The sequence below is a fragment of the Mustela lutreola genome, chromosome 1, assembly GCF_030435805.1.
Source record: "Mustela lutreola isolate mMusLut2 chromosome 1, mMusLut2.pri, whole genome shotgun sequence".
Taxonomy (NCBI): Eukaryota; Metazoa; Chordata; class Mammalia; order Carnivora; family Mustelidae; genus Mustela; species Mustela lutreola.
The window spans coordinates 11,104,605-11,176,173 of NC_081290.1; the positions used below are offsets into that span (position 1 = coordinate 11,104,605).

At 40.5% G+C, this 71,569-nt stretch overlaps 4 protein-coding genes and 1 pseudogene across 16 annotated transcripts in view; 1 reads left to right on the plus strand and 4 right to left on the minus strand.

The window, feature by feature from the left end:
- Positions 1 to 2,368, minus strand: part of RUFY3 (RUN and FYVE domain containing 3) — an 81,989-nt gene extending 79,621 nt beyond the window's left edge. For 3 of the 13 annotated variants that reach the window (XR_009350573.1, XR_009350572.1, XR_009350571.1), the window contains exon 1: positions 1,743 to 2,365. Coding sequence is in view for 5 of the 13 variants with exons in the window: in XM_059159702.1 (XP_059015685.1) it covers positions 1,743 to 2,094 (352 nt within the window). In the remaining 8 variants the exon portion in view is untranslated. Of the gene's footprint in view, positions 1 to 1,742 lie in introns of all 13 variants that reach the window. The other 10 variants (XR_009350566.1, XM_059159702.1, XM_059159754.1 and 7 more) reach the window with 6 other exon arrangements.
- An 11,480-nt stretch (positions 2,369 to 13,848) lies between these two features.
- On the minus strand, positions 13,849 to 16,898 carry UTP3 (UTP3 small subunit processome component). Its single transcript, XM_059159776.1, has one exon. It carries the CDS (start codon positions 15,332 to 15,334, stop codon positions 13,910 to 13,912), a length of 1,425 nt encoding a protein of 474 aa, XP_059015759.1. The 5' UTR covers positions 15,335 to 16,898; the 3' UTR covers positions 13,849 to 13,909.
- An 11,059-nt stretch (positions 16,899 to 27,957) lies between these two features.
- LOC131807231 (small ribosomal subunit protein eS6-like) lies at positions 27,958 to 36,341 on the minus strand (annotated as a pseudogene).
- Positions 36,342 to 41,380: 5,039 nt separating this feature from the next.
- On the plus strand, positions 41,381 to 50,793 carry JCHAIN (joining chain of multimeric IgA and IgM). Its single transcript, XM_059159788.1, has 4 exons — positions 41,381 to 41,544; positions 46,112 to 46,238; positions 49,108 to 49,188; positions 49,840 to 50,793. Exons 1-4 carry the CDS (start codon positions 41,481 to 41,483, stop codon positions 50,042 to 50,044), a joined length of 477 nt encoding a protein of 158 aa, XP_059015771.1. The 5' UTR covers positions 41,381 to 41,480; the 3' UTR covers positions 50,045 to 50,793.
- A 12,359-nt stretch (positions 50,794 to 63,152) lies between these two features.
- ENAM (enamelin) overlaps positions 63,153 to 71,569 on the minus strand; it is a 13,754-nt gene continuing 5,337 nt past the window's right edge. Inside the window, exons 6-8 of the mRNA XM_059153811.1 lie at positions 70,383 to 70,463; positions 68,875 to 68,925; positions 63,153 to 65,996 (exon numbers count right to left, since the gene is read on the minus strand). Of these exons, the coding sequence (XP_059009794.1) occupies positions 63,153 to 65,996; positions 68,875 to 68,925; positions 70,383 to 70,463 (2,976 nt within the window). The remainder of the gene's footprint in view (positions 65,997 to 68,874; positions 68,926 to 70,382; positions 70,464 to 71,569) is intronic.

Below are 71,569 nucleotides of genomic sequence, written 5' to 3' on the forward strand. Positions count from 1 at the left end.
ATGACTTGAGCCAAGGCAGAGGCTTTAACCCACTGAGCCACTCGGGTGCCCCTTAGGCCCTAATTTTCTAACAATAAATAAATAAATAAAGCCAACCCTTACTAGGGGAAGAATCAAATAAATTAACCTAAATTCAGATAATCCCCACAAATGACAATGGCCAACAGTTGAAAATTTCTTCTGTCAAACTTTGTACCAGAACTGTTGAGAGTTATAAAGAATTGACTGGACTGTTTTCACTCTATAGTGATAGTTAATAACCAGATTACACAGAAATAAAATTTTAAGGATAAAAAAAGGGCTGTGCTTAAACAAACTAGAAAGCAGATTCCTTAGAAAACTGAAAGTACTGTGGTCAATATTCTTATCTCCATCTCCTCTGCTTATTAAAGGACTAATTTCTACCTTAATTAGACTCCCATCTGGAGATGAGCACAGACCACTCCAACACACAAACTATGGTTTCACTAAGACTGTTAGTCAGTGGTCAGAGCTGGCCCCCTTTCTAGGTAATACAGAAAAGGTCACACGGGACTACTACCTCCAGCTGAATCCAGTGGCCCCCTAAGCTAGGAGAACCATGCCATCCGTTTTCCAACTCTGGGGTTTGCTTAAAGATCACGGGCTTGGTAGGCAGGGAATCTGGGTCAACTTCATTCCTTCTCTAAGGCTGTGACCTGGGACAGGTCACTCAATAATACTGACCCTTAGCTTTATCTGAAAACGTGGCGTCGTTATCTCACAGAGATGTGAGGATTAACTCTGATAATCACAGCACATGCACCCAGAAAATATTCGACTAATGTTAATCTTTTCATAGGGGATGGATGAAGGGTTAGAAAAGGCAAAGTCGGGATTTCTTGGTTGAGGGGAGCAGTTAAAAAAGGTTTGCTGCGGCGATCAAAGAAACCTTTAGCTCTGTCTCTGGGAAAGAGAGATCCCCTCATCCCTTTAGGCAAGTTTCTCCCCCTTTTCAGAACTCACACAGCAAAGTATTTCGCATTTATGGCACGCCTGGTATCTCCAGCCACATTTTCCTACTGTAAGACCCTGTCTTGTCGAACCAGATTTCACATTCCTCCCAGTCTTTTTATACACATTGTCCGCCCTAGGGCCCCGCTCACGGCGAGCAGCAGTGAACCTCTGTGGGCCGACACAGCCCAAAGTGGGGTCCGCGGCAACCAGAGGGCTCGCGCGTCCGGGGGGCCGAAAGGCGGAGGCCTCTTCCTGCCAAACGCTCCAACCTCGGGAGCGGCCCCTGCAAAGCCACACGTCCCCCTTCTCGGCATCTCGGGTACTGGTCCCGATTTCTCTTCCCGGTCCGGGGGGACGAATCTGTGGGACCTACGGCAGCGCCGCGAACGCTCGTAAAAATTGTACTGGTGCGGCTGAGGCCGCGCGGGCGGCGGCGGCGGCGGCGGCGCAGCAGCCACACCTACTCGGCGGCCGCGGCGCCGGGAGCCCTCCCCAGGCGGGTCGCCGCGGCCGCCGGGTCTCCGGGCGCCGCCCCCTCCTCGGCTTCTCCGGGGAAGGCGCCCCGCCTGGGACCCGGGGCCGGGATCCGGCGAGCACGTGGGAGGCCGGCGAGGACCAGCGCCCGGCCCGGGAGGGGCGGGGAGGCCGGGCGGGAGCCCGCGGCCTGGGGAGACGCGGAGGTAAACAGTCCGGCGGCCGGAGCGCGGCAGTTCCCCGCCCCCCGCCCGCCTCCCGGCCGAGTCCCCCCGCTTCCCGCCGCCACTCACGGTGCTTGCCGCCGCCGCCGCCGCCGCTCGGGTAGCTCAGCAGCAGGAAGGGCAGCGGGGAGCCCGGCGACGGCGGCGTCCTCCAGGCGCGCTGCTGCGGCGGCGGCGGCGGGCGCGCTGCGAAGCCGGCGCCTCCATCGCCCGGGTAGAGCAGGAAGAAGGGGGCGGCCACCGGCGAGCCGGGCTCCGACTGCCCCGCGGGGGAGGCCGGCGGCGGCCCCGCCTCGCCCTCTCGGTCCGCCGCCCCGGCTGGAGCGCGGCGCGGCTCCTCCGGCTGCGGCTCCCCGCCCCTCGCCGGCTCCTCGCTGCAACTTTCCGCGCCGGAGGCGGCCGGCGGCGGGGTCTCAGCCATGCTCGCTCCTTCCTTCGCCGCCGCCGGCGACTCGCTCCCGGGCGCGGGCAGGGGAGCGGAGGGTCACGGCGGCGAGTCGCCGCCTCGTCCCGTCCGCGCCGCCGCCGCCGCCACCTTTCTCCTCGGCCGCGGGCCGGCGTCTGCGCTCCGCCGCGCCGTCTACAGGCCGCCCTGCCGGGGTCGGAGCCAGCGGGAGCGGCGGCCCCGCCCGACGGCGCGGTCCCCCTACCGCCGCCTCCTCGCGCGGCTCCTCCCGCCCCGGCCCGCAGCCAGCGGCGCGGCTCCCCTAGGGGGCGGCGTCCTCCTCTGCCCACGTCCCGCCTTCCGCTTCCCTCCGCCGGCGGGGCCCTCCCTCCCGACCCCAGGGGAGGAGACGGCGCCCGGGGCCGCGACCTCACCCGCCCCGAGCCCGGCCCCCTTGGGCCGTCAGGGGTGTCCGCCCCCCGGGGCTTGAGGGGCGGGAGACGGGGCGCCGCCGCCCGCGGCGTTTCCCGGGGCTGCCGCCTCCCGTCAGCCGGAGCGCGGAGGCGCCGCGATCGCGGTGGGAGCAGGGGCGAGGCTCCTTTTAAAAGGGGCCTCCCTGCCCGCGGGTCCTCAGCGGCCCCACTCGCCTTTCACACGCGCGGACTCGAACCGTTGGTTCACGGTTCTCATGGCTGAGCGCCGCCTGGGACAGACTCGAGGGGGGCGTCCGCGTTCCGCCACCTCTTTTGTTCCCTGTCACGCGCGCCCTGTAGACGCGTCGTCTCTGCTGGGACGCGAGCTCCCGGGTTTTCGGGCGTTCCGGGCGCGCACGAGCGCATTTTCAACCAAACACGAGAACTGATGCGACCCGCGTCGGCTACAGGTCGACGGTTTTCCCTTCCGTGGGGCCCGGGGCTCGCTGGTCACTGGGCGCCGTGGCTCTATTTTCAGTGTTTGAGTCGATGCTGACGGATCCAGTCATTCCCCTCAGCAAACGCTTCTTTCTCCAATAGAGACGATTTCCGGTTATTACCGCGCTTTCTGACGCCGGATTCCGCGAGCCTCACGCGGGTTTCCTAGCGGGTTGGCTTGGTGCTCGGGCTGCGGGGCGCCGGCGTCGTGTCCATGCGGTCTCCGCGGCGCCGGCGTCGTGTCCATGCGGTCTCCGCATCAAAGCCCCCTGCTGTGGCTCATGGGCGCCCGCTTTTCTCTTTCTGTCCTTCCCGCCGCAGAGGGAGCTGTCCTTCTCTGGGAAAATAAACCTTTTCATTGTTATTCTCTGAAAATCACTCTCGAAGTTACAAGGAATTAACGTGAACCTTCTAATACTATCTTTCACCAAAAAACTTTGAAACAAAAACTAGTTTAAAAAACGTTTAGGAGCAGCTAACGTCAAGGAGCATGACTGTTTTCTTGTAGCTTTTTCTGTTTCTGGCATTTCCCTGACCTGTTGATCCCAGCGCTGCAGCCTCCCTAAGTTCCTTGTGCTCTGAGCCAGGATTCCTCTTTTGTAAAAATTATTCTATTCCTTACTCACAGACCTGTTGTGGAGATTAAATAAGAAATTCGGGGAAAGCCTTTAAGACCAGACCTGTCAACTTCTTATTAGCTATAATGTTATTAGCTATATTTTATTACTGGCAAAACAGCATAGAACTTTCAGAAATAAACTCAACTGAGGGGGAAAAAAAACCCTTTTTCATCGTATCTTTAGCATTTGGGGAGATTGTTTGGCCTTTTTATTTCAGTCTTGCTGAGGGTGAGAATCTTGATAAAAGACATGTTTGCCTTTTAGGAATTACAAACTGTAAAATACCTCGAAGAGAAAAACTTAAAGATTCCGGGTGTGTTATATGGTTTTAATGTCCATCCTTAACTGGATCTTCTACCTTGTTTTTGCATGCAGAAAAATTTAAGTATGATTATAGCTCCTTCACGGAGATGTTTTGCAATGTTTCAGTAAAGAGTTTGACAAGAATATACACTTAACTCCATTGAAGGTAGGAGGAAAGAGCAGAGTCCTCACAAATCACAATCAGCCAAGGAAGTCATCGAGTTCAAGTACAAAACATGATCTAGTCTAAATCGCCAGCTTTGGGGTGCCTGGGTGGCTCAGTGGTTTAAGCCTCTGCCTGCGGCTCAGATCATGGTCTCGGGGTCCTGGGATGGAGCCCCACATTGGGCTCTCTGCTCAGCGGGGAGCCTGCTTCCCCCCCCCCTCTCTGCCTGCCTCTCTGCCTACTTGTGATCTCTCTCTATCAAATAAATAAATAAAAATCTTTAAAAAAAAATAAATTGCCAGCTTTCTCCTCTCTCGTTAGCCAAGATCCCTATAGGTATAAGAAACACTGACATGCTGTGGAATCTTGCAGTGCAATTGTTTTTTGTGCGTGCCTCTCTGCATTTAAAAGCAGTTCTATTTATGTTTTATGTCGTTAATTAAGTGGCCGTGTAATGAGTATAGAAAGCCAGCTGAAATATGAGTTCTTTAAAATTTATAGGTAAGGCTCTTTGTGAGCCTTTTCTTTAAAGGTGGATGGTACTCCAAGTTCCTAGTTGCTTATGCTTTTAGCTTTTGGATCAATAATATGATCACAGCTCTACATCAGCTTCAGTGCAGTAAGGGTTGATTCAGCTGCTGCACACATTTAAGGAAGCCAAGATTATAAAAACAAGCCTAAACATGTTGCTTCTTGAAAATTCACAGAACATCTTACTGTACTGTTTTAAAGGGACAAAATCCAAGCTACTGTAAGAATATTCATTTTCTTGTGAAATAAGCAAGAGAGGCTTTTCAACTACATTCATTTTGTTTTTATTTATCCTTTGGTTTTTTTGAAATCCTCTGGTGATCTTAAGGATGGACCCTTAGAACGTGTGACAACACTTTTTAGAAATCAATATCATGGATGTACTTTTAGCGTAAGCTTTTTAGAACTGTGGTGAGAGAAAAAAAATACTGCTTGGGAACAGATGGAACATTTTTGTTTTTGCTTTTTTTCTTTTTCAGTGTTGTGTATAGGCTTGTAATGATTCCAAGATAATGGTTTTCCATGCTCCTGGCTGGCTCAGGGGGAAGGGCTGGCAACTCAAGATCTCGGGGTCATGAGTTCAAGCCCCATGTGTAATGTAGAGATTATTTAAGTAATTAAAACTTAAAAAAATAAATAAGGGTGCCTGGGTGACTCAGTCAATTAGGTATTTCAGCTCAGTTCATGGGGCACCTGGGTCAGCTCAGGTCATGATCTCAGGGTCCTGGGATTAAGACCCACATCGGGCTCTGTGCTCAGCAGGGAGTCTGCTCTTTGCTTTCGCTCTCCTTCTGTGCTCTCTCTCTCAAATAAATATAATCTTAAATAAAATGAAATAAGGGCGCCTGGGTGGCTCAGTGGGTTAAAGCCTCTGCCTTCGGCTCAGGTCATGATCCCAGAGTCCTGGGATCAAGCCCCGCATTGGGCTCTCTGCTCTGCGGGGAGCCTGCTCTCTCCTCTCTCTCTGCCTGCCTCTCTGCCTACTTGTGATCTCTGTCAAATAAATAAATAAAATCTTGAGAAAAAAAAAAACAACTGGTTTTTTTTTGAGCAGTTTGTTTTTCATTGTGTGGTACTTGGGGAAAGACTTACTTGAAAACTATACACTCAACTTAAGATTTCATGTTTAACTTCTGATTTTAATCCAGAAATTTATTTACACCAATTAGTTAATATAAAGCCTCAGTGTGAAAGCTCTCTGGAGAGTCCAATGTTCTTTCCTTTTGATTCACAAGGTTTTGATGACCGTCACTGACTTATTTTTGCAAAAGATTAATTATAAAAATACTTAGTCAATATATATATGTCCTCTCCGTGTTTATCTGTTAAACTCTTAGAAATATAAGCACTGCTTTTTTTTTTTTTTTTTAGATTTATTTGTCCCAAAGAGAGGGAGAAAGAGAGAGCCCACAGCAGGCAGGGGCGAGGGAGAGGGAGATGATGAATCCTCAGGCAGACCCCCCACTGAGTGTAGAGCCCACCAGGGGTCTTGACCTGAACCATGACCTGAGCCAAAATCAAGAGCCCGGCACTTAACTGACTGGGCCACCTAGGTGCCCCTATAAGCACTACTCTTAATATAATATTCTTAATGAGATTACAATGCGCTCTTAAGATACATTTATCTTCAGCAATATACTTAACCCAGGTCAAGCGATGGCAGTTTTCTTTGGGTGAAAGAAATATGGATGCATTTTTCCATTTTTCCACTTTCCTGTATTGCAAATAGTCTATGATGAAGGCCTAGCCTTTATAATAGAAAATAAAACATGTTGAGGGATGATTTTGATTAAGAGTTTGGTAATTATATATATATATTTTATAAAGTTCTATTAATAGCAAAGAGCAAAGTGGTGTTCCTTGTGTTTACTGTGGAGAAGGGGCGTTCAAAGGCTTACGCTAGAGAAGCTTATAATGTTTTGTGTCAGCTTGGAATTTAATACCTCAGTAATGTCGAAACTATGTGGTTGTTCAGATTTCTGGCCTTGTATGACTTTATTCACTGTTTTCCCACTTCTCATGCCTTCATCAGATTCTCTTTTAAATTTCTGTCAAATCTGTTCCTTAATTTGTTTTCGCTGCTTTAATTGGAATCTTCTTTTTTGCCTGTATTATTGCAATCCTAGCTGGTTTTCCTGCCTCTATTTTTAATCTATTCCAATTCCATTGCTCTACAGCAGTTAGAATGAGTAATTAGCTTATCTGAAGGTTGATCTAATTATGTTGCATAGATTCTTCAAAAACCTTGCTTGTCTTCTTCGTATCTGGGATACAGTCTAGGGTCTGTCATGACCTAAGCCCTCCCTGCCTTTCCAATATTATCTTCCAAACTTGTTTCGCCCTTGTTGCCTTTGGATAGACTTTTTTTTTTTAAAAAGATTTATTTATTTGAGAGTGAGAGAGAGCACGAGCAGAGGGAAGGGCAGAAGCAGAGGGACAAGCAGATGCCCCACTGAGCAGGAAGCCTGACATGGGGCTTGATCCGAGGACCCTGGGATCATGACCTGAGCCAAAGGCAGACACTTAACCAGCTGAGCCACCCAGGCGCTCCGGGATAAACTTTAAAATGTTTGCATTCCCATATTGCCACACTCACTCTCCCTCCCAGATTCTACTCAAAAAGAACTCTCTGCCTTCCTTATGTAAGAGCTACATGCCTGTTTTGAGGTCCCACAGCATCCTAACTAAGCAGTTAATCAGTCCAACTTCAACATGTCTATCTCTTTCACCAATGAGTCTTCTCCCAAAGTTGACATCTTTGAGTTTCTCCTTTCTACAGTACACAACAGATTTACTCCTCTAGTAGTTCTCAGAAATACTTTTACTCTTCCTGAAATCTTATAAAACTCTGTGCCATTGGGACCCTGAACAGAAGTGATTGTGACAAGTTGGACTTAAGTTTAAGGAATAAACTTATTTGTTTGGCCTTAATTTCCCTTTATGTGTAGGTTTGAATATGATGTAATTAGAAACGTAAGTACAATTGCCCCTTGACGATATAGGTTTGAACTGTGCAGGGACTCTTCTATGTGCATTTTTCCAATAAGTAACAGTCCAGTTTGGTGAATGTATTTTATCTTCCATAGGATTTTCCTAATAACATTTTCTTTTCTCTAGCTTATTTTATTGTAAGAATACAGTATATAGGGATGTCTGGGTGGCTCAGTTGGTTAAGCCGCTGCCTTCGGCTCAGGTCATGATCCCAGGGTCCTGGGATCGAGTCCTGCATCGAGCTCCTTGCTTGGCAGGGAGCCTGCTTCTCTCGCTGCCTCTGCCTGCCATTCTGCCTGTGTGTGCTCTCTCTGACAAATAAATAAATAAAATCTTAAAAAAAAAAAAAAGAATACAGTATATAATGCACATACCATAAAAATGTGTTAATCTGCTATCTATACTATCAGTAGAGCTTCTGGTCAAGAGTAGGCTATTAAGTTTTGGGGGAGTCAAAAATGATATGGGATTTTCATCTGCATGGGGGTGTGGGTTTGCATTCTTAATCCTTATATTGTTCAAATGTCAACTGTATGTCTAAAAGAGCTCATGTAGGGGCACCTGGGTGGCTCAGTGGGCTAAAGCCTCTGTCTTCAGCTCAGGTCATGATCCCAGGGTCCTGGGATTGAGGCCTGCATCGGGCTCTCTGCTCAGCAGGGAGCCTGCTTCACCCCCCTACCCTCTCTGCCTGCCTTTCTGCCTACTCTGTGAAATAAATAAACAAAATCTTAAAAAAATATATATATATATATATATAAATTGCTCATGTAATAAGAATAAAAGAATTATGAGTGCTAATACAGTTGTTTGGTCATCTGCTTTTTTTTTTTTTTAAGATTTTATTTATTTGAGAAACAGACAGTGAGAGAGCATGAGTGAGGAGAAGGTCAGAAGGAGAAGCAGACTCCCTGTGGAGCTGGGAGCCCGATGTGGGACTCAATCTGGAACTCCGGGATCATGACCTGAGCCGAAGGTAGTTGTCCAACGAACTGAGACACCCAGGAGTCCCTCATCTGCTTATTTTGAATAATCCCCTCTCTCACTCATCATAATTTGGTCTCCTAGTGTATGTATTAGATAAAACAACGCTTAAGGGTAAATAAAAGGAACAGGTCAAGTGTAAGGTTTCCTGAGGTCCAAGGACTCCTGGCTTCAGAGTCCAGGAACCCACTCCTGGTATGTAAAATGTGGTGGAGCCTAGGTTATTGTTCTGCCTGGCGGTCCATTGCTTTCAACAGATTCTCATGGGACTAACAATTGAAGTTCTGTAGTCCTATGTTAATACCACCCACATTTCATTCCTGTAATTAATTTCATTCATGTCTCTGTTATTGGCTAAGAGAAACCTAAGACCAGTGTGCCCAGGGCAGTGTTTCCCAAAGTGTATTCTATAGGTTATCTGGATCAGCATCATTTGAGGTGCCCGACAAAAATACAGATCCCTGGATTAACACCAGGCCTGCTAAATCCGAGTCTGTGATGGTAGGGCACAGAAATCTGCTTCTTCAACTTACCGCCTCGTCCTTAGGTGCTCTGGTTTGTAAAGTACTGAGAGAACCAAGGAGAAAATTAACTCTTTCAAGTGGAGGGAGTGATTTTTTTAATGGATTAATAATAAAAAAAGTTAATATTAACTAATACTAAACACTTACCTGCTGGGTGCTGTTCTAAACGTATATTATATGGTTTAACCATTTAAATGGCTAGAACATCATACATTATTCAATGTGAGGAAATTGGGAAGAGATTAAGTAGATTAAAGACACATTATAAGTGGTGACTGGGATTTGAACTCAGTCTGGCTCTAGAGGTCACTTTTACTTGCTACCCCACATTGTTTTCCTTAAGGCAGACCATTTTGTTCATTTCCTCCAGGGTATTTTTTTTGGTTGTTGTTTTGTTTATACTTTTAAAAATGTGGATTCTTAATATTTACTCTCATTTAAAGCTTCGCTTTGAAGCAAATGTAAGGAAAAAAAATCATTTTTTCTTCCTCAAAAATGTATAGCTGAAGGAATCCAGAAAACCTCTGGAATGCATAGCTGAAGTAACTAAGTTAAAAACTTTGATATTAGGAAAATATACTTTAAGCAAAATTTAAAACTTACATATTTACACTTGTTGATTTGGGTGGTGGTAAATTTTTTAAAAATATTTATTTATTTAAGATTTTATTCATTTATTTGAAAGACAAAGATCACAAGTAGGCAGAGAGGCAGGCAGAGAGAGGAGGAAGCCAGCTCCCTGCAGAGCAGAGATCCAGATGTGGGGCTCCATCCCAGGACCCTGGGATCATGACCCTAGCCGAAGGCAGAGGTTTTAACCCACTGAGCCACCCAGGTGCCCCTCAGTGGTGGTAAATTTTTAATTTTGTTTCTGTGGTATAATGCAAATGTGTTAAAAAGAATCACTATCTAAAATAATTTTTAAACTCTGACTTACGGGGCGCCTGGGTGGCTCAGTGGGTTAAGGCCTCTGCCTTCAGCTCAGGTCAGGACCCCAGGGTCTTGGGATAGAGCCCCGCATCGGGCTCTCTGCTCAGCAGGGAGACTTCCTCCTCTCTCTCTGCCTGCTTTTCTGCCTACTTGTGATCTCTGTCAAATAAATAAATCAAATCTTTTAAAAAACAACAACTCTGACTTATTACCCAAAGTAATATTCAGTTTGAGTGATTTGGAACTCTAGGTGAATCCTACATGATCTTTTGGGTTCAGTTTCTATTCAGTCAGTGGTACTTGTTCCTCATTATGATCTGAGATGTAAATTACACTGACCTTCACTTTTCTTGAATTATTTTGATAATGTTATATTACTGTAACATATTAAAACTCTTTTACTTTAGACAATAGCAAGGAATAAGCAATTCCAGCCATTCTTCAGAGATGTTTTTTTGTGTCAGATATGTGAATATAACTATTCAAATTATAAGCTATTTTTATCTTTAAGACCACAAAAAGTAATTTCCCAGGGGCCAAAAGCGCTGACCATTAAGGTAGTTTTAGAAGTCTGATAAGCAGGGGCTCCTGGGTGGCTCAGTGGGTTAAGCCTCTGACGTCGGCTCAGGTCATCTCAGGGTCCTGGGCTCTCTGCTCAGCAGGGAGCCTGCTTCCCATTCTCTCTCGGCCTGCCTTTCTGCCTACTTGTGATCTCTGTCTGTCAAATTAAAAAAAAAAAAAAAAAAAAAAAGAAGCCTGAGAAGCAAATTTATTTCTACACAAAAACTAAAGGGATACATTTATTTTTATGTAATTCCTTCACAAGAATATAGGTAAGAAACTGTGGCTTAGAGAAATTGACTACTCAAAACTAGTCTGCTGGTTAGTGGTAGAGTAAATCACTGGATCACTAGTTTGGTATTTTCTTTACTTTTTAGTATTTTTAAGTTACCCACAGCTTAACATGCTGACATAAAACTAACAGTATGTTGCTTTATATTGATTGATGCCAGAAACCAGTCATTTATTTTATTGGAACTGTTACCCACGACACTCCTGAGTTCACTAAGTGAGTCACTATGGTAAGTGATCACACTGAGTAGTTAAGTTATTCCCATGTTAGAATGGTACCCCCCACATCTCAGTGCCCTTTAAATGTTTAAATATATACAAAATTTGGATGATGTAAATACTATATCCAGCAATTTGTTACTTCATTAACTATCAATTCACATTTTTTACGTCTGTAATTAGGATAGCACCACCTATATCTTAGCTATTCCAGAATGAATTAATGTTTACAATGTGTTGTGAGGTCTCTGAAGGAGTATTTGGTGGAATATTTAACAGGCATATTTTTTTTCCATATTCCTAAATGGAAAGCTTTTCTTCCTTTTAAAATATCTCCTCCTCATTTTATACATCTGGCAGAGATTTGACATAGAACATCAAATATTTTTAACCTCTAACTTCATTTCCTGTCTTGTGCTAGGTTTTCTGTATTCCTTAATGTGCTCACCCAATGCTCCCCTCTTCTTTCAAACTGAGGATATTAATTTCTCAATCGTTTTTACATACTATTCTTTATCCTGGTTCTGTTTTAGCTACAATTCGTTGGGCACCTATGTGCTGAGGTGTGTTGTCACAACCCTGTAGTTAAGAGCCAAAACTTACTAGGTGATTGCTGTGTAACAGGCATTGTTTTAAGTGCTTTAATTAAATATTAATTTTCACAAAAACTCTACGAAGCAGACACTGCTACTGATTCTCCCAGTTTAGATGAAAAAAAAAACTAAGGAACAGAGAGATGTACCCCAACTCATAGACTAAGTGATGGAAATGGGTTACAAACCCGGGGAGTCTAGTCTGCTCTCGAATTGGGAAAACTGTTTTACACCTCTTTCCTTTATACTACCACACTCACAATATTTCTTAACACCAGATGTGAGCCCCTTTCCTCCCCCTAGCAATTGTGACACTGGCTGGGTATTGTACAATTTAAATTCTGACATTCTCTATCTACCTGGATAGTTCAAGCTGTTACCTGTGCTTCTGTCCCATCAGCTGCAAATCTGAGGTTCTCACGACCCTCTCCCTGGGTCCAATTAATTTGCTGGAGTGGCTCATAGAACTCATGGCAACACTTACTTAACTTTTACCAGCCTGTTAAAGGATAGGCGTATACAGGTGAACAGTCAGACGAAGAGATTCATTTAGTGAAGTGTGAAAGGGTGCCAAGCACAGGAGACGCTGTCCCCATGGAGCTGGAGTGCATCACCCTGTCCGCGTGGACGCATTCACCAATCTGGAAGATCCCTGAACCTCACACTGTTGGGATTTTATGAAGGCTTTCTCACATATGCATCATAAATCACTAATTCCATTTCCAGCCTCTCCCCCCTCTCTGTTGAATGGGGGTAGGGCTGAAAATTCCAAGCTTTTAATTATGGCGTGAACTTTCTGGGCACTAGCCCCCATTCCAGTGCCAAGCAGGAGCCCACCCAGTCACCTCATTAGAACCAAAAAATGCTCTGAGTGCTCTTATCACTTAGGAATTAACAAGGGCTTAGGAGTTCTATGCCAGGATGGGGGGCAGAACCAAAACACATACTTTCTATTGCCTCAAAGCTCTTAACCATTGTTACATCACCTCTCCAAGGTAGGTATAGTTGTACCATAAAGAAAATGAGTTGGAAATCAAGTAATTAACTCAAAAGCACTGGAGTAAGTGAACTGCAAAATTTGTACTTTTCCTAATGTATCAGGAAAGGAAAGCCAGAAAGGCTGGACTGATGGTTTAGGTCCAAATCCCAAGTCTGCGTCCTTTATAAAGTTAACCTCCTGGATTTCAGCATCCTCCTAAGGGAAATCTATAAAACAGTACCACACCTCACAAAGTTACTATAAAGGTTAGATGAGGTGATGCACAACTGGTACATGGTGATTGTTTAATAAATATTAACCATTGATCATCTCTGTATCTCTAACGGCTAGGGATATTTAATTCACAATAGCTAATGAACGGTGACATAGTTACAACATCTTTTATGCTTTCCTTCACTAGGCTGGTCATTTTCTTCCCTGGCATCATCCCAAATATTTTCAAGTTCACCATCTCAGCATTTCCCTCCTACTTTAAAGACCAGAATAACTAAGGAAAGGTCTAACTTTTTTTCTCTTTTACCACTTGAACTTATCACTCACCTCACAGTAATCCTACCAAATTTTCCGCAAGTAGAGTGTACAAACGGCAACTGTTGGAAGTCCCCAGTACAGTACTGAAAATGAAATTTTTACCTTATTTATCACATTAAGGACTATCAAAAAAATGTTCACAATTAACATAATTGTCATGTCTTTTTCTACTTTTAACCAAAGTTCCTTTTCATTCCTAAGCTTTTACCACACAGAATGTACAAAATCCTTAAGCTGACATTAGACCTATGAGTTACAAGTATCCTGCTCAAGAATTACACTCAGGTAAATGAAATTAATATGTCAGAACTATTTTACAGGCCATCTTACAAATAAGATGATTCCAAAGGTGCATTCTCTTCACAAGAAAAATTATAAGTGTTCTAAGTTTGACAGTTGCTCCTTCACCACCCAGGAAACTTTCCTAGGCGACTACTTGACAGAATATCGGAGACCTCTAGTCCACACCACCTCTTTTACCAAACACTTCTGTACTGCTCCCCAAATTCCCAGTATGACTTCAATATAAATTAAAGAACAACAACAAAAAAATTGAGCAACAAACCAAATTTCCCTGTTGACAAGAATTTTTAAAATCTAAGGTTAGGTATTATGTATCAATCCAATCACTTCACCAGTTAAAGATAAAAATTTATTGATCTAAAATTATTGCCGAAAAACTTAAGCCAAGTGAAAACGTTATTTAAGCTTAATGCTCTTCTTAACTCCCGCGCGAATGCCAGAGAGTTCGCCAGTGTAACGCTGCTCCTCTCTCCGGACTTCTCGGACCTGCCCTCTCCTGCGGATTTTGGCTCTTCTGAACTTCTCTCGGTGTTTCACTCTGGGATTGCGATCGATCTTCTTTCTCCTGGGTGTAAGTCCTCGATTTTTAGCGATCTGATAGGTAATGGCTCTCTTCGCATTCTGATCTTCAAGAGCCTGTTCGTCAACACTCTTTTCTTCTTTCTTTCTCTTCAACTTCTGCTTGTCTTCTATTTCCTTATAGAATTTCAGCGCAGCTTCTTCATCAAGATCGGAATCATCAGACGAGGCTGCAACAGCAGAGGCAGCAGCAGTGGTCTCTGAAACAGATTTTGGCCTGGCCTTGGTGGATTTTGCTCTCGAATTCAGTCCTTTCTTCCCAGCATCCTCTTTAAATGTGAGCAGATGACGGATTTCAGAAGACAGCTTCTGATCTACGACTGACAGCTTGTTGATCAAATTGCGGTAGGTGACAAGCCTCTCTATGACGGGATGTCCATGCGCGGGGACTCTCCTGGCTTTCAGGATCAAATAGAAGCTGATGTTGGAGCAGTAGTTCAGATAGAGGTTGTACTTGGTCCTCAGGTACTGGCTCCCCTTTCCGGGGGGAATGACCCCTCGCTCCGCCAGCTGCAGCAGCGGCTCCAGCTCATCCTTCACTTCAGTCAGCTTCACCTTCAGGTCTTCTAGAAGCTCCAAGAGCTCTGGTGACTCCTTCCGCAGCATCTTCAGCTTCTCCTTCACTGAAACTTTCGCCAGATCCTTCACGACGCGGGTCTCCGCCTCATCGACCTGAGGTGCTGGTTTTGCAAAGGCCTCGACCCAGGTGACCCCAAAGTCGTCCTCCTCCAGGGCTTGCGCGAGGCGCCGCTGAATGAGCTGCGCTTCCTCTTCCTCCTCTCTTTCCTCTTCCTCCACTTCTTGTTGACTCTGTCGGCGTCGGGCCTTGGAACCGTAGTCCGTGTCATAGTAAAGTTTTTTCCTCTGACCCCACGACAAACTGGGATCCACGGACACCTCGGCCTCACTCTGCACGGAGCTCCCGCCATCGTCATCCGCGTCCTCCCCCGCGCTCTCTCCACCTTCGTCGTCCTCATCAGCAAGATCCAGGGGCAGAACCTCCTCCTCCTCATCACCGTCCTCCTCCTCCCCCTCGCTCTCCAGTTCGCCCCAGCCTTTAGCCAAGGCAGCCCGGGATCGGGCCTCATGGAAATCGTCTACCTTGTCTTGGTAGTAGCTGGAGTCCCCAGGCGAGGGGGGCAACTCTGAATCGTCTTCATTTTCGTCCTCTGGGCCGGGACCAGCCTGGGCTCGCACAGCTGCCCACTTGGCCGCGCCGCGCCGCCGGGATCTCCCCACCATCACTCACGGGCTCCAGTTCCACAGCGACGTCAGGCCTTCGGTCACCTCCGACCGCCGCCAACGGCCACGCGCTGCAGCCACACGCCTCTTTCCACAGCCACGCGCTCTCCTCCCCGGACAGGCCGCCCGCGAACTGCTCCGCGGCAGGAGTTTCCACCTCCTTCCGGCCCCCAGGATCCTCTCCGTGCGGCGTAGGAACAAGGACTTCCGCTCCGTCCGGTAGGCTTTGTCACCTTAAGAGCACCTCCCTCTTCGCTTTTGCCCTTGAACGCCGATCGATTCCGGTGAATTCAGATCCTTCCGTGTAGGAACACTAGACATAGGAAGTTCCGTTCCGTGGAGCCCTTTGAGACCGCCGTTCCTACTCTCGCGAGTCTGGGCGTGGCTGGGAGACGGGATCTTGCGGGAATCTCGCGGCGCGGCCTCCGGGGCCGCTAGGGGGGGCTCTGCCTCCACGCCTCGGAGCGGCCCGGGGGTGTCGGGTGAGCCGTCGCGTGATCGTACCGGGCGCTTCCGGCCGGCAGCGAGGGTAGACGTGTCGGAACTCCCCAGTGACTGCCGTTGTGACACACCCCTCCGCCCGTCTGTCCGGAAGCTAAGCAGGTTTTCTGTCCGCGACGTCCAGATGCTGCCTTTCTGGCCCGGCAACCGCGGGCCCGGACGGCACCGCGGGCCTCGAGAACCCTGGCCGGGCCTCGGGGAGGCTGTTAACCCACCTCCAGCGCGCAGGGCGCGGTGACGGCGGTGGTTTGTGACCCCGAGGCGGCCCCCGGGGGGTCGGTGCGCGGGCGGAGCTGACTCTGCGGGCGCTCGAGTGGGCTGCACAGGGCGCCCGCCTCAGCGGACCGGCCACTCTGGAAGATGTTTGGACGCGACACGCTCGCGGGGGCCTTTTTTTTTTTTTTTTTTAAATCCATTCTTCAGCAGTTACTAAGCGTGACACGGTGTGTGAGCCTCTGGGGGAAACGGTGGACACGCGCACACGCTGTCCCGCAGCTCAGGAACTTGAGGTCTAGCAGGGACACGCGTTAATCAAATCGCACGAAGTGCGTCAGATTGAATCGGGGCAAGTGCCGCGAGCACGTGACCCGGAGCCCGTCCCCCCCCCCCCCCCCCCCCCCCGCCTCCCGCGGCCGAGACCTCGACCTGCCTCAGGACCCAGCTCCCCGCGCTGAGGACGGGTTGAGTCTCCCGCCCGACTCGGGGACGCGCTGGCGGTGTCGCACGAGCTTGGGCGTTGCTTCCATCTGGTTACTTGCTTCGTTGTCTTTCCTCCTCCTCCGTCACCTCGTAGATCTCTGCAAACACGGCTGTCGCCAGGCACAGAACACGTGTTCGACCAGCGCTGGTTCAGTGACTGAGTCCTGGAAGGACTATACCTGGTTACCGGTCGCAGGTGCTGCGAGAAACCGAATGCCTGATGCAGAAGGCTGCAGACGTCCCTTAAAGGCGGTGACTGGGCAGGGACGAATCTTAGGAATCATTAATTCTAACTACTTCCGTCTTATACCTGTGGAAGCAGACACTTGGGGAGGTTACCCTGGCACAGCTGGCACAGAAGCCTGGGACAGGGCTCCCCGACCAGCTCACACTGAGCTGTTACCAGTAAATTAGTTTCAGACTTTTTCCTGAGGGTAGGTTTTGCTGGGTGGATGACAGAGAAATTAAGAGCATAAATTAAAATATTTGAGGGGGGCACCTGGTGTCTCAGTGGGTTAAGCCTCTGCTTCTTTGGCTCAGGTCATGATCTCAGGGTCCTGGGATCGAGCCCCTGCGTTGGGCTCTCTGCTCAGCGGGGAGCCTGCTTCCTCCTCTCTCTCTCTGCCTACTTGTGATCTCTGTCTGTGAAATAAATAAATAAAAATCTTAAAAAAAAATTTGAGGAAGAGGGTGGAAATAGGGAAGAATTAATCAAACTTGTCTTTAGAAGTATTATTAGGGCTAGAAAGATGAAAGGACTGCCCTATAATCTTAGACTAGTTAAAGGTTATTGTTTTCAGATATTACATATGATAGATTCAGAGTATTAATGAAACCTTCAAATGTAGGGGCCTAGAATCTGAACTTTCAATATGATGCAAAATTAAAGGTGACATAAAATTTCTTAGCAGAACAAATAGTGTCATTTGGAAAAATCATACAAATTTTTAGAAAGATAATATTTTGAACTAAATATTTTTAAAATGCCGAAAGGTATCTTAAGCATTTTAAAGCCTTTTAAATATAATACAATTTAATGAATTAAAAAATGTGGGTAAAAGTCCTATGTCCTGATGGTAAGCACAGAATTCATTTTTGAATGTAAGTTTTAATAGGTTTTATTATTTAAAAATATTAACTACTTACTCACTGTAGCAGCATACTACATGCTGTAGTAGATCCAAAGGTGAATTAGTCAGAGTCTCTTCCCTTAAAGAATTTATAATCAGATATGAAAGAACACATGCACACAGATTATTAAAATACAAAGCAGTGTGTGATATAAGCCCCATGCTGTGAGAGATCAGAGGGGTGAGAGACTGCCTCTAGACTGTTATTCTGAAATACTGCTTCAAGAATGTTGCATCAAAGTGGGACTGTAATTATAACCTTGCTTTAAATGTATTAAATTTTCATTATATATAAAAATTAAGTTTTATTTATACCCACAAATCCCAATTTTTCTGCTTAATTTTATTGTGAATTACTGGAGAATTTATGGCCATACTTTAGGGCCAGAATGTGTGTATTTTTTTTTAATTTATTTTTTATTTATTTTCAGCATAACAGTATTCATTATTTCTTCACCACACCCAGTGCTCCATGCAATCCGTGCCCTCTATAATACCCACCACCTGGTACCCCAACCTCCCACCCCCCTGCCCCTTCAAAACCCTCAGATTGTTTTTCAGAGTCCATAGTCTCTCATGGTTCACCTCCCCTTCCAATTTCCCCCAACTCCCTTCTCCTCTCTAACTCCCCATGTCCTCCATGCTATTTGTTATACTCCACAAATAAGTGAAAGCATATGATAATTGACTCTCTCTGCTTGACTTATTTCACTCAGCATCATCTCTTCCAGTCCCGTCCATGTTGCTACAAAAGTTGGGTATTCATCCTTTCTGATGGGGGCATAATACTCCATAGTGCATATGGACCACATCTTCCTTATCCATTCGTCTGTTGAAGAGCATCTTGGTTCTTTCCACAGTTTGGCGACCGTGGCTATTGCGGCCATAAACATTGTGGTACAGATGGCCCTTCTTTTCACTACATCTGTATCTTTGGACCCTGCAATTGCAGAATGTGTGTATTTTTATAGAGAACTTAGAAAAATATTTTTGATATTTTTTAATGGGAATGATCACATTGCTCTAATATTATTTATACTAAAGATTACATTGGCTAAGTATTTAGAAAAGAGTTACTGTATCCTGTGTGTGTTGAGAGAGTGCTGTAGTCCAACCTGCTCAGATCTTTTTGATAAAGAACCATTCAGAAGCCAGTTTTTCAATTCCAGAAGTTCCCATAGTCGGATCATCCATGGCTTAATCTTAGACTTATTTACCATTTAGGTGAGGAATTTTTTTTTGGTCAACAATTTGTTTTTCTGAAAAGACAGCTTAATAATTTTGTTATGAGCCTATGGCAATTAAAGTGAAAAACAGGGTGCCTGGGGAGCTCAGTCGGTTAAACATCTGACTGGGTTTCGGTTCAGGTCACGATCTCCGGGTCGTGAGATGGAGCCTCACATGAGGCTTGCGCTCAGTGCAGAGTTTGCTTGTCCCTCTCACTCTGGGTCTCCCCCCTCACTCACACACACCCTCTCTCTATCTCTTTCTCTAAAATAAATAAATAAAATCTTTAAAAAAAATAAAGTGAAAAACAGTCCCCAGAGAAAATGAACAAATCTTGAATAACATTGGACATTTAACCATTATATTTGTGGCAACTATAATTTATCATCAACTTGAATATTTATTACATTAGTGTGATGCCTGCCTTAGGCATTAGCAAGCTTCAGGTAATGAGGGCCAACAGGCTTTTGTTTGTTTTTTCAGTATACCCTTTTTGCCTTAGTGTAGGACTTTTGGGGGATTTTCTTACTGGAGAAGGTAGGGTTTTATGAATCTTGAAGTAGGTGGTATTAGGATACTTTATTCAGGACATGAGTTCTGGCTGTTGAAGGTATTCTACCACTAGATTTGCTTAAATTGATCTCAGTTATGGCCTATGCAGCAAGAGCAATAATAGTAGCAACAACAGCAACAAAGCTAACATTGAGAGCAGTTACTATGTGCCAAGACTGTTACAAACTCTTGAACTATATGTTACAAGCTCTTCAACTATATGAGGAAGGTACTATACTAATCTCTGCTGGAAGAAACTTTAGACACACAGAATTTCAATAAGGTGATAAGGCTAGTCAGAGTAGAACTAAACTTGAACCCAGGTAATCTGGCTTCAGAATCCACACTGTGCTCTAGCTAACCACTTAGCTAGTCCTGGCTTTATAAGTCTCATTTCCAGTCTGTGCTGTATGTTTGATTCAGTATCATCAGATATATCAGATATACCTAGGAGGACTTATATATCCTCCTAGAATATGATTTCTATCAACCTACATCCTTCCGTAAAAACTTTCAGTGACTCTCAGTATCAAGATAAAACTCATGGCATACATGACCCTCCTTCAGTTTTGCCAAAAAATAACCTTTCCAGCCATACCTTTGATCCCTCCCCTGTTGAAACATTTTGTTCTAATTTATGTGCTCTACTACTCTGTTTCCCTCCACTAGATCTACGAGTCCCATTCAGTCTGGATTCATGTGGTCATTTTTTAAATCCCCAGGATCTAGGTCAGTACTTGAGTAGATAAGTTTCTAGACTCATTGTCAGCATATGAAAACAGCAACCTTTAACAATGAATTTCCATGTCTAGTCATCAGCAGCTTAAAAAAAATTTTTTTTTAATTTTTTATTTAACAGAGATATCACAAGTAGGTGGAGAGGCAGGCAGAGAGAGGAGGAAGCAGGCTCCTCGCTGATCAGAGAGCCTGATGCAGGGCTCAATCCCAGGACCCTGAGACTATGACCTGAGCTGAAGGCAGAGGCTTTAACCCACTGAGCCACCCAGGCCCCCCCCCCCAATTTTTAAAATTTAAAAGTGACATTTGAAACATCTAAATGTTTATTATATGGCTTTGTGTACTTCAGCTAATAGTTAAATGCATTTTTACTTTTAATGCCAGTGTCACAGACTAGAATGTGATGACTGAAGTTGTCAAAAGAAGTACCTTGTTTTTGCTTGTTCTTTAATGCTCAAAGAAGTAGTAATGGTACAAATAATTTTATGTTAGTAATAATGGGAAAACACATCCTCGATGTTCAACTTCATTAGATAGTTTGATATAATCACAGAAACTCCTTGAACTAATTTTGGGTACAGAAAAGAATGAAGGATTATTTTTAACCATAAAAAAGAAAATGGAAGAGAAGACATAGTTGTCATCTGCTTTCATTTCTCTCAGAAACCACTTACCCTGAAACTAGTAGGTTATAGCTTCTTTTTTCAACTAAGATCTGTATCTATTTAAAGACTCCCAAATCCTAAAAGTAATTTGGAAGTAAAATATAGAACTTGTACTGAAATATGGGATACACACATGAACACATCTAAGATTTTAACTGATGATGACTTGGTTTGGTGGCCTCAATTATGAAAGGAAGAATTTAATGAGATTGTAATACCATTTCTCCTTCCAAACTCTAATATAACTAAATACTGTGTAATTGTTTTCCAAACATTATTTTAATCCTTTATATTTCTGTATCATGAGGAACCTTGTGGATACAATTATTTACATATTAGCTACTGATTGTATGAAAGTTATAGCTTTAATGGTGAAGGTCTTTTGAACATGGCTCAGAAAAAAATGTTTTTCTTTAAGTTATTCCTCATTCTCTATATTGAATAAAGGCCTTAGCTCTTAACCTAATGTTCAGGGTTTACCTTTATCTGGTCCTGACTTATTTTTCAAGCTACTTTCTTACTATTTTTCTTAAAGAATTCTACAGTCCAGCCAAACTAAAATACTCATGTTCTTTTTCTCTTTTTGAGATTTTTATCTCTTGGCTTTTGCTTATGCTGTCCTATATCTCAACTCTTGGCCTCCAAGGCCTACCTAAAATCATATTTTCTTCAGGCTGTATGTTCTGATATGCTTCCTTCCATTAGCATCTGATAGCCCTTTAACTCCTATGTTGGGATTTTAAAACATTTTCTCCATTGTGTTAAGAATATTTATATACTTGTCTCATCTTTCCTCTAGATATATCACTGTTAATCTCTAACCCTTATAATATCTAATACAATTACTCAATTACCATACATAGTAAGTACTGATAAATCGCTAATCAAATAATGAGAGTTAAATTGAGCTCTGTTAAATTTCAATATGGTATTAGAAGTTATTAAAAACAAACCCAAGAATTTTAATAAGCTTCTGCAAATGGGACATTGATCTGTATCTATTTGTGGTATTTAGAGATAACTTAAGACTTTATGTTAAGGGAAAAGAGGGAAACCATTGGAGGGTTTTAAATAGGACAGAATTGATGGGAAGAGGTAAGATAGGCAGGATGTTTGTGTGGAGGTTGTTACAATCATCATTTAGGTGATGAATTTTAGTGTCTAAACTAGGGCCCTGGGAATAGGGTATAAACAGTGGACAGATTAAGAGCTATTTGGGGAGATGGTATTATAGGATTTAGTGTCTGATTAAGTATGAGAGGTAAGGCATTACAGAGACTTCCCAGGTTTTCTTGGACAAATGAGTAGATGATACAACCCCTCCACTCCACCCCCAACTAAGATAGAAAACTCAAGAGGAAAGAGGTTAGCAGCGTGCAGGAAACAGGCAGAAATGAGCTGTAGACTTCAAAACTGCTGCATTTGAGTCTTCTGTGAAGAAGTTCAAGTGTCTAATGTCTATTGACATCGAATATATGAGTCTGAAGCTATGGAGAAATAGCTAAACTAGAAAAGACATTTGGGGATCCTCAACATTCAGTTGGAACATGGAACTATATTTGATATTTAATTGAAAACAGGCAAAATAAGATTTGATTGCTTTTACCTAAGTATCTAGCCCGCATGAACTGGACCAGAGGGAGTATATTACTTGCCTGCTACTACAGTTACAGGACTGTCTGTCTGTCTCTCACCAAGTGTCAAACTTAAAAGGTTCAGGTTAATAAATGAGCTATATGCACTTACATGTATAATTTTAAATCTATTAAAGTTTAAGACCTGTAATGTGCCCTGTGAGACATATCACCGTCACCGACAACAAAATCCATCTGAATAAAGCCTCCTCATGTGCTCAACTTGCATTTTTATTGTGTCCACCAGTTTTAATACCTGTCTGGGCCTTCTCCACTAGCTATTATCAATAACACTTAGGGGCGCCTGGGTGGCTCAGTGGGTTAAGCCTCTGCCTTCGGCTCAGGTCATGATCTCAGGGTCCTGGGATAGGGCCCTGTATCGGGCTGTGTGCCTGCTGCTCTCTCTGTCCAATAAATAAATAAAAATCTTTAAAAAAATAACATTGAATATTTTGGGAGATACCAATTATGTATCAGGTCCTGCATTAGGTCTTCTAAGTACATCATCTTCCTATAGTATATCACTGAGAAGGGTACCATTACCCTCTTTCCACGGATGAAGCTCAGAAATGTGAAGTAATTTGCACAAGATTATATAACTTGTGGTTAAACTCAAGTCTGTCACACTGAACTTGGTTTTTAAAAATCATTTCATTGTGCTGTTACCTAATCTATTTTATCACCAATGAAAAACTTGTAGAGCCCACAGACCTATGCATTCCTGCTTCAATGTGTACTGAAAAACTTTGACTCAGATTGACAGACTAAGATTGGTCAGAGGTATGGTTTCAAATTCAACCAACATAATGGCAGAAAAATAAGGAAATTAGGAGGCATCAACCATATTTCATTTCTGGCATGAGTGGAATAGATGTGTTCAGGGTCTAGGCAAATAATCATAAGGCATAAATAAGGTTATCATTCAGAGATTGGTCTGCTATTTCCGCATCGATTAATTTTGGGCAGATTTCTTCTTCTTTTTTTCCTTCTGTGATTTTGATAGAATTGTTTATTTGCTGTAAATTATTTTCCTTCAACTTCTTTCTGTTTATGCTAATTGCCATATTGGAACATTACTTCACACTGTGATTACTAACTACTACAATTAGCGTTCTGTTATACTATACTTAAAATAGTAGTGAACACATAAGTGTTTACCTAAGCATTTCCTTTTGTATAAATGTAGATAACTGATAATATTCTGATTATATTTGAAAACTTGTTTTATGTTGCTAAGGAACTGAACTGACGATATTTAATAATCAAGTATGATATAATTATCTATACAAAATCACTACTCTACAACCAAATCATATAATAATGCTAAATTTACACCCATGTAAAACATTTTAATTTTGCACTGCATACAGCACTGTACTAGGTACTTAAGGGAAGAGATGTTGAAACACATAAAGCACATGGTGTCTGGATTTCTGTTGCCATATTGCACCTTCGTTTCCTTGAATAACCATGTTTTATCTCAACTCCAAATTGTGTTTTATATTTTATCCTAAACCATAGTCATCCCTCTTTTGCCTGACTTTTACTCATCTTTCAATCTCACCATTGACATTGCTTCCTCTCAGAAGCTTTCTTGACACTGACTACCCTCTCCTCCAACATCTGTGCTCCTATGACACATTGCACTTGGTCATCCTGTGGATATATATTATCATTACCCAATAGACTGTCAACCCATCTGATCAAAGGTCGGACTTTTCTTGTTCACTTGTGTCCCTGCTATGTTGAGTAGATGTCAACAGATATTTGTGGAAAGAAAGAACAAATGACTGAATGACCATTTGAATTAAGGGCTAGGTAAGAGTTAGGCGTACCTACAGCTAGGTAAGGCATTAACCTTGTAGACCACCTTATACATATTTGCTATAATGGCAACTTTATTTCAGTGCCTTAAAGAGAATTTTTACAAGTTTTTTTTTTTTTTCTTTTTTTGGCAGAGAGAGACATGGCAAGAGAGAGAGGGAATACAAGCACGGGGAGTGGGAGAGGGAGAAGCAGGCTTCCTGCTGAGCAGGAAGCCAGATGTGGGGCTTGATCTCAGGACCCTGGGGATCATGACCTGAGCCAAAGGCAGACGCTTAATAACTCAGCCAACCAGGCACCCCTTAAAGAGAAATATTTTAAAGTTTTATTTTTATTTATTTATTATATTTATTTTTATTTTTAAGTTATCTCTCCACCCAACATGGAGCTCAAGATCAAAAGGTTCACGCTTCACTGATGGAGCCAGCCAGGTGTGTAAAGAGAAATTTTTAAAAAATAAAAACACGTTGTTGCCCCAATTATACTAGGATATTGTGAACCAAAATGACACTGAATTTCTGATTGGTGCTCTAACAGATTACCACAAATTTAGTGGTAACTTAGCTTATAACAATACACATTTATTATCCTAGTAGTTCTGGAGGTTAGAAGTCTGACATGGTTTCCCTGGGCTTAAATCAAGGTGTGAGCAGGCCTGTGTTCCCTCTGGAGGCTCTTGGGGGAGGAAACCTTTCCTTGCCTTTCCCAGCTTCTAGATGCTTCCTGCATCCCCCTAGCCAGCAGCACAGGATCTTCAAGCCTTCCATTCACTTTTTCACTGACTGTCCTACCTCCCTCCTTTCTTTGTGATTACGTTGGACCCACATGGATAATCTAGCATAATCTCCCCAGCTGAGGGCTAGCTGATTAGCAAGCAAACTTCCACCTGCAACCTGTGTTCCTCCTCGCCATGTAATGTAACGTATTCACAGGTTCTGAAAATTAGGACATGGACATATCTTAGATGGGCCACTATTCTGCCAACCTTTATACCTTAGCACTTATGTAATTCTGAAAGAAGATGCTATCTTTTCTCAACATAAAAGAATAATAGTGGTGGGATGCCTGGGTGGCTCAGTCGGTTAAGCCACTGCCTTCCGCTCAAGTCATAATTCCAGGGTCCTGGGATCAAGCCCCTCCCAGGGCTCCTTGCTCAGCAGGGAGCCTGCTTCTCTCTCTGTCTCTGCCTGCCACTCTGCCTGCTTGTGTGTGCGCTCTCTCTCTCTCATAAATAAATAAAATCTTAAAAAAAAAAAGAATAAAAGTGACTAAAGTAATTGAGTATATGTTGCTGGCATGTTCTAGGTGCTTTACAACTGTTAATTCTCATCAATCCCATCTAGTATGTACTATAGTTATGCTTATTTTATAGATTAAACTGAGGAAAATGGAGATTAAATAACTTACCTAAGTGCCATTTGAACCCAGGCAATCTGATTCTAGAGCATTTGCTTTGTTCAGTAGGAAGATGGTAGATAGAATAGTGTGTCTCTTAAAGCATATCTTTACAGTGTAAAGTATTATGGTGTTTTAGGTATTATATAAATTATTAAAATTAAGATACATTTATAACTATAATATTGCAAAACTGGTTGGGAGATGATCAATTATTGCATACATTTTGGGCCAAAGCAGCTCATTCGAAACTCCGAGAGATACAAAGACTTACTACGGTTGTCTTGAGAAAATGCATTAGGTATTTTAAAAATAGTTGCCTCAGTATTCTCCATCATCAATTTATGCTTTCTTACTATTAGGAAAAACAGAATTAGTATAGTACTTATACATGATGTAAAAACTCTGAATAGAAGAGTTAGATCAAGAAAAATTTTTTATTTTTTCCTCCATTTTTCTAACTGATTCTTTATAATTCTTTTTTGGTGTTTCCTCATATCCTGTTCTTTGGTGCCAATTGCTACTTCTCTTTATTAACCCCTCTTCTGCATCTAGAGAGCATTAATTTTGTATATGAGATAAACTGTACAAATATGAAGTAATAAGAATGTAATATGCTAACTCATGTAAAATGATATAAAGAGATATCAGATGGGCAGCCAAGTACAGAGAGTAATAGAGTGAACAGAATGAGATGGCATTATGTGGGGAAGACTTATCAGAATTAATTTTAAAGGATTTTAGGACTTTTGAAAAGAACTTGCAAAAAGGAAGAAGAAATTTACAGTGAGGAAAATGACAGCGTAAAAAAGATTCTGAAACAGGAATTAGCAAATCATATATAGGAAAAGGAAAGCAGACATATTTGAATAGAGCAGAGGCCTCCTCTGAAAATAGATTAGAATTTCCTTAAAGCTTCAAGGGACAGACCACTGGAATTCATGAATTAAAAGGAGCATGTTATTGTTTGAGAAGTTTCCTGGAAATCTTGTTTATTATTGTGTCTCTGAAAAAATAACCGTGAAATCTGAACTGTTAGCTTTTTTTAAAATGGATTTTTGGAAATAGGTTATTTATAAACTAGGACCTGTCCAGAAAGTAGTGTGGTAAGAGGAACAGCTCTGCATAATAGTCAAACGACCGACATGTAATATCCCAAATAGCAGTTCTATGAAAAGCCACTGCAGGTGCAAGTTTATTTAAAAACAGACCACAACACAGGTGCAATTCTCCTTATAAACATTTAACCACAGAAGATTACCCTAAAAGTCTCTGTGGAAAGGCGTTGGAAAAAAGAGAGTTCAGTTTTTTGTCTTAATTTTTTAATTTTTAAAAGGAATTTGGGATGAAGTTTCTTCCTCACGTTTCATATTCTTTTTAAACTTAGTTTTTGTCTCCTGATCTAAATGCAAATTTTACATATACATGATTCGATACGGGTCAATATTAAGAGATTCTGTATGCAATAAGCAAAAATGTTTAGGGTTAAAAAATGTCAAAGAGAAGAAATGTCTCCATGTATATATGAAACAACTAATATTAATGACTTGTAGCTTTGTAAGGTGAATTGGACTAGGAGGAGGCCTATGGTCCACATTTAATGACTTAATTCTAAAATTCAAAATACATTCTAAATTTATACTCAAATGGGAAAAATATGACTCCTGTAAAGAAGTGCATGATGTCATTACTATAGTTCTCTCCTTCAGTCTGCTACAGTTCTGGGGCCTTCCTTCCTGCTACCTGACCTGTCCAGATTCTTTCCCATCTTGGGCCTTTTACTTGCTGTTTCCTTTCTTTTTGGAGCAGTGTTTGTGTGATTCTATTGTAGGCAGAATAATGTCCCCTGCAACCATCCCTCACCCCACGTGCCCTAATCCTTAGATCCTGCGAATATGTAAAACTGTTACATAGGAAAAGAGATTTTGCAGATGTGGCTAAGGGTGTGGGCCTTAAAATGGGGGAGTTTACCCTCAGTTACCTGGATGGGCCAAGATAATCACATGAGGCCTAACAGCGGAGAACTTTCCCTAGATGGAAGCAGAGGAGATAGGCAAAAGCAGAGATCAGAGCAGGACTTGAGTCACTATTGCTACCTTTAAAGATCAAGGAGGCCGCTAGCCAGGGAATGCTGTCATCATCTAGAAGCTGAAAACAGCCTCCACCTGACAGCCGAAAAGGAATGGGGACGTCACCTCTAAAGCTTAAGGGACTGAATTCTGCCAAAAACCTGAATGAGTTTAGAAGTAGATTCTCTGTCAGAGCCTCAAGATAGCAGTCAGACTCTGTCTCTTGGCGGTCTGTTCCTGGCATTTTTTTTTGGCCTCCTTCATGCTCTTGGCCCAAAGTTGAGCACAGTCTGCAGTCTCTTCCTTAATTTTCTTAGTACACTCTTTCTTTAAAGCAATATGTTGATGTTTGTGTTGGGGGACATGTGTAGTAACAAGACCCTGAATTTTGGGCCCTTTGGTTTTAGGTGTCTCGTCTTCTTTGTTTAGGGGCATTATTACAACATACTGTGGACATCTTTTTTAGAGATTGAAAATTTTGTGGGTTCTGCTAGCTATTTTAGTCTCCAGACAATGAGGCACAGTCGTATCGGTGAGTCTAGAAATATGCTTCTCACCCTTTTTTGCGACGATAAGTTGAGAGCACTGAGATTGGCATCCACAATGCAACCCCAAACAGATTTGCCCTTTCTTTCTCTAGTCCTCCTTGGTTTGTGGCAGGAATGCTTACTCAGCTGCTAATAGACACAGCCATGGGTCAGGGACGCCCTGCTTCATGACATTGAACACTTCCATTCCTCGCGCAGACTGTTACCAGCAACTTCTATGGCCGTAACTCTTCCTAAAGGGTACAAAGTTGCATCCATCCCCCACTTCAGTAAGTTTCTGGCCGCCAGTGGCTGGGAAAGGGATGTTTAGTTTCACCCTAAAGCAGCTTATGGCCTCCAAGGCACCATGGAAAAGAGCTGATAATGGTTCCTGTTAAGTTCCATCTGCTCTTGTGGAATTGGGAGGAGAAGGCTCTACAGGAGCAATCCAGCTAGGGTCATCCCATGGGCAAGAATAGATTGCGAGTCAGGTAACTGACTCACTTTAGAAAATAACTCACTTTAGAAAACTCCCTCTGTAATCCTTGTGAATAACTTCATATACAACAGATTTGTGGGACTCTGAGTGACTATAGGATGTTTGGGGACTTTCAGGATGTTTAAAATTAAACCGGTTGCAATTATATATTCATTATATCGGGTATATATAGACACATAAAGAATTTTCCATTTTTGAATGCTTTATCTTGCTTCATTTCTCTTGCAGATCATTTTTTTTCAGCTTGTCTTGGCTGAAGTCCCTTCCTCTGTTGCTAATAGGATCTTCTCTCAGTTTATTTTTCTGGATTGACTCTAAAGTTACTTTTGTATTCTGTAGTGTCTCAAAGGTCTAGAAGGTAGAGATATGGTACATATAGATAAGGTATAAAGGCCATGTTCCTGATGACCCTGTGGTGTATTTGAGATGGTCTATTTTTGGAGATAATTCGGACAATACCATTCATTACCAAAACTTGGTTTTAATATATCAAGTTCAAGGACAGATGGGAGCAATGACTTCTTAGACTGAATGCAGAATTTAATCCACTAAAAGGAAAATAAAGGGAGTCCAGCTACATTTCGATTTAAAGCCAAGAAGGCTATTAAAAAATATCATCATCCCTTTAAGTGTGTAAGTGGCAAGATTCCAGAAAATCAAGGTCTTTTTATGTTATGAAAGACTTTCAAGGGGAGAAATCACATGATATTAAAGATATAGGCTAAGGAGAGACTAATTACTTAAGATAAGTATTCATACAATCCTTATGGATGACATGGAGAATTTTAGTCTGTGTGATAGTATGGTATTGTATGAATTAACTGAAAATGAAGTGCTATGCCCCAAATGTGCTTATGAATGGATCAGTGTTAGCTTAGAGGCAGGTCTTGCGATGCATGCTGAAGAAGTCTGTTTTCAGCACTAGCCCACTGAACATTTCTCTAAATAAGGACCCCGTTGGCATGGGTATCAAGTCTGTAGATGCTGTGAAGCTGAGAGAAGTAACCCATGAGCTGGGTTTCAGAATCTGGGTTTAAAAAGAATTCAGTAAATTATAATGTTGGTCTGAGTTTAATAAGATAAAACTTAAGGACCAATGCTAAATCTCATGCCCAAATCCCAACTGTTTAAATATTAAATGTTTATAGAAGCACTTATTTATTTTTTTTAAATTTATTATACAGACAGAGATCACAAGTAGGCAAACAGGCAGGTTGTGGGGGGGGGTGGCGGTAGTGAGAAGCAGGTCCCCCCCGCCTGGCAGAGAGCCCGATGTGGACCTCAATCCCAGGATCCTAAGTAGAGGCCTTTTTGTTGTTGTTAAGATTTTATTTATTTGACAGACAGAGATCACAAGTAGGCAGAGAGGCAGGCAGGAAGAGAGGAGGAAGCAGACTCCCTGCTGAGCAGAGAGCCTGATGTGGGGCTCCCAGGACCCTGGGATCATGAAGGCAGAGGCTTTAACCCACTGAGCCACCCAAGCACCCTAGAAGCACTTATATTTTAAAAGGGGGAATTTAGTTGACTATAAAGTTGTTAGAAGGCAATAGTGTGATATAGTGGCCCAAAGTGTCATACTCTTATCTTAAGTGGCATTTATTGAAAAATATTACTGTTCTGCTGTTTTATACTTGATCAGATAACACTTGGACTACTGTGTGCATATCTGGGAACAACACTTAAAAAAGCAGCATTGACACCATAAAGCCTGTTCAAAAAAGAGACTAATATTGCTGCATACAGTTAAATTAGAGAGTTTTCAACTCCTTAGGAAAACATTCTCCATTCATCCTTTATTCAATCAATATATTTTAGGTGTTTTTGTGCTCTGATCTTGGAAACACAAGTGAGCAACAGGACAATGCCATTTTCAGAAGCTTTTATTCTAATGAGGAGACATACTAAATAAACTAAATAAGAAATTCAAAGTATGGCAAATACTATGAAGAAAATAAAATAGGGTAATACGACAGTGATTGCTGGTGGGTTAGGATGGTTTGCAACCAGGGAAATTCTCTCTGAGGCAATGATCCTTAACTTGAGACTTGAACGATGATGAGGGACCAGACAAGCAAAGATTTGAAAAGCGTTTTATGCAGAGGGACTAAACAGTCCAAAGGCCCTGAGTAAGTAAGTAGATGGAGAATGTAAGTGAAAGAGAGAGTTATGGGAAATCAGGCGAGATAATGAGTTTGAATTTATTCTAAGTGTAACGAGAAGCCAGTGTAGGTTTTGAATCAGATATGTTCTAATTTACCTTTTGAAAAGATCACCGTCTGTGGGGCAAACAATGAGTAACGGGGGTAAGACTGGATGTAGAGAGGACTTCGGGGCAGTGAAGAATTCAGTGAATTATAAACATGAAACCATGTTTTCCTCCAAATTATTGCTTCCAAAGTACCATGATTAAATTTTTCTTTGCCTTCCCTTGACAGTGTTTTAAGATGATACAGTAATTTTGTAAATTTTTTATCATTAAATGTCTAGTATATATTTTTGTGAACCTAAAACAGGTCTAAAGAGTAGTCAATTTAAAAAAAGTCTAGTTCATTGTAAAAACTTCTAAAATTCACTTTTAACTTCAAATCTCTAATATTCCGTTTGAAACGGGATGGAATAACAGAGATCAGATCTACTCTCCCACCAGAAACAAGCAGAAGAAACTGACAGGCTTATGAAACAATGGCTTTTAAGAGATTGGACGTTAGGCAACAAAAGGCGCGATCTCTGAGAGACAGAAAACAAATGTGAAGGCCTCGGTCATTGCCAGCTTCTTGCCTTGAGAGGGTTTCCGGGACATGGCCTCACTGCTGAAATCTGCCAAACATTAAAAATAATAATAATAATACTAATTCTACACAAACTCCTCTAGCACATTGGAGAGGAAAAGAAACTTCAAAACTTATTCTACTGGGTAAGGATTATCCTGATAACAAAACTAGGTGAAGACGTTATAAGAAAACAATTTCAGACCAATATCCTTGATGAATATAAATGCTGAAGTTCAAGGCAAAATTTTAGTAAATTGAATCCATCAGTTTATAAAAAGGATATTACATCATGAATAAGTGGGGTTTACCCCAGAAATGCCAGATTAATTCAACATTTAAAGTCATTATAATTCACTGTATTAACAAACTAAAAAATGAAAATCATGTGCTCATCTCAATAATCAGAAAAAAGCCATTTGAAAATGTACAATATCCATTTCTGAAAAAAAGAAAAACCAAAAAACAGGAAACTAGGAATAGGAGGGAACTTCCTGAACTTGATAAAGAACTTTCAAGAAAAACCCAAGATCATACTTAAAAACTGAATTCTGAAGAAATGAACCTTTAATAGCTTTATCGAGATATAATAGATACACAATGAAATGCCCACATTTAAACTGTACAGTAACTTTTGACGTGTATATACAGTCAGGAATTTGTAGCCACCATCCAGACAGTGAACATGTATCCTCCCCAAAGGTTTCCTTCTTCCTCTCTCCTCTCCCTGCCCTGCTTTCCCAGACAATCACTGATCTGTTTTCTGTCACTGTAGGTTTGTTTTCACTTTCTAGAATTATTTGTATTAAAGCAATCATTTTTATTAAATTATAATTTTATTATAATTATTTGGATTTAAAAAGTAATATATTATTTAATACAGCACAAAATTTAATACCAATATCTTAAAGCATAATTTAAAAATAATATTTAAAATGTACTACTACATATTTTATAGTACATATTCAAATTTTTTTCTTTTAAGATTTTATTTAAGTTCAGGTTCGTTAACATAGTGCAGCATTTGTTTCAGGGGTAGAATTTAGTGATTTGCCATTTGCATATAGCACTCCCTGCTTATTACAAGCGCCCTCCTTAATACCCATCACCCATTTACTCCACCCCCTACCTCCCCTCCAGCAACCCTCAGTGTTAACCCTATAGTTAAGAATCTGTTATAGTTTGCCTCCTTCTCTGTTTTTTGTCTTATTTTTCCTTCCCCTCGCCTATGTTCATCTGTTTTGCTTCTTACATACCCCATATGCATGAATCATATGGTATTTGTCTTTCTCTGACTTATTTCGCTTAGCATGATACACTTGAGCGCCATCCATGTCATTGGAAATGGCAAGATTTCATTCTTTTTGATGGCTGAGTAATATTCTATTGTATATGAACATCTTTATCCATTCATCTGCTAATGGACATTTGGGCTCTTTCCATAATTTGGCTATTGTGGACAATGTTGCTATAAACATTGGGGTGCATGTGCCCCTTTGAATCACTATTTTTGTATCTTTTGGACAAATAGCTAGTAGTATAATTGCTGGGTCATAGGGTAGCTCTATTTTTAACTTTTTGAGGAACGTCCATACTGTCTTCCAGAGTGGCTGCACCAGCTTGCACTTCCACCAACAGTGTAAGAGGACTCCCCTTTCTCCACATCCTTACTAACATCTGTTGTTTCCTGACTGGTTAATTTTAGCCATTCTGACTGGTGTGAGGTGGTACCTCATTGTGGTTTGTATTTCCCCGAGTGATGTGGAGCATTTTTTCATGTGTCAGCCATTTGTATGTCTTCTTTGGAGAAATGTCTATTCATGTTTTTCTGCCCATTTATTAACTGGATTTTTTATTTTTGGGGTGTTGAGTTTGCTAAGTTCTTTATAGATTTTGGATACTAGCCCTTTATCTGATATGTCATTTGCAAGTATCCTCTCTCATTCTATAGGTTACTTTTTTAAAAAAGATTTAATTAATTAATTTAGAGAGCCCATGAGCAGGGGGAGGAGCAGAGAGAGAGGGACAAGCAGACGCTGTTCTCAGCTAAGAGCCTGATGTGGGGCTTGATCCCACAACCCTGAGATCAGGACCTGAGCAGAAACCAGGAGTCAGATGCCCAACCAAGACACCCAGGTGCCCTGGCTGCCTTTTAGTTTTGTTGGTTGTTTCCTTTGCTGTGCAGAAACTTTTTATCTTGATTAAATCCCTATATTCAAATTCTCTCTCTCTTTCTTTATATAGAGCCATACAGGATATACTCTTTTTTAAACATTTTAAAAAGATTTATTTATTTGAGAGGGAACGTGTGTTTGTGTGTGTGTGTGTGTGTGTGTGTGTGTGTGTGTGTTAGAGAGAGAGAGAGAGAGAGAGAGAGAGAGATGGAGGGAAGGGGGGGGGCAGGGGTAGGGGGAGGAGCAGACTCGCCGCTGAGCAAGGAGCAGAACACAGGGCTTGATCCCAGGACTCCCGGATCATGACCTGAGCTCAAGGTAGACGCTCAACCAGCTGAGCCACCCAGGCGCCACACTATATACTCTTTTTAAGATATTTTGTCTGGCTTCTTTCACTCAGAATAAATTATTTTGAGATTCACCCTTCTTGTTGTTGTATGTTTCAACAGTTTATTCACTTCTATTGCTGAATAACTTGCCACAATTTGTTCACCCACTTTGTGTATGGATGTTTAGGATGCTTCCAGTTTTAGGCTACCACAGATAAAGCTAACAGTTCTTCCAAGTGCTGTCTTCCTTCCCCACGTTAGTAAAACCGGTTGTATTCTTTTTCCTTTCCAGCTTTATTGAGAAATCATTGGCATATAACTGTTTAAGGTGTAAAATGTGATGATTTGATACATGTATGTTGTGAACTGGCTACCACAGGAAGGTTAGTAAACATATCCTTCACCTCACATAATTATCATTGTCCTTGTTATGCAAAGAACATTAAATTCTCTAATAGCAACTTCTAAGAATACAAAACAGTATTATTAACTCTAGTCACTGAGCTATACCTTACAGCCCCAGAGTTTATTCATCTTGTAACTGGAAGTTCATTTTGTTTTTAATTTAAATTCAACTAGCCAACATGTAGAACATTATTAGTTTCAGACGTAGAACTCAGTACTTCATCAGCGCATAGAACACCCCATGCTCATCACATCATGTGCCCTTCTTAATGCCCATCACCCAACTACCCCATCTGCCCACCCATCTCCCGTCCAGCAACCTTCAGTTTCTTTCCCATAGTTAAGAGTTTCTCATGGTTTGTTGCCCCTTTGATTGCTTCCCATTCCATTTTTCCCTCCCTTCCCCTATGATCCTCTACACTGTTTCTTATATACCTCATATGAGTGAAACTATATTGGTAATTGTCTTTCTCTGATTGACTTATTTCCATCAGCATATCAGTTTGATATGAATGGTAATATTTCATCCTTTCTGATGGCTGAGTAATATTCCATTGTATAGATATACCACATCTTCTTTATCCATTCATCATTGATGGACAACTCGGCTCTTTCCATAGTTTGGCTATTGTGGACATTGCTGCCACAAACATTGGGGTGCATGTGCCCCTTTGGATCACTACATTTGTATCTTTGGGGTAAATACCTAGTAGTGCCATTGCTGGGTCATAGGGTAGCTCTATGGGACCTCATCAAGATAAAAAGCTTTTGCACAACAAAGGAAACAGTCAACAAAACTAAAAGGCAACCTACGGAATGGGAGAAGATATTTGCAAATGACATATCAGATAAAGGGCTGGTGTCCAAGATCTATAACTACCTTTGTACCCTTTGACCAGCATCTTCCCATTTCTTCTACCCCTCAGCTGCTGGAAACCACTCATTCTACTCCCTGTTTCTATGAATTCAGTGTTTTTAAGTTCCACATATAAGTGAAATCAGTAAGTGTTTTTTTCTTAATTTCACTTAGCACAATACCCTTAAGGTCCATCTGTGTTGTCATAAATGGCAGGATTTCCTTCTCTTCCTCCTCCTCCTCCCCCTCTCCCCTTCCCCTCCCCCTCCTCCTCCCCTTCTTCTTCTTCTTCTTTTCTTTTTTAAGTCGCATGCTCTACCACCTGAGCCAACCAAGTGCCCCTAGCTTCTAAGCTTTTAAGTTTCCAGTCTAGTGGGTGCGTGACTGATTCAATTGATACGGTCTGCAACTCGTTTTATTTTTAAAGGTTTTATTTATTTATTTATTTATTTATTTATTTGTCAGAGAGAGAGAGAGAGCGCGCACGGGCTTACACACGAGCAGGGAGAGTGGCAAGCAGAGGCGGAGAGAGAAGCAGACTCCCTGACAAGCAAGGAGCCGGATGTGGGACTCAATCCCAGGACCCTGGGATCATGACCTGAGCCGAAGGCAGTGGCTTAACCGACTGAGCCACCCAAGCATCCCAAGATTGCCCTCTTTTTTATAGCGTAAAAATATTCCACCATATATATCACATTTTCTTTATTCATTCCTGTGTTTATGGACCCCTGGGTTGTTTCCATGTGGCCATTGTGAATAATGCTGCAATGAACTTGGTGTGCAGATATCTTTTTAAGATAGTGTTTTAATTTCCTGTGGTATTCTTTTGGATATTGCCCAGAAGTGGGATTGCTGGATCATATTGTAGTTCTATTTTTAATTTTTTGAAGAGCACTTATATTGTCTTCCATAGCGGCTGTACCCATTAACATTCCTGCCAGCTACACACAAGAGCTCCCTTTACTGCACATCCTCACCAGTGTTTGTCATTTCTTGCCGTTTTGGTAATAACCATTCTAACAGGTGTGAGGTAGTATCTTATTGTGGTTTTGATTTGTGTTTCCCTGACGATTTGTGACATCGAGCACTTTTCTTGTACATGTTAACCATTTGAATGTCGTCTTTGGAGAAATGTCTGTTCAAGTCCTCTGCCTATTTTTAAATGGCATTGTTTGGGTTTTTTGCTATGTAGTTGTAGGAGTTCCTTGTATCTTCTATATGTTAATTTCTTATCAGATAATATGGTTTGCAAATATTTTTCTCCCATTCTGTAAATTATATTTTAATTTTGTTCATTATTTCTTTTGCTGTGCAGAAGATTTTAGTTTGATATAGTTCTAGTTGTTGATTTTTGCTTTATTTGTTTATGGTTTTGGTGTCCTATCCAAAAATTCACTGCCAAGGCCAATGTCAGGGAGCTTTTTTCCACTATGCTTTTGCCTAGGAGTTTTATGGTTTTAGGTCTTATGTTTATGTCAATTCATTTGAAGGTAATTTTTGTGAATGGTGGAAGGTAGAGGTCCAGTTTCATAGTTTTGCATGTGAATATTCAGTTTTTTCAAGGCTGTTTGTTTAAAAGACTCTCATTTTACCATTGAATATTCTCATCTCCCTTGCCAAGTAATATTTAATGCCACATGTGTGAATTTATTACTCAGCTCAAGATTCTGTTCCATTGGTCTATGTATTTGGTCTTATTTGTTTGTTTTTTATTTTATGTGTGTCTGTTTTTATGCCAGCACCATACTGTTTTGGTTACTATGGCTTTTTTTTAAAGACATTTTCGTTCATACCTTATAAGGGTCATATAGCATGAACACATATCAATTTCTGTGTTCCTCCGTGCCCACGACCCAAGGGGAAGTGTCCAGCTCTCCCATGAATGCTTTCCTCAAAGTAGATAGCTCCAGGCTGGGTTTGCATTTTGTGTAACTCAACAGGGAGTGACCACGATGGTGGTTCTGATGATAATAATGACTACTATCACTGCTTACCATATGCCAAGATCTTTGCTAACTTCTTTATATGTTATAATTCATGTTAAGTTCCCTAATGATCCTAAGAAATATGTATTGTTATTATCCCCATTTTACAGATAGAGATTACATGAGTGTTCAAGGTTTGCCCATTTCATCCAGCTAGTAAATGATAAGTTGGGTAATAAACTCAAGCAATCAGACTCAGAATCCTTTCTCTTAACTATTATGCTCTCTTGCTTCTCAATTTTCCTTTTTTGCAGAATCCCTGATTTCTTTGAATTATTTTCTTGAATCTTTCCCTCATCTGACTTTGAGGAGGAAAAACTACCCTGTCCTTCCCTCTCTCAAGAGTAAAGGGGGAGGGGCACCTGGGTGGCTCAGTGGGTTAAGCCTCTGCCTTCGGTTCAGGTCATGACTTCAGGGTCCTGGGATCGAGCCCTACACCAGACTCTCTGCTCAGTGGGGAGCCTGCTTCCCCCCCTCCCCCGCCTTCCTCTCTGCCTACTTGTGATCTCTGTCTGTCAAATGAATAAATAATATCTTTAAAAAAATTTAAAAAAGAGTAAAGGGGGAAATTGTCTTACCACAATCATTCCTATTTCCACAAAACCAAGAGCTCCAAAGATGTTACTCCCCTTTTCCTTTGAAAGTCCTCTAAAGACTAGAAGAGAGAGCTTAAGAATGGGGGGTGGGTGTTGATGCCATAAGTTGAGTTCTGTTCTTCCTCCTGGTAAGCCTTGAAGGAAGTATCTGACCCTTTTTAGAATTTGGGGTACCTAGCCATTCTTGTTTATTAGCTGTGAGCCCTAGTAGCCAATTCTGGGGCAAAGGAAGTATAACTTTATGACTGAGGCTATTGTAGTAGTCTAGGCTAGAGGATAGAGACTTGGGCCAGGGTGGCAGTGAAAATGGAGAGAATCAGATAAATCTGGGATATATTCTTCAAATAAAACCAAAAGGGTGTGGTGGTAAACTGAATATGGGGGAGAAGAAAACAAAGGCATCAAAGAAGAGGATTTGTTTGAACAACCAGGTGGATTTACTGAGAGAAGGAAGGCTAGAGACAGGAAAAGATCAGATTAGAAGTGTGAGGGTGTCTTGATTGTTAGAGTACTGTTTGCCTGGTTAAGTTTTGGATACCTGTCAGACAGAGATATCAAATAGAAAGTTGGATGGAGGAGTTTGGAGCTCAACAGGCAAGGTAAAGTGTAGAATTATGCACTTGAAAGTCATGGCATGTCCTGAGTCAAAGCCATGGGATCAGATAAAGTTAATTAAGGAGAAGATGAGAAAAAGAGAAGGCTGAAGATCAAACCTCTGTATTCACCAGAAAATTCAGCAAGAGACTGCCAAGGAGTCACCAGTGAGATGGGAGCAAAACAAGGACAGCGTCTTTTGTGTCCCAAGAGAGTGAAGTCTTTGTCATGGTTTGACTATCCCCAGTACAGAATAAGCTATGTCCAGAGGAAGTAATGCATTGACCTATTTCAGACGGTTTTGAAGCAAATGCTGAGCTCAGACTGTCTGCCGTATAGGAAATTCAAACAAAACTTGAGTGGGAGTAAAGAAGGTGAGACTAAATTGTCTTAGGATCTCTTTAATCCAGATGATTGTCACCGAACCATTTACGTTCAACAGTCTTATATATGAATATAGACAAATAAACCATTTTTGGTGAAGAATTTAGAACAATGTGGCTAAGCTCCCAGTAACTTAACTAACTTGCATGGGAAGTGTTCTACGATTCACATTTTACATTTTTGGTGGGAAGAACATAACTAAAAGTGGAGATTGAAATGGCTTGAAGATTAAACCAGGACCTGTTATTTATATAATTGATTAGTGCTAAAAAGATTATGAAACAATTTGCCTATAGCATAGAACTGTAAAAATAAATAGAAGCTTCAGCTAAGTTGTTTTCAATGTAAGCCTGTTGATTTATTTTTATTTATTTATTTATTTATTTATTTAACAGACAGAGATCACAAGCAGGCAGAGAGGCAGGCAGAGAGAGAAGGGGGAAGCAGGCTGCCTGCTGAGCAGAGAGCCCAATTCAGGGCTCGATCCCAGGACCCTGAGATCATGACCTGAGCCAAAGGCAGAGGCTTCAACCCACTGATTCATTCAGGTGTCCCCTGTTTATTGTTTTAAAAATTACCTTTATTAACCTCTTAATCTTCTATAAATAGATAATAGTGCCATTTATTATTCCCCCCGCATGTTTCTAGTCTATGAATTTTCAAACTTCACTGTACATTAGACTCAACTGGAAGGCTTTCTAAAAAATACACATTCCAAGGTCACATCTCCAGAGATTCTGATTGGGTGTAGCCAGGAAATCTGTATTTTGACTAGTATTCTAGGTGATTCTAGAGAAGATAATCCCTGGACTACACTGGGAGATAACACTGGTCCTGATCCTATATTTCAGGTATTGGTAACTCTCTTTGGGTGGCAAAGGTGCCACTTGGGTCTCCACCCTTATTTTTATTTTATTTTATTTTTTTCTCTTTTAGATGAATAATTTACATAACAGAAATACAAAACTGGAAGATTAAAAGCCTAGAAACATCAAATGTAGAGCTTTTCTTTGGCATAGTAATTATGTATAAACTACTATTTGCTTTTATAAAAATAAGCTTTGGGGAAACTTTTTGTCCCCAAAGATTCATCCAACTTGCTTTGGGGGAGAAATCTAGACTTGAGTTTATTTTCAAGGAAATAATGACTTTTTAAAAAAGAGTACTTCTAATTACTCTGTTTTGGAGTGAATGAATAAATCAGTTATTTGGAAACTACAGTAAGAGATGAAGAGCTCTTAAGTGTTGATACTTGTTTTGACATCCTGGCCATACATTAAAGTAATGTATTTTCAGATTTGTTTTTTCCCCCTAATAGATATAATTGTTCTTGTGAATCCAGTATGTTTTCCTTAACACCAAATAGTTTCTAAGCCCTATGATAGTAGAAGTTAAAATGACAGTAAAGTTTGACAGTGTAGTAATATTACGTGTTTATTATCTATGGGGCTTTGTTCATGTTAGACATTCGGTACATGATTGGAGCCTTTAATAATTATGTGCGAGTCTTTAATAATTAGTTTTCATTCTGCCCCCTTCTGTTCTTAGCTATGACATCTGCTTGCCTACTTGATCCTGAAGCATTTCTTTAGTGCTTCTCAAGATTCTAGGAGACCCTTAAAAAATTAGAGAACTGAGAACCAAAAGTAACATAATTTATGTTGCATATGTAGATATATAAACAACATGTTCCTGGAACCAACCCTAAGAGATAGGAAATTCTAACATGTTGGGGCAGAGGGTAGGGGGAATATCCTGTCCAAAAGCTCAAGGTTTTGTTTACTTGTTTGTTTGTTTGCTTTTTGACACTAATTAATAACAAAAAATCACAGAAATACTGCAGTGATTAAGTTTTCTGTTGAGGCATCCCAGATGAAAATCATTTCATGGGCTTATAATTCCAAAGCCAGTATCAGACACAAGGTCTGCCTTAATGCTATCAAATTAAACCATGGCAACTGATACATCTAGTATCCATCTGTTTCAAATTCCAATTTTGTGTTTGAGTTTATAAAGTAACTGAAAGCAACCATATTATGTATATATTATATATGTCATGTATAATATGTATATTCAAATCTGGTAACTTGGTTAATTAAAGACTAGGAGAAAAAGTTGACATAAGGTACAACTGGGACCTTGAAAGGCTTTAATTAGTTTCTCCTTCTTCTCGTGCCTTCATTTACTGCTCTAGGCACAACAAATGTCCTATATTTGATTTGAAACTTTATTATCTAAGAACTAAAGTTGAGAACCCCCATTTAAACATTCTTAATGTACTTATGTCTTGAAGTTATTAATAATATTCATGTCTAATTTTATAGAGTCATTGTAAAATAAAGAGTTACTGCATCAAAGTATGGCTTTTGGGGAGATACTATGGAAGAAAATACAGAAACCTGGGACATACAGCTCTGTACAGGGCAGCATTTAAATTTCTGACTCCAACCACAACTGTGATTGTTTTTAGTTTGTTAACTGCCTGGGAGTGTTATTTTAAGAAAGCAGAAGCACCATCATTTGCACAGTCCTTATAGATCACACACCTTAGCCCTGACTTTTCAGCTTCGGTTTCTCAAAAGGATTGAAGTCAAGATGAGGAGCCCTTTGTTTTTCTGTGGAGTCCTAGCCATTTTTGTTAAGGTTGTTCTGGTAACAGGTACGTGCTATTTTGAAAATTAACCCACATAAAAGGAAAAATGGAACACAGATCTGCTTTTTAGATTTAAACTTTTATGTTTGCTTTGGTTAGCTAACCAGCTGGCTACTTTTTCTAACATGCCTTAATCTTTCTATGGGCAGTGATCTTTATGCAGAGAAGACTCACTGTAATTCTTTTTATTCTTTTTTCTCTTATTTGTTTACCTACTATAACTTAGAGAATAAGAAAATATATATTTGTGAATAAGTATGGATAGCTATACTTACATAAATATCCATTTTAAATCTTGAAAATCAGTAATCCTCTTCTTGAGTATCTTAAATGAATATTCTGGAGAATGAAGTAATAATTACTATAACTACCATATGGGATGCATTGGGCTTTTACTTCCCTAGAGAGACTGATACTAGTTCTAACCATTTTCCTGAATCTGAGCCTACAGATTTAGTATGATAATTTAACAGTGTTTAGTCTTGTACAAGTTGCCTATGTCTCCCTGGCGTAACTTTGGTTGTTTTGTTTACTAACCTTTGAAACTACTGTAGAGAATGGAATACACTCTGAATACAGATGTAATAATTGTCATCTAGAAGGGTAATGAGTTAGAAGTGATGTAATTTGGCCTGATGTTTTCTAACACTTACTGAGTTTACTCTTATTTCAGAACAGGGTATGATGTAATTAAGAATAGTCATTTTACATATATTTTTATACTAATTTAGCATTAGAAATAATGCATTTCTTTTTTTAAAGATTTTATTTATTTATTTGACAGAGAGAGATCACAGGTAGGTAGAGAGGTAGGCAGAGAGAGAGGAGGAAGCAGGCTCCCTGCTCAGCAGAGAGCCCGATGCAGGACTCAATCCCAGGACCTTGAGATCATGACCTGAGCTGAAGGCAGAGGCTTTAGCCCACTGAGCCACCCAGGTGTCCCGAAATAATGCATTTCTAATAATATTTTAAACAAAAAGATAGTAGTATTAAAACAGGTACAGTATATGTATCTATATATGTAAATAAATGTTCATGAACATGTTTATATACCTATAAACATATGTAAAACATATATAAAAGATCTATCATTGAGTACATACTATTTTCCAGGCATTATGCTAATGGCTTTACATATACTATTCCATTTAATTCTCACAATAACCACTTGAGGGTAAGTACTATTAATATTTCTAACATATAGGGGTGCCTGGGTGGCTCAGTCGTTAAGCGTCTGCTTTGGCTAGGTCGTGATTCCAGGGTCCTGGGATCAAGACCTGCATCGAGGCCCACATCAGGCTCCCTGCTTGGTGGGAAACCTGCTTCTCCCTCTCCTACTCCCCCTGCTTGTGTTCCCTCTCTCACTGTCTCTCTCTGTCAAATAAATAAATAAAATCTTAAAAAAATATATTTCTAACATATAGTTGAATCCACTGATCTTCAGAGAGGCAATGTAACTTACCTACAGTCACACAGCAAACATGTAGAACCCAGGCCATCTCACCCTATAGCCCATGGTTCTAACTTCTATCCTATTCTGCCTATATTGGAGAATCACCCTTTAGTAAACTCATTATGTTCATATCTACTGTGTGTTGTTAAGTATATTTTATTTGTTTGAACTGAATTAAATTTAAGAAATATTTATTGGGCACCTGCTATGTCTCAGGTACTCTTGGAGTAAAGCAAGGCACAATCTATAACGCAAGTTTATTTGGAAAAATATTGCCAGTAAGTGAGAATGTTAGAAACTTTTAAGGCTTGGTGAATTGACTGTATTTGTACATTTCCTGGTAGATATAGTAGACTGCCTGATATTTTTATTTAGTAACAGTAAATAGTAATAAAAATTAATAGTTTTTTTCCTAGGTTTCTGGTAAGAAAATAAATTTTATACTAAAAATAAAATATAGAAATTTTCTATTTAAGACTTAGGTAGTCAAGTCACATACTTGACTCAATCTGTATTTTTGTTAGGCATTACACACTCATTTGTATTTTATTGAGAACAACATTTAATAAAATAAGATGAAATCAGAGAGAGAGACAAACCATAAGAGACTCTTAACTACGGGAAACAAACTGAGGGCTGCTGGAGGAGAGGTGGGGGAGGGGACGGGGTCACTGGGGGATGGACATTAAGGAGGACACTTGATGTGACGGGCACCGGGTGTTACATGCAACTGATGAATCACTAAACTCTATCTCTGAAGCTAATAATACACTATATGTTAACTAATTGAATTTAAATAAAAAAATAAAAACAAATATTTAAGAGTCATGAATATAGAAGTAGTGAAGAGGACCCCATTTAAGTCGTCTTATTCTTTTCAAAATGTTAGGAGTTATATTATTGTCTTGTATTCATAATGTTTCTTCTCCAGTACTATATATACTTTTATCAGAAGATGTATTAAGAAGTTATGAATAATGCCATAATAATGCATAGTAAAGTACTTCCAACAGAAGTACAAAACAATGGTCTTAAATGTTTTTGTAATGACTGTTATCATCAAGACTGAAATACTGCAATTAGGTCCTCTCTGCTTTGGGACACCTCTGAAATAATTAGACTTCCAGTTACAATTATATCTATCCTGATCATTTAACCTTTGTAACTTCAATTAATGTGTTAAATATATATATTTTTAAGTTGAGACTTGATGGGAGAAATTTTAAAGGTCATTTAAAATTAAGATTAAAGTTAAAATTATAGAAATAAAAACATATTTAGTAGGTTAATTTTATGGTAGTGGAGTATAAGTTTGTTTTAAGTACCCTACACTGACTAAAAGCTAACATTGGTAAATTCTATCAAATTGAGTATTCTAGTTGGGAAATTGTACTATAGTTTTTCAGGATGTTACCACTGGGAGAAATTGGGTAAAATATATATGTGTTCTCTTTTTAGTATTTATTATTACCGCATGTGAATTTACAATGATTTAAAAAAGTTTAATTTAAAAACAAAACAAAAATATATCAAACATCATCATTATTGTTTAATTAGCACTGATAAAGTTGTTATTGATTCTTCAAATGCTTGTTAACTGATCTGAGTCCAGATAATGTGAAATTTTCTTTGCTTCTTCCTTGCAACAATTCCCAGACCTCTTTGTCCAATATTCAGATTCGACAATAAATGTTGATACTCGGAGTTAAGGCTTTAATGGTCATCTGTGTATCCATTCACTTACTATTTTTTCTGTAAGCAGCATATTATATTAATATGAGGTACAAGTAGAGCTTGTACCTCACAGTATTTTCTAAATTGTTTTTGTAAGTTCATAGCACTTTGCGTCTATATCTTTTAAAATAATTCCTATAGGAAATATTAATAAATATAACACTTATTAGTTTATTTGATTGAATCATTATGCCATGATAGCCTTGTTATTATTATGAAAAAGAAGAATACAATTAAGTTTAGGAAAATTGCATTAAAGAATATTTAAACATCTCACAAAAATGTAGGGTTATCTTGGGGGAAAATGTGCCTGTTCTTAACTGTAATCCAATCTAAGGAGAAAAAAAGAATGTAAGTGGGAGTTCAGGAAGGATGTGACACTTCTAACTGGGACTTATAAAGGCTAATATTATTTGTTGTTCACTTTTGAATTATTACTTTGAAGTGAGAGACATCTAGTCTAGATTTTTTTTCTCTATCATTTTGTCATTTGGCACTGATATTTGTAAGGCTACATTATTCAGAGCTGTGCCTCTATTAAAAACATTAGATGAAAACTAGAATTCTTTTAGCCCAGGTTCCCACAGATGGGGCCAAGAGAAAAAGAAAACAATTTGTCTGAAGTGCATTTGGATTTCCTTCACGACGCTGTGAGATTCTACTTAGCATGTTAGATTAGGAAAGAGGACAAAAATGGAGAAAACTGAAACTGATCAATTATAAAACTTAGTTTTTCTACTGGAAAAAAGATAAACTGACCCAATAAAAGTACAGAAATACCTTTCCCCCCTTTCTTTTTTTAAAAATTATTTTTATTAACATATAGTGGATTATTTGCTTCAGGGGTACAGGTCTGTGAATCGTCAGTCTTACACAATTAACAGCACTCAACATAGCACAGACCCTCCCCAATGACCATAACCCAACCACCCCCGCTATCTCCCAGCAACCTTCAGCTTGTTTTGTGAAATTAAGAGTCTCCTATGGTTTGTTTCCCTGCCGATCCCATCTTGTTTCATTTTTTCCTTCCCTACCTCCCTTTCTCCCTTTCTTTTTTTTTTTTTTTTTTTTATTTTTTATTTTTTATTTTTTATTTTTTATAAACATATATTTTTTATATACATATATTTTTATCCCCAGGTCTGTGAATCACCAGGTTTACACACTTCACAGCACTCACCAAATCACATACCCTCCCCAATGTCCATAATCCCACCCCCTTCTCCCCAACCCCCTCCCCCCGGCAACCCTCAGTTTGTTTTGTGAGATTAAGAGTCACTTATGGTTTGTCTCCCTCCCAATCCCATCTTGTTTCATTTATTCTTCTACCCACTTAAGCCTCCATGTTGCATCACCACTTCTTTTTAATATGTTTTATTTCTCAAGCCCAAGACGGAGATGGAATGACTGTTCTTGCTGACAACAAATGTCAGTGTGTCCGGATCACTTCCAGGATCATCCCTTCTCCCGAAGACCCTAATGAAGACATTATAGAGAGAAACATCAGAATTATGTACGTGGCTCTTTAAATTTCTTTTATTTTTTCATGTCGTAAGCAGAGATACTATCTGATATTAGCCATTGTTTGAATGTATTGACTGTAATACCTATGTCTCTACTACTACTACTACTAGTTCTTCTTCTTCTTCTTTTAGGGAGAGAGAGAGAGTAGGGTGGGGAGAGAGCGGGAGAGAGAGTCTTAGCAGGGTGGCCATGTAGCTTGATGTGGGATTCTATCTAACAAACCTAAAATCATGACCTGAGTGGAAATCAAGGGTCTGTCACTTCATCAACTGAGCCACCCACGAGCCTCTCTACTCCTCTTTTTGATGTGTAATACTTACATGAACCTGTTTCCATAGATATTATCTATGTATGTGTAGATACACATATACTTTATGTGAGGATTAAATATGCTAAATGGACAAAATTAAATATGCTAATGGAAAAAAGCATCTAGGACATTGTTTAAAAACCCAAAGTAGTACTCATACATGTTTATTATCTTTCTCATTATTCAAGGCTTCTTCTGATATTACTAGAGCCTTTACAATCTAATAAAGAAGAGATTCATTAATTCATTCATTCAGCAAACATTTACTGAGGGCAACTGAACGCCACTGAGGATTGGAGCTGGTGATACAACAATTTATATAAAACACAGTCCATGCCATCAAATAGTTTACAGTCTAGGAGGGAATTTTAAACAACTTAAAAGGAATTGCAATGCCATATTGTAAATGCTGTGACAGGAATCAATGAAGGTGTTGTGGGAGCACTGAGGAGGGGCACCGGGTCCAGTCCTGGGCGGCAGTGGGAGGCAGGCAGGGGTGTTGGAGTATGCGAAGGCAGCGGCGGTTAGCTGGCCCAGTGGGAGTGACCCAGTGGCGGTTACCTGGCCCAGCGTGTGGGGAACGACAGGGTTGGTAGGTGAGGCAGATCATTCCAGGCAAAGGAGACAGTTGCCGTGCCGATTGTATGAGATCACCATAGAATGCACTTCCCATAGTACCAGGCACATTGCAAGTACTTCATAAATGTTAGAACTCTGGGTATTTTGTGGTTGTTAAGACTCGGAGATGAGAAAAACATGGCAAGTTTGTGGAATTGCAAGCAAGTGTTTCCAGCTGGTGTTTAATGAGGGTGGCCGCGGGGAGAGAGGGGGCTGGCGAGCTGCAGGTGGATCATCAGTGCCTTCTGTGCTCTTCTCTGGGTGGGGACACTGTGAGGGTAAAGCCGAGAAGAACATGGGGCTTGTATTTTAGACGCCATTTTGGCAAGAATGTGGTTAATACATTGCAGGGGTCAAGACTAAAAGAGGAAACTGCTGTTATATAGGAGAGGAATGGCAGTGTCTGGAACGAAGTGCACAGATTGCAAAGAACCAGAATCAGCAGAACTGTGGGATGGATTAGATGTGGGTCATTACAGAGAGGGGGCACCCAGGAATGGGATCTAAGGGCTTGACTCGGTATCTTTGTAGACGGTACTGCTAAATCCGCCCTCACCTTTTCCTTTGTGTCATTTGGTAGGGAGGGGTGCATGTGAGGAGGAATGATGGCATGTATTTTTGCATCAACACAACGGGGCCGGAGGAAATTATGCTGTATGAAATAAGTCAAACAGAGAAAGTCAATTATCATATGGTTTCATTTATTTGTGACTCATAAGGAAGAGCATGGAGGACATTAGGAGAAGGAAGGGAAAAATGAAGGCGGGGGGAATAAGGCGGAGAGACAAACCATGAGAGACTGTGGACTCCGAGAAACAAACTGAGGGTTTTAGAGAGGAGGGGGCGGGGGGATGCGTGAGCCCTGTGATGGGTATTAAGGAGGGCACGGATTGCACGGAGCACTGGGTGTTGTACTCAATGAATTATGGAACACTACATCAAAAACTAATGATGTAATGTATGGTGACTAACATAACATAACAAAAAATTAAAAAATGAAGAATAAAAAAAGAAAAAATGTAAAATTAATGAAATTACCTCAACTATTTGATGTTACCTAATTTTTCATGGAACATCATCCAATCAGGAAGTCTGGAGTCCAGTTACAGTTTTACTACTTAGTTGTTATGTGAACTTGGATAGGTCATTGAGATCTCTGGTTTATAATTTCGGTATTCCATAAATATGGATAATAATGTCTGTCCGTTTATTCCATAAATATTGAACATATTCTACATGTCACACATCTAGAAAAGCACCGAGAAAACGTAAATGGTTTTGCCTCAAAGAACTTATGTAATCTGGGGAAGCAACTTCTCTACAGACAAGAAACTATATGGCACTTATAATAAAGATACGTAAACTTCAGGGCACCTGGGTGGCTCAGTGGGTTAAAGCCTCTGCCTTTGGCTCAGGTCATGATCCCAGAGTCCTGGAATCAAGCCCCACATCAGGCTCTCTGCTCAGCAGGGAGCCTGCTTCCTCCTTTCTCTCTCTACCTGCCTCTCTGCCTACTTGTGATTTCTGTCTGTCAAATAAATAAATAAAAAATCTTAAAAAAAAAAAAGATGTGTGAACTTCAACGAGATGTAAGAGGAGGAGTTTGTTCAGGAGTGAGGCTGGATCATCATGAAAAGGGGAAAACTTGAGTTGATTTTTGAAGGAAAAGCAGGGCTTTGCCAAGTGAGCAATGATCCTTGACAGAGGAGTTTCTGTGAGGTTCACTTTGAATGGGAAATGTTTAAAATATGCAAATTACTGTGAAATCTGACTAATAGTATTACTGTAGACTGGTTTTAGTGTTATAAAGTGCTAAATGTGCTAAATTCCTGATGAAATAGAAAATGCTGTCCCAGCAATATACCTATTACTAAAAAAGCAGTATCTGTTCATTTCATTGTTTTGATTTATTTTCTTTCTTTTTTTGTAGTGTTCCTCTAAACAACCGGGAGAATATCTCTGATCCCACCTCACCAGTGAGAACCAATTTTGTGTACCATTTGTCTGACCTGTAAGAGATTTTTCCTTCATGCTAATATAGATATGGACGTTAATAACTTTATATTTGTTAGTAGCAATGTTTCTGAAAATATGGGGTATAAACATTTACCGATACAATTTGAGCTTTTGAGTATGTTAATTTCTATGTTAATTATTAGATATCATAAATTTATAAAACTTTATCACAGATAAAGGTTAGCTATGAATTTATTCTGAATAAGAAATTATTGTCAGTAGTACGGAAGGGCCAATTTGTCTTAAGTTAAGTAATTAGATTTCAGACATATTAATATGCAGCTGTTTCTTTGGAAGCTATAGAATCCAACATCAAATACTTCCTTATCTTAAAAATATTCTGCCTTCCTTGTTACTGTAAAGAACTTGTTTAATCCCAGTGTACAGGTGGGAAAAACCCAAGAGAGTAGAAGTTGTTGTATGGCATAGACAAAACAATCATATTATATCATTAATTATATTGTTTACTTTCAACTAATTCTTTTATATTAAAGGTTGAAAAATCCCATTACCTATTCCGTAGAGTAGCTGAGGTCTGAAAGGAGTTATGAGCAAGAGCTGCTAATTTTGGATAGAAACGAATATTCACTCATATTCCGAGACAACAGTTGACGGGGATTGTCTAATGAATGCATTTGTTTTTCAGCTGTAAAAAATGTGATCCTGTAGAAGTGGAGCTGGACAATCAAATAGTTATTGCCTCTCAGAGCAATCTCTGTGACGAAGACAGTGAGACCTGCTACACGTATGACAGAAACAAGTGCTACACGAATTGGGTCCCTTTTACGTATCGCGGTCAGACCAAAATGGTGCAAACAGCTTTGACCCCGGATTCCTGCTACCCCGACTAATTTAAGTCATTGCTGATCGCACAGCTCCTTTTCTTGAAAGGCTCTTCATTTTGATCCAGAAAGTTCATGTATTTACTACCAATGAATTTGAAAAAGTGATTTTTTTTGTTAATATAAAACTATCCCCCCAAATAGAAATAGTAACATTATTATTTTTATTGAAATTACTTTTCAGCTATATGTTCTCACTCTAAGTATTAAAATCTCTCATAGTCCTTGCCCAGAGGGTTATATGACCTTGAGAATTTAATTTCTAGCATTTAAAAATAGACAAAAGGATAAACTAAAACTCAAAGACTAAAAATCAGAAGACATAATCAAATTTCACTATTTTTTTTGGCCTTGCCTTGGAGAGCCACAGCTTTTGCACCTTCCATACTCTTCTCTTTTTAAAAAGTATCACGTGCAGAGAAAATTTATGTGTAAACAAAGGTCAATTACATGTCTTCACTAGAAAAATAATAATTGGAAAATGTGTTTTGGAAATAATTGCAAAAATAATTTAAAATGGGGTCTCCCTTTATGAAACCAATGAGCCGCAAGTGACATAATTAAATGCATAATTGAAAAATTATACTTTGACATAGTACAGATTTGGCGGCAGATGATACAGACTCTTTTTGATAATCAGAGAGTGTAAGAAATTCCCATTGGAAATCATCTATGCTGTAACTGTATCTAATGAAGTATGTATCCAAAATATGTATTCTCTAGCACAGCTTAAACAATTAAATAGATTCATAAGCATATATCTGTGTGAAATAATTTATTGAAAAGTTTACTCGTGTTAACTTCATTGCATGTAAGGTAAAATACAATTTATTGCTGATGAGCAGTTCATAAGTATGGCATAATTATGCATTAATCACTGAATTCATACATGCACATATTTGAAGTAGCTTTGTCATTTAAGCCTAAAATTAAATGAAAAGGCAAGGTCCCTCTTGACAAACATAGTGTTTACCATGGCACATAAAATTTCTCATGGCAGAAAGCCCAAGGCCAACTGACATAGATACCCAAGGGTTCTGTGGAAAGTAAATGCTGACTCGGGGTTTAAAATAACAGGAGACTGGTAAAAGTCAGTTTCCTGAAGAGGCATTGTTCCTTTTTTTTTTTTTTTTTTTTTTTAAGTGGGAACAGTAATTACTCATAACTTCTACTGTGTTCATATGGATTTTTCAGTGTCGGGCTTTTTGTTGTTGTTGTTTTGGGGGGATAAAGCTTGGAAACTCTAGTGCTTCTGTAGGAATCATAGTTGATGCACGAAAGACACATCATTCTTGACTAATCTAGTGTGTGGATTTAGCCAAGTTTTAAAAATTTTATCTAATTAGTAAACATTTACTAAATATTTATGCCATGCAAGGAACTGTGCTACACTTTTTGGCGATTAAGCTGTGATTAAGTGCACTCCAAACAGTACCACTCACTCCCTAGACGTCTGTCTGCTCAGTTGTCGGCTTCTCATGAAGCTCACCGTGTTTTTCAGAACTGTAAACTCTGTTTCCTTATCCTGGTTTACTTCTCCCTGTATACGTATTACCCTCTTGTGGACCATATAATTTACTTATTTACCATTTTATAGTTTCTCCCTACAACTAGAGTGTAAGGTCCACAAGGGTGGGCATTTTTATAAATTTACTCAGTGATGTATCCCCAGCACCCAGAATAGTGCTTGGTCCATTGAGGTGCTCAGTACATGTTTGTTGAATGAATGAGCATGAATACAGTTTACTTGAGGAGACAAGACATACACATAAAAACAACAATCATTTGGGGCATCTGGGTTGCTCAGTGGGTTAAAGCCTCTGCCTTCAGCTCAGTCATGATCTCAGGGTCCTGGATCGAGCCCCACATCAGGCTCTCTGCTCAGCGGGGAGTCTGCTCCCCCCGCCCCCCCGCCTGCCTCTCTGCCTAGTGATCTCTGTCCAAAAAAAAAAAAAAAAAAAAGGACAATCATTTAACAGAATCTCATAAAGACAAACAAATAGGGCTCAAAGTGTTACGAGAATTTATGGGGCACTTACTGTTGGGGAATGTGGTCAAAAAAGATGTGACCACTGATTGACTCGTGAGCTGCACCTGGGCACTTAGAGGCTTCTCTCCCCCTCCCTGTCTCTGGAATGTTCTGGTTCTGCTAGCCTATCCCACTCCTGGAGGCTGCTCCAAGGACATTGCCTTGAGATAGTGATGTGGTGTTGAAAATACTTGCATAGTATACATGCTTGAGCCAGTTATGTTCTCTTTATAAGATTTTACGATTTGGCAGGCAGGTGCGGGGATCCATTCTTCCTGTTGCTGCCCAAGACAAGTCTCATATAAAAGTTTCCTTTGCTATTATTAAAATTGCCACCTACCAGCATGGAGTGGGCCTGCTTGTTTCTTTGGTTTCTTCCTGACCTCTGGTGTATGGAAATGCAACTGATTTCTGTGCATTGATTTTATATTTTGACACTTTACTGAATTCCTGTATGAGTTGTAGCAGATTTAGAGTAGAGTCTTTTGGGTTTTCCACATAAAGTATCACATCATCTGCAAAGAGTGATATTTTGACTTCTTCTTTGCCAATTTGGATGCCTTTAATTTCTTTTTGTTGTCTGATTGCTGAGGCTAGGACTTCTAGTACTATGTTGAACAGCAGTGGTGATAGTGGACATCCCTGCAATGTTCCTGACCTTAGGGAAAAAGCTCTCAGTTTTTCTCCACTGAGAATGATATTCGCTGTGGGTTTTTCATAGATGGCTTTGATGATATTGAAGTCTGTACCCTGTATCCCTACACTTTGAAGAGTTTTGATCAAGAAAGGATGCCCCACTTTGTCAAATGCTTTTCAGCATCTATTGAGGGGATCATATGGTTCTTGTTCATTCTTTTATTAATGTATTATATCGACTGATTTGCAGATGTTGAACCAAGCTTGCAGCCCAGGAATAAATCCCACTTGTCATGGTGAATAATCCTTTTAATGCATTGTTGGATCCTATTGGCTAGTATTTTGGTGACAATTTTTGCATCTGTGTTCATCAAGGTTATTGGTCTGTAATTCTCTTTTTTGATGGGATCTTTGTCTGGTTTTCAGATCAAGGTAATTCTGGCCTCATAAAATGAGTTTTGAAGTTTTCCTTCCATTTCTATTTTTTGGGACAGACTCAGGAGAATAGGTATTAATTCTTTAAATGTTTTGTACATTTCCTGTGGGAAGCTGTCTGGCCCTAGGCTCTTATTTGCCGGGAGATTTTTGATGACTGCTTCAATTTCCTTACTGGTTATGGGTCTATTCAGGTTTTCTATTTCTTCCCAGTTTATATGTCTCTAGGAATGCATCCATTTCTCCCAAATTGTCAAGTTTGCTTGTGTGTAGTTGCTCATATTATGTTCTTATAATTGTATTTCTTTGGTGTTGGTTGTGATCTCTCCTTTTTCATTCCTGATTTTATAAATTTGGTCCTTTGTCTTTTCTTTTTGATAAGTCTGGCCAGGGATCTATCAATCTTATTAATTCTTTCGAAGAACTAGCTCCTAGTTTTGTTGATTTGTTGTACTCTTCTTTTGGTTTCTATTTCATTGATTTCTGCTCTGATCTTTATGATTTCTCTTCTCCTGCTGAGTTTAGGCTTTCTTTGATGTTCTTTCTCAAGCTCCTTTAGGTGTAGGGTTAGGTTGTATACTTGAGACCCTTCTCATTTCTGAGAAAGGTTTGTATTGCCATATACTTTCCTCTCAGGACCACCTTTTCTATGTCCCATAGATTCTGAAAAGTTGTGTTTTCATTTGTTTCTGTGAATTTTTTCAATTCTTCTTTAATTTCCTGGTTGACCAATTCATTTTTTTAGTAGGATGCTCTTTAGCCTCCATGTATTTGAGTTCTTTCCAATTTTCCTTTTGTGATTGAGTTCTAGTTTCAGAGCATTTTGGTCTGAAAAAATGCAGGGGATGATCCCAATCTTTTGGTACCATTTGAAACCTGATCTATGACCCAGGATGTGATCTTATTCTGTAGAATGTTCCATGTGCACTAAAGAAGAATGTGTATTCTGTTGCTTTGGGATGGAATGTTCTGAATATATCTGTGATTCCATCTTCTCCAGTGTGCCATTTAAAGCCTTTATTTCCTTGTTGAACTTTTGCTTAGAAGATCTGTCCATTCCAGTGAAGAGGGTGTTAAAGTCCCTACTATTATTGTATTATTATCAGTGCTTCTTTGATTTTTTAATTAATTGGTTTATATAGTGGGCTACTCCCATGTTAGGGGCATGGGAGTAGCCCATGGGCATTGTTAGATCTTCTTGTTGGACAGTCCCTTTGAGTGTGAAATAGTCCATCTCTTATTATGGACTTTGGCTTAAAATCTAATTTATCTGATATAAGAATCACCACCCCAGCTTTCTCTTGATGTCCATTAGCGTGGTAAATGGTTTTCCACCCCTTCACTTTTAATCTGGAGTTGTCTTTGGGTCTAAAATGAATTTCTTGTAGACAGCATATTGATGGGTCTTGTTTTTTTATCCATTCTGATACCCTGTGTCTTTTAATTGGGCATTTAGCCCATTCACATTCAGGATAACTATTGAGAGATATGAATTTAGTGCTATTGTATGTAACTGTTACTGTATATTGTCTCTGTTCCTTTTTGGTCTGTTACTTTTTGTCTCTCTCTTTGCTTAGAGGACCCCTTTCAATATTTCCTGTAGAGCTGGTTTGGTGTTTGCAAATTCTTTCAGTTTTTATTTGTCTTGGAAGCTTTTTTTCTCTTCTTCTATTTTCAGTGACAGCCTATTGGGGTATCATAAGTGCTCTGAATATTTCATGCCAGCCCTCTCTGGCCTGCCAGATCTCTGAGGATTGCTGCCAATCTAATATTTCTACCATTGTATGTTACAGACCTCTTGTCCCAGCCTGCTTTAAGGATTTTCTCTGTGTCACTGAGACTTGTAAGTTTTACTATTAGATGATGGGGTGTGGACCTACTATTATTGATTTTGATTGGGGTTCTTTGTGCCTCCTGGATTTTGATGTTTGTTCCCTTTGCCAAATTAGGGAAATTCTCTCCTATAATTTGCTCCAATATATCTTCTGTCCACCTCTCTTTCTTCTTCTTCTAGGTTCCCAATTATTCTAGTATTTTTTCATCTTATGGTATCACTTATCTCTCGAATTCTCCCCTCATGGCCCGGTAGTGGTTTGTCTCTCTTTTGCTCAGCTTCTTTCTTCTCCATCATGTGGTCTTCTATGTCACTAATTCTCTCTTGAGCCTCTTTTATCCTAGCAGTGATAACCTCCATTTTTGTTTAATTGCACCTCATTAATACCCTTTCTTATTTCAACTTGGTTAGATTTTAGTTCTTTTATTTCTCCAGAAATTGATTTTATTTCTCCAGACAGGGATTCTCTAATATCTTCCATGCTTTTTTCAAGCCCAGCTAGCACCTTGATAATCATCATTCTGGACTCTAGTTCTGACATATTACTAATGTCTGTATTGATTAGGTCCCCAGCCACAAGTACCGCCTCTTCCTTTTTTTCTGGTGAGTTTTTCCACCTTGTCATTTTATCCAGATAAGAATTGATGAATAAGAGAACAAAATACTAAAAGGGTAGCAATGACTCCAGAAAAACACCAACCAAATCAGAAGATATCTGATACTGGGGGAGAATAACGTGAGACAAAAGAAAAAAAAATATATATGTATATGACTGGTTAATAGAACAGAGCCATGCACTTGATTTTGGGTGTATTTTGGTCTGTTAGAAGAAACTACCTGCTTAAATAAGGGTAAACACAATGAAGGGATGGAATATGACTGTAAAGGTGAAAACAAAAGAAGATTCTAAAAAAGTAATTGATAAGGTAAGAAGTTGACTGAAAAAAGAAAGGAAAAAAAAAAGAGGAAAGAATGTGATCAGGCTGGAGACTAGAACAATGCCATGTGCTAAATTTAGGGTATATTTTAATCTATTAGAAGAAATTGTATCCCAAAAATTTTTTTAAATTTTATTTATTTATTTGACAGACAGGGATCACAAGTAGGCAAAGAGGCAGGCAGAGGGAGAGGGGGAAACAGGTTCCCTGCAGAGCAGAGAGCCCGATGCGGGGCTTGATCCCAGGACCCTGGGATCATGACCTGAGCTGAAGGCAGAGACTTTAACCCACTGAGCCAGCCAGGTGCCCCTGTATCCCAAAATTTTAAAGAAAAAAAAAAAACCTATATGTGTACAAAAATTAAGATTAAATACAATGGATAACTATAACAATGAAAATTAAAATAGATTTTTTAAAAAGGTATTGATAAGATAAAATAGTTTAAAAAGTTAAAATAGGAAAGAGGAAAATTTAAAAAAAAGGAATAAGAAAATACAAGGTTAAAAAAATTTAATTTTGAAAGACTAAAGTATCATGGGGAAAAAAGCCATGAAGTCTGTGTTGCTTTCCCCAGCTCTGGAGTTCTGCAGTTCTCATTGATTGATGTACTTGGTCTTGGCTGGATGTTCTTGCTGATCTTCTGAGGGACAGGGCTGTTGCAGTGATTCTCAAATGTCTTTGCCCCAGGTGCAATTGCACCGTCCTTGCCAGGGGCCAGGCTAAGTAATCTGCTCGGGTTTGCTCTCAGGAGCAGCTTTTGTCCCTTGATCGCTTTCTATAGAGCTTTGGAGGATGGGAATGGAAATGGTGGCCTCCCCCAGTCTCCAGCCCAGAGGAGCGGAGACCTTACGGCCCCACTCCTCAGTGCACCCTCAGAGAAAAGCAGTCCATCCCTCCCATCTCCCTGGTCTCCCTCCAGCAGTGGTCTGTGCTCACCCAGCATGCCAGTGAGCGTTTCTAGCTATGGGGCACCGCCCTGTTTGGAGTCTCCAAACCCAGCAGATTCCTGCCGCGTGCTCCCATGCGGCTCCTCCCAGAAGAGGAAGGTGAGTTTCCTTTGGGCAGGGGCCGGAAGAGCAGTGACCTGATTCTGCCTTCCATCAGGGTTTAAGGGAATCCCTAGTTTAGAGTTCACTGCTCAGCTCTGTCTCTGCAGCCGGCTTCCCTGCTCCCATACCTGGGAGCTCTGTCACACTCAGACACCCCCGGTCTTTCTGTGACCCCGGGGGTCCTGAGACCACAACTTACAGACTTTTTTTTTTTTAATACAAAACCCCAATATACATAACATATATATATCACTTAGGACAGCTAACCTCCTGTAAACTAACCTTCTGTAAATGCTGTGGCTACACTGTGTTAATTGTGTTTTGGCTCTTCTTTCTGCCTGGGGAACAAATCAGGGAAAAAATGTAAACATGTATTAGATCAGGGATTCTCAAACTCTAGAATGCACAAACTCACCTGGAGGACTTATTGTAATAGATTGCTGGACCCCACCCCAAGAGATTCTGATTAAGTAGTTCTGGGATGCATTAGGGGAAATAATAGGTCTCAAATTCCCAGGTGCAGTGGCTCTTCAGGAATTGCTTAGGAACTACAGCGTGAATATTCGAAACCTCTGTTGTCCCCTGGTAGCTGATTTATGAAATATAATACATAAGCTTTTTTTTTTTAAAATTTTACCAGTTTATCCATTTTATTTATTTATTTTTTTAAATTAAATTAATTAATTTATTTTCAGAAAAACAGTATTCATTATTTTTTCACCACACCCAGTGCTCCATGCAATCCGTCCCCTCTATAATACCCACCACCTGGTACCCCAACCTCCCACCCCCCGCCACTTCAAAACTCTCAGGTTGTTTTTCAGAGTCCATAGTCTCTCATGGTTCACCTCCCCTTCCAACTTCCCCCAACTCCCTTCTCCTCTCTAACACCCCTTGTCCTCCATGCTATTTGTTATGCTCCACAAATAAGTGAAACCATATGATAATTGACTCTCTCTGCTTGACTTATTTCACTCAGCATAATCTCTTCCAGTCCCGAACATGTTGCTACAAAAGTTGGGTATTCATCCTTTCTGATGGAGGCATAATCTTTTTAATATACCTTTCATTTAATGCTCGAAACTGCCCAATGAAATAAATGACAAATGACAAAACTGAGATATGAAGAGACAAAATAATCTTCTTAAGATTTTCATATGGAGAACCTGTGATTGGCTCCAAGACTCTTAGACCCCATCTCCATGCTCTCATTCAGTATGTTACCCTGTCTAAAACACATTTTCAGATCATTTCCCTCAGTAGTAATTCTACCTCTGAGGAAATAATAAAAAATATGGACAAAGAGGCACAAAGATATTTATCACAATATTATTTATGATAATGAAAATGTATAAGAAACTTTACATCTAGCATCAATGAGAATGATAGTATAGGTATATTTCTGAATATTTCACAGGCAATGGAAAGCACCAAGTATTTTTAATTGTATAGAAATTGCTTATATAATTTGAAGAGGGAAATGTAGGATATTTCATGAAAGAATTACCTTAAGACCCTCATCCCCCATACATACATATGAAAGAAAATAGGACAAAATATTAGCATTAGATGGTAGATTATGTGTTCTTTTTATTTGAAGGATGAAGACTGGGCCTCACTTTTTAAGAGTTTCTTTCTCCTTCTATAGGCATAACTAACACAGGAAAAAGGCAATATTAAATATAAAAGATGATGTGCTGTAAGCCCTCAGGGAAGCTGGTGATGTTGGGGCTGGGGCAGTCTAGGAGGAGATATTAAAGAAATAGAATGTAAGCAGAACTTTCTAGAAATACAGGGGTCATGCAGAGGCAGGAAGTAGAACATAAATGTAGGATTGGCCTGCTCCTCCTTCTCTTTGTGTTCTCTATTCCAACTACATGCTTTATTTATGCATATACTTTCAAGTTGGTTATATAATTTGTTTTCAGTGGCCAAGACCTTTCTGTTTCTACCCCGCTGAGTGTGCAGTTGTCCCCTACTTATAAGAAATAGCCTAACTCTTCACGACTCCAACTTTGGTCTGCCAATTGGCTAATTCATCATCACCCTGGGGGCTCCTTCACCCAGAATCAAAGGTCTCACTCCAGATGATGAAATCAAAATCTGCATTTTAACAAGACTCAGGTGCACATTGAAGCCTGCGAAATACTGGTATAGTAGGCAACACTGTCCGAAAGAACCTCAGTCCTCTGTTGGAGAGACAGCTGCCAGCATAGTTTTATAGCCAAGGGACTGACAAGGTCCTACCCAAATAAAATTTCCTACCATTACCCTATTATCCTCCTGTAAATATGCCATGATTAGATTCACTCTTTAAGAGTGTGCTGATTAATTTGGGAGGACTGTATATTAGCCGACATTTGGGAAGGAATCTTTTTGCCAAGTTAACCACCGCCAATCCCTACATTGTGCAGTGCAAAAAAAAGGAATGAGGCACGGTTTTTTGGGTAAGCTCAGAGGAAATTACTGTCCAAGTTATGATGAAGCATAGAAATGGAGTGTTCTGGGTCCTCAGGCAGACGGAATGGAGCGCTATGAGAGCAGAGGACCATGTCCAGCAGGTGACGGGGGATCGAGGGCAGTGTCAATCAATGTCACGATTTTTCTGTGTCAAATTATAGCTAGGGTGTGCCCTTCTCTCTTTGAGGCATTTTCTTCAGCCAGCATGGAATTTTGTTTGTTCCCAGCTGAATCTTGTTTCTAAATATCATTGACTATGAATTTAAAGTGAGAGAAAAGGTCTAGTGTTGATATTATTGGGTTAGGGGTGAGGTGCAGAGGCAAGGAGGAACAGGTGGCCAAAACCAAAAGCTCTATTCTGCTGTGAAATGGTGGTGGCCTACTTTTCATCAAGAGTGGTTTTCTTCTCAATGTTCATTGGGAAGTTGGCCTGAGTCACAATGAAATCCTTGAGGTTTTGTAAAGGAGGGACAGAGCTGCTGATTTTAAGTCCAACTTTTCTAGTTCCTCTTTTGGTTTTTAGAAACAAAGTTTGGTTTTCTGAGAGCAAGATGGTTCTTCTTTAGAGTTGTGACTGAAGGGGGAGTTAGGCAAAGGCAGAGATGGGCCAAAGGAAGCCGCAAGAGTAACTCAAAGGTCATGTCCTGTTCTTGTGACTTTTCTTCAAAAATGTGTAAAGTTGAGACTCTGATAGGAGTAAAGAGTAAAACATGTTCACATCTGAAAACTAGAGGAAGAACCTCCATGACTGTGGCTACCAGTCCAAGTTTTCAGAGGTAGACGTCCCCACATTTCATCATCTTACTTTGCTTCCTACTTAATGTGAAAAAGTGTAAGATCTCCCCCAACCAACTGGATCTATGGTGAATACTCGCTAGAGAAATGTATTATAGGCTGGGTGACAGGAAAGCTTATAAAGAAGGTGTGTGCTAGTTTCGCTGGATTATCTTCCCTTTTGCTATTTTCAGGCATTATTGTCTCGTTCTCTATTCACTTATCATCTGAAGACACCACCAGGCTATAGCCGGCACTTTAGAACGAGCAGGTGACAGCCTCTCAGCATAGGAACCCTCCATAGAGGTGGGGCTGTGGCAGTGGAGTGTGGGTGCTAGAGGACAGGACCACGCTCAGAGCCTTCTATCTTCAAGTGTGCACCTTGAACTTAGAGCTTATTAATAACTTACCAACAACGCATGGAATAATCACTTTACTGTAGGGAACTCAGGCCTGGTGTCCAGGTTTGTATAAAGATACCTGAACGAGGGCGCCTGGGTGGCTCAGTGGGTTAAGCCGCTGCCTTCGGCTCAGGTCATGATCTCAGGGTCCTGGGATCGAGTCCCGCATCGGGCTCTCTGCTCAGCGGAGAGCCTGCTTCCCTTCCTCTCTCTCTGCCTGCCTCTCTGCCCACTTGTGATCTCTGTCAAATAAATAAATAAAATCTTTAAAAAAAAAAAAAAAAAAAAAAAAAGATACCTGAACGATGAGGTAGAGGGATTTTCTACAGGAACATTAACCACCCCCTTGTTTTTTCACTCCATATCCTCAAATTCAATAGGTATTTTTGTCCCACGTCCTTTTGCACTTTACATTATGGAGGTCTTAGATGATAATTTATGCTACGGTGCCTCGTAGATGAAGATGTCTCAATATATCTACTGAATCCAATGTAAGATTCAAATATTTTATGAAATATTGAAGTGAATGCACATCATACAATGAAAGTATTCCTATCTAGATGAAAAGTCATTTGGAAAGAAAGTGAAACAAAAAATGTAGTTTTATTTTGATGAGGATAATTCTTAAGAGACAGTTTTGTATAGAAAAAGTTAATGACTTTTGAGTGTGTGATTAAGATGTAAAAGTGTGGGTGGGGGGGTTTTAGCAACTAGTGAGTGGCCTAAATAATTTGCCTCTAAGATCCTTCTTACCCTGAGATTCTATGTTCTGCACATGTTGCTGAGTATCTAAAGCTACAGAGTACGCCACGGCTAACTCGGAATCCTGTATAGTATATCCACAGGAAAAGCACACCAAAGGATTTTCATGGGAGCTGTGAAAGCCATTTTAAAATTGGTTAATCAATAAATATTTATTGGGTATCAACTATATGCAAGACACTGTACCAAGAAGTTCAGAAGACTCAAAGGACAAGACTCCTTTCCCCTTAAGTTTTCAACATTGTATATTCTTACATTTCTGAGCTCTTCTTATGAAATCTGTCCCAGGAAATTTTCTTCTAAGAAACTCCTTAGAGTTAGAAGTAACCTTCTAGATAATCCCAAGAATTCTTCCCCTCTAGGAAGGACTATACAGAGAGTCGACCAACATGCCATTATTAAAAAGACAAAACAAAACTCCTGGACCTATTCTAGCAAGGCAATACAGAAATGTCTACTTTACAAAATAATTTACACTATTTAATCAGGATACAAAGGAAGTATGTCTGCAAGTAATTCTACCAGGACATGAAAAATAAGACTTTATGTTGGTAGTAGCATACACTGGTAGAATCACTTACATTATGCTATCAAGGAAAACTGACCATTGAGTGTTTCTCTTATTTGATTAGGATAGTGTTTCCTCAAATGTACTCTCCAGATCCTGCAGAGCGCGAACTGGTGATGGGGTGTGGCAAGTTCCACACATTGTTTCTGTGCTCTCAGTCCCAGTGCCGCAGGCAGTTTCCCTCCCCACATTCCTAAGCCTTGTCCCCAGGCTGCTAGTTAACTAGCCTGTCCTTCACACTTCCTGATTGTGTTCCACAGGCCGAGCTCTATTTACCTGGTAAAGACCACAAGAAAATGAAAAACAAAAGTAGGTACCAGTATTTACTAATTCTGAGATATATTCTACAATGATGGTTAGACTGGGTCAAAAAAACTAGCCCAGGATTTGGAGAGTAGATACAAAAAGGAAGAGAGATATGTGGTCTTATGATGTGAAAACGGTGTAACAGGAAAAAGGTAAATTGAAGGGAAGAAAGTCAGAGAAGAAAAGGTTTGGTTGGCAAGTGATCCATTAGGAGACGGAACAGAAGGGTGGGAAGAGAGGAAGACAAAATGAAGAAGGTAGACGTCAAGACTAGTGATGACTGAAGATACCTTAGGATATAAAAAAGTGTCAGAAAGTGGGAAAGATGAGCAAGAAAAAATAGGAAGCGAAATACAGAATAGCTGACAGAAGGAAAACACAGAAGGAAGCAAAGAAATGATAGAGTAAAGAGAGAAACAGTGGAAGATAAGAGATATCAAAAGAATATTAGGGAAAAAAAACTGACAAAGACTAACACAAGAAAAAAATATACAGTCATCTGGATTATACTGATATATCGATCTCCATGCATAAAATGGAAAGTTCATCTGCCTTTCTGTCTTGCAAAACCAGAGAATTTTGCAAGTACGAACCTTTGAAAGAGAAAGGAAGAATCAGCAAACAAAGGGAAACTAACCCAGACAAATGGCTTCCAAGTTTCAAAGTGCTGGAGGTCATAGCCTTTCTGGTTATTTTGAAGGTCTGTGTTTGTGACAGTACTGAATCTAGAGGCCCAACCTCATCACCTGGGCCACTACTCCTATTGCTGGAATGGGGAAAAACTTAAGGATCACCAGCAAGGTCAGATACTTAACTGAGTCTGGCGGGGGGCGGGGGGACAGTGTGGGAGGGGAAGAATGTTGGGGAACCACTGTAGAATATCAGGTATTTTCCTTCCCCAAAGAATGTTTGGTTGCGATAATCCCTAGGCCTGAAGTAGTAAGCAGTCTTGCACGTGGTCCTGTGGATTGGTCCCTAATTGAAGAGGATCAAATGGAGTGTGTTCATCTGCATTAAGTGGGTCTACATTTATACTCTGAAACTCTGCTCCAGTAGCTAACCTAGACAATGAGTTCGGACTTTCGGTAGGCATAATCGGCTCTTCATCAAATGGGTCTTGCCTTCCAATGCTAGAGGGAGTTCCAGTGCTGGAGGAGTGATACTTGGCTATTTTGGAGCCAAAGCATGGTAACTGTAGGATGCTTGATGGTCTTTGTTGCTGCCTTTCCCCCTCATTTCCTTGCATTTCACTTCGGATTCCTTCTGGCTGAGGGCCTTCATCAGGTGCGCCAATAACAAGCTGTTCTGGAGTAAGGTCAACAGTCCTTTCATTGAACTGGTTGCCTTCAAATATTGGTTCCAAAACCTTGTTCCCATCTCCAAGATCACTTGTGTGACAAGGTGTATTCTTCGACTGAAGGGAACTGGCCTCAGGAAAGGGCATAATTCCCCTCTGACTCAGTTGATTCTTCATAGAGCATGGTGTGTTTCTTCTCAGAGTAGACACATCATCTCTAAAAGAATTTGGGTTTTGACTTTCCCCAGGCAGTCTTTTCTCTGAGCTGTTTCTTTGGTCAGGCAGGTTGCTTGTAGGGGAGATGGTATGTCTTGCATGTTTAGTATGGCTATCTTCTGTGTACAGAGGGTTGGTATCTTGATTCTCCCCTGGTGCAAGACCAAAGGATGGAGTGTAGTCCTGGAGAGCAAGTGGATTGTCCTTGTGTCCTGTGGAGCCACCAGCACAGCAGGGACCTCTCTGGCTTAGGTGAAATACATGTGCTTCTTTTTGACCTGCTGGGTAACTTGGAGGAATTAAGTTTGGGGAAGCCGGATGTTCTCGCTCTGGTGGATTTAACCTGGTAATTTGCATGCCATAATTCAAATTCTCACCTTCATGCCATGTTGGATTTTTCTGAAGCCCAGCTGGGGAATTACTGGGATAGGGCTGGTTCTCTTTCTGGTGTGGTGGACTAGGGGGCATTTTGTGTAAAGTTGTTGGCTGATCCCAGAAATTTCTGTTAAAATATGGCCTTCTTTCTTTCTGTCCTTGGGTTTGAATCTTGTGCTCCCAGGAGTTCCAAGAAGGAAACAGAGGGCTTTCTTCTTGTCCAACAGCATTATTAACATAATAGCCCCTGCTCTCCACAGGTGGTGGCACAGTGGGAGCTGTATTATAGGATGGAAAATTCTCATCTGGGTTCCAGGGGTAAAATTCACCATAAGGGAAATCCTCCCTGGGTTTTGATGGATTATCTAAGGAATAGGGAAGGTATTCCTTTGGTTGATTTGAGGTATATTGCTCACCTTCATAGTGCCTAACTGTTGGACCTTCTTTAAAGCTTGTTTCCTCCGTACCCCATCTACTTTGTCCTGGGAAATGTTCATCTCCAGCTGGATCAACTGGGTCCTCTTCATTATAGGGGACGATTTCTTTCAGTTCTGGAGTATTTATGGGGTACAGCGAATTTCTGGGTTGCCCTATATTATTGGGAGAATCATCTCTTTCATCCCACGTATTGCTTCTAAGGTATGGTGCGTTTTCCCTGGGGTCATAAGAGTTATAGTCAGGGTAGTAAACACCTCCCCTAGAGCCATGGGACGGATGAGGTAAGTGTTCCTCCGGCCTCCCAGGGTCTTCCTTAAAAGATGGAGAGATTTCTTGGTGATTCCAAGTATTTCTTCCAGCAGGAAAATGTTCTCTTGCAGGGGAAGGAATTTCCTCAGGGTATGCAGGTTGATAGGTACTGTGCTTTAATTCTGGCTGGTTAGTTTCTGATTCATATGGGTTTCTTCTTGGCTCCAAAATAATCCCTTTGGGCAAATTCTGGTTTTGGGTTTGTCCATCAGAATTTGGGGCTCTACTGGAATCTCCTCTTGGGTAATAAGAGTTTTCACGTTGGTCAATAGAATTAAAATTTGGGACTAGCATGTTACTCTCAGGGTGAGGCATTTTATAGTTTGGTTCATTAACTCCATAATCTTGAGAGTTTCTCCAGGAACCAGATGGATCCCTTGTAGGAATGACTATTCTTTCTTTTGGACCTACTGGTTTCTCTCCTGGATTTTGGACTTTTTCATTGCGGACAACAGTACCATGTTTGGGACCCAGAGGAGGAATATTGGTCCCCACAGGGTGTTTATTTGGTCCCTGAGGCTTTCTTCTGATATTTCCCAGATTTGCTGCATAATTGGGAGAATTCCCTCTTGCAGTAGATGCATAAGCCCTGCGATAAATTGGATTTCCTGGACGAACTGCTTGCTTGCGTTCCAAAGCAAAGGAGTTCCACCGAGGACCCCTTTGAACCTGTTGATTTCGGTAAAAAGGCCCATTCTGTCTGTGCCCCATGATAGTACCAGTGGGACGCCATTGTCTCCCTGAAGGAAAATTTCGGATGTTAGGATTTGGATAATTTTCACGAATATTTGGCTGACTTGGTCCCCATGTGATTTGAGTTCTTGGTACTCCCTGGCCTGAAACATTAATGGTAGGGGGTGAGATAACCCCATTCTGAGCCGTGTTTGTACCAGGGCTGTTTCCTGTTGGGCTGGTGTCATTTCCACCCTGACTCCCTCCAGAACTGCGTGCATTTGGTTGAGTAGAATTAGTCTCAGGACCTGTTGAATTAGCTGAGGGCTCAGTGCCCGGACTCTCTGTTTTAGGAGGATCTTCTTCTTTGGGTTTTTCGAAATCTTGTTCAAACATCTCTTCTGAATAATAAGGAGGACGACCCCCAAATCCTTGATATCCAAAATATCCAAAGTAAGGATTCTGTAGGGAAAAAGATGGAAACTGGTAATTACTCTTTGTTTCCTACCATGTTGTTGCTCAGAATAATAGGGAAATTATCAACATGCTTCTTTTAAAACAGTTAGCTATGCTTTCTTTCTTGAAAGTTAATTCCACCTTGGTTTCCTTGACCCTAGTCCCTTCTTGTTCTGTCTTTGGGTACTCTTTCTGACTGTTAATGTCTCAGTTTTCTCTTCCTAGGCCTAGATCCTAAATCTGAGGGGGTTTTTGTTTTTGTTTTTTAAAGAATCCCATTTTCTACCCTTCCCATTCTTCTGTTCCCATTTTACACACCTCTTGAGCAATCTATGGCAGGCCAATTTGCTCAGTACAGATATATACCAGTGACTCCCAAAGCCACAAGTCTGGCCCATGACCCTTTCTCCTGAGGCTGAGGCAGCAAGACTTCATCACTAAAGATTTCATGGGCACCTCCAACTGAATGTAAGTTAAACCTAATACTCCCAAAACTTCCTTCTCCAATATTCTATATCTAAACAATATTCACTGCTATCTACCCAATTTTCCAGGTTTCTACTCTTCTCTAATTTCCCCCAGACAGTTAATAACCAAGTCCTATATTATCTAAACTTCCATTCTGTCCCTCCTCCTTTATCCCCAGTACCTTTGACTATTGCAATAGTTTTCTTACTGGTCACTCTGTGTGTAATTTTACTTTCTTCTAGTCTTGTCTCTCCACTGCCATCAGAACAGTAGAGCTTGGGGGTGGGGGTTGGTAGAACACCTATCACTTTCCTCTTTAAATATTGTCTAAAGTTGCCCTTACCTTTAACGATAGACTCTAAACCCCATTGCACAACATCAAAAGCAGGTCTGAAGAGTGGGGTTCTACACAGATATGGGTTAAAATCTCTGTTCCATCAGTATTAATAATATGACTCTGGGATAACCTCAATTTATGATAACCTCAGTTATTTGTAAACTCAAGATAATAATAGAATATCTACCTCATAAGTTGTCATGATGGTCAAAAGAGAAAACATCTGTCAATCTCAGTGCCTGGGACTTAGTAAGTACCTAACAAACATTATACCTTGTAAAACACTGCTACCACCACGCTAATAATTTTTAAAAATCATCTGGCCCATGACTAATCCATCCAGCCTCATTTCCTCCCCCTTGTACTTTATGCGGTTGCAAATCTCAACTGTTACCTGCAACGCTGTTCACAATAGAACCTAAAGGTCTATCGACAGATGAATGGAAAAGGCATATGTGGTAAAGACACAGCGCGGAGTACTGTTAAGCTTTAAGAAAGAAGGAAACTTCAATATGGCAGAACATGGATGAACCTCAAGGACATTCTGCCAAGTGACATCCCAGGAGGAGGAAAACAGACTTTTTCATGCCTACGCTGACTGCCTGGGCCATTCTGCTTTATTTTCTCATACTATCTTTTTTTTTTTTTTTTTTTAAAGATTTTATTTATTTATTTGACAGACAGAGATCACAAGTAGGCAGAGAGGCAGGCAGAGAGAGAGAGAGAGAGAGAGAGAGGGAAGCAGGCTTCCTGCGGAGCAGAGAGCCCGATGCGGGGCTCGATCCCAGGACCCTGAGATCATGACCCGAGCCGAAGGCAGCAGCCCAAACCACTGAGCCACCCAGGCGCCCCTCATACTATCTTTTGAAAATTTAAAGTCCCTGTTTCTGGGTTGCATACAATTATCTGAATCATTTTTATCTGGTAATTTTAATCTCTAAAGGAATTTTTATTTTACTTTTTAAACTTTTAAACTTTTTAAAACATTTTTAAAAGTTTTTTTATTTAAGTAATCTCTACATCCAACGTGGGGCTCAAACTCATGAACTTGAGATCAAGAGTCGCATGCTTTTCTGACTGAACCCGCCAGGTACACCTTTTTAAAAGCACCTTATGCCATTCTGACACAGTGATTTCCAGTGTCATTATTTTAACTCCCTCCTTGCTCCATTTCCCTTCCCTGGTCCCCTAGAGCCATTTCACTGAGGACGTATATATTTAGGGGAAAAAGAAAGTAAGTTCCAGGGGGTGGAGTTCCATGCCAGAATCAAAAATGATTTTTGGGGCGCCTGGGTGGCTCAGTGGGTTAAGCCACTGCCTTCGGCTCAGGTCATGATCTCAGGGTCCTGGGATCGAGTCCCGAGTCGGGCTCTCTGCTCAGCAGGGAGCCTGCTTCCTCCTCTCTCTCTCTCTCTGCCTGCCTCTCTGCCTACTTGTGATCTCTCTCTGTCAAGTAAATAAATAAAATCTTTAAAAAAAATGATTTTTGATGACGCGGAGTATTTTCACAGTGTATATCACTCTGTGACATGCATTTGGCTCTTCTAGTGTGGTGTGGTAAAGAAGCCATTGGACAGGGTGTCAGAAGAGCTTGGGGTCCAGTTTATCCACTAACTCTGTGGGTGAAATTGACTCGTAATTTATCTTCTTTGGGTTTCAGCTTATTTGTACAATGAAGGAGTTAGATGATTACTTAATTCCCTTCTGGTGATAACTTTATAGGATGCAATTCCTTCCAGAGTCCAAAGACTCTGGGAACAAAGGTTTTAAGGTTAGTCTTCTTAGAGAGAGACAGAGAATAAAAGAGAGAAAGAGGGAAGGAGAGAGGGAGGGAGGGGGAGAGAGAGAGAGAAAGAGGGAAAGGGAGGGAGTTAGGGAGAAAGGGAGAGAGTTCAGGATGTATAGAAGAGAAATGATATGTTACATTTATTTTTGTTACTGGATATTTTTCTTACATCATGGGCACTTGAGCTATAAATTCTCATGTTGAATTTTACTCTTTTTATTAGATAGGAATCAAAAAGCAGAGGCTAATGGATTGCAATTCCTAATGGGGAATGTAGCTTTACTTGTACTCACTCCTCCTTCTTCATTGCTGACTGGTGGACGTCCATAACCCGGTGGTACCCTCTGAAATGGGAAAGCATAATGAATGCAAGGGGAAACCATGTTCTGTGCTGCCATTTGTTTGCACGACTCATGGTGTCTTAAATTAGTTCAAGTCAATGATTTGGTGTTAGCATTGTTCGTTTTTAGCTTCTGAGACTTTAGCTCCCACAATCTTTTTATTATAATTATTAAAATTATAATCAATCAGTGAATACTGGTAAATACAAAGTTTTCAGCTGGATTCTAGATTATCCTACTCAGAATACCATGTGTGGCTGCATCTCCTAGCAGTCACCCCTTCACCCCCCAAACACACACACACACACACACACACACACACACACACACACACAGAGGAAGAGAGAGAGGGAGAGATTTGAGTGCTATTAGGATCTAAACATCCATATTAGAACATGTAATAATGGAGATTAAATAATGATGCTCTTTTTAGGGAGTCTATGTCACATTTTGGATGACAAACTGACAACAGCTTCTGGATTATTACTATACCTTTTTTATTTGAGTAAGGTTTATTTTCCTAATCAGACTTGGAGGCTGAGCATTTGCTCAGGGGAGGGTTTAGAAAATCGATCCACCTCCCACAGACCTTCAGGATGTCCTATGTGGATGAGATCATAGTTGAACACAAGAATCATGCTTATCTGCAATTCTTTTTTTGCTTATCTGCTTTTTGAATCTTCACCTGGTACTGCCTTAGTTTCCTGAGTTCAGAATGACCAGTGAAAGGAAGTCACTCTTTTAAAGAAAAAAAAAAGTAAGGAACTCTTACTTCTTGAGTGAATTGTTCCTTATCAATAAAAAGGCCTCTTGCTTATAGAGTTATAGACAAGAAAAACCAATGCCATAGCTGAAAAAAAAGTCATCAAATATTTGCTGCTTCTGTTAATTTAATAGCAATTGGGCTTTAAACTTTTCTTTAGTTCAGTTTATTTTGTGATTTGTATTTTTAATTCTTGTGATATAATTTCAATATTATGTTTTATTTTAATGAATTTTAAACTTTAAAGGACTCTCATAAATATTATTTTTCAAGATTCTTTATCCTGAAGCCTCTGTGGCTAGAAATAATAAGATATCATGAAAAAATCTTAGTCTAATCATAGCTCATGATTTTCAAACTCCATTTTGTCTCAATTTCCCCATGACATTCAATGAAATAATCTTTGTATTTTCTCATCTTTTAGGGAAGTGGGGAATAGTAGCAAAATAGCACGGTCCTTTAAAATCATTTCATTAACTAAGTTATTAGTGGTTGGTGATTTCAACTGTTCATGCCACCAATTTGCCCAAGTAAAAAATTCATTAAACCATTTTTCCCTACATGATTGCTGATGTGATGATTTTTTTCTCTCATGCTCTCCAGATAGCATTTCATTTAGGGAGTGTGAACTCATACTAGTTTGAGATATAACATGTTAATATTATTTTTCACTTCTAGTATAAAGAAAAAAACTCACATGTGGGACTTGCCAGGGTGGTTGTTGATAGAGCCCATTGCTGAATGGTGGGAATAGCCCATTGCCGAATGGTGGGAATGCCTAAAGAGAAAGAAGGATTCATTCAGTGATGGGGACGCGAGAAAGATAAATGGAAAACAAGACAAACCTATTAAATACAAGGTACAGTGTTTGCTACTTGGGAGTCTGCATCTCCCTTTGCATTAAACTGTGATTTCCTTTTTTTTAGGGCTGAGATGGTAATAACAACAACCATTAGTATCAGCATCCGTGAACACTTCTGTTGTAGGTACTGTGCTATGCATTTTACTGAGGTAAGCTGATTGAATCCTCATATAAACAGAGAAGACACATGCCAAAGATGTAATTTCCTTTTCACAGAAGATTCTGGGGTTCAGAGAAGTTGAGTCATTTGCCCAGAATCTCTCAGTTGGTATATGATCCAGGAGGGTCTTTTTATTCAATGTTGTATTCTCTACATCTGTAATGGCATCTGATAATAAATATAGTGAATGTTAACTGACGAAGGGATAGCATTCTAGAAGCACCACACTGGATAATACCTTGAGAAATCATTTGCACATCTTCTCATTTTACATCAGGAATGTTCACACCACACAGAAGTACTGGAAGCATTTTCACCTTTCAAGTATTTTGGGTTATCATAGCATAGATCTGGAAAGGACTTAGAGATTGTTTCTTTAGTCATGGGGAGCCTGGAGCCAGAAAGGTAAGGTGGCTACTCAAGATCATTCAACTAACAAGGGCTGGGGGTACAACTTGAATCTCTGTTCCCTGACTCATCTGTTAGTGCTCATGTTACAATACCATGCTGTTTCTGCGTTTTAAAAGGAGCCTCTAAGGCAACAGTATTTTGGTAAATTTTTTTTTAAATTAAAAAAAAGTGTGTGTGTGTGTGTGTGTGTGTGTGTGTGTTTAATAATCTGTGCACCAAATGTGGGGCTCAAACTCGTGACTGAGAGACCAAGAGTCACATGCGCTACGGACTGAGCCAGCTGGCCTCCCCTGTTTGGGTAATTTATTTTATTTTATTTTTTTATAAACATATAATGTATTTTTATCCCCAGGGGTACAGGTCTGTGAATCGCCAGGTTTACACACTTCACAGCACTCACCATAGCACATACCCTCCCCAATGTCCCTAACCCCACCCCCCTTGTTTGGGT

Bases quoted from the DNA above. Each gene is read 5' to 3' on its own strand.
- UTP3 (XM_059159776.1), bottom strand. From the start codon at position 15,334: ATGGTGGGGAGATCCCGGCGGCGCGGCGCGGCCAAGTGGGCAGCTGTG.
- JCHAIN (XM_059159788.1), top strand. From the start codon at position 41,481: ATGAGGAGCCCTTTGTTTTTCTGTGGAGTCCTAGCCATTTTTGTTAAG. The intron at 41,545-46,111 runs GTACGTGCTATT...TTATTTCTCAAG, and splicing joins TAAGGTTGTTCTGGTAACAG to CCCAAGACGGAGATGGAATG. The intron at 46,239-49,107 runs GTACGTGGCTCT...CTTTTTTTGTAG, and splicing joins GAGAGAAACATCAGAATTAT to TGTTCCTCTAAACAACCGGG.